Here is a 72,089-nt window from a genome sequence, read left to right as displayed (position 1 = left end):
GTTGAGGGCTTTGACAAATTTCCAGTCAATATGTGACCATAATGGATTGTACATGGCCTTTTTAAAACAGTATTTTAGTCCTGAAATTGCAGTAGCTGCAATTTGCCAAATTTTACAACACTTCAAACCCCACCACAATACAATAACAATGTCGAAGACACAGCAGAGTTATAAATAATAAGCAGCTGATAAATAGTTAAACACACTAGGGATTTGTTTTGTAAAATATATTTCTTTAAATCTAATAATCATGATCCTAAGAGAGGGATACATTTTATCACATATCACACCCTTATTATTTTTCTCTTTAAATCACCTTTTATAAGTATTTTGTTTTTCAAAATGAGAGTCTAAAATGTTCCTCCACATCACATAATCCATTCCATTACTCTCACAGTGAAGATTTCCCTTTGTTCTCTGTGCCACAAATTATTTCCCTGTTGCTTCAGAAGGCGACTCCTTTACTTGGCTTCAAAACCAAAGGACTAGGGGCAGGTGGGGGGAGGGAGGAGGGGTGGAAGAGGACAGAAGGAGAAGAAAGGAGATACACAGAGAAAAAGAGGGGGATGAGAAAGGGAGGGCAGAGAGAAAAAGGCCAGAGAGAGACAAGGCGGAGAGAGGCGTCAGTCAGAGAAAGAGTGTGTGTGCACAATGTGTTTGCATGTGTTGGGGGGGTAATAATGAAGAGGGCATGGGACACAACAAGAGCCCCACTCTGCAAACTCAAATCTTAATATTCAACCGCCATCTCTGGTTGCTAATATGCCTTCCTTTGATATTTGTTTTCCCTTTTAAAGTCATTGATGTTATTAGATTTTGAAACCCGGCTTAGAGGCTTATTGATAGGCTGTACGGATGGAAATATAAATGGCCTCAGAATCTCTGATGAGAGAGAACAATAATTATTGTCTATTGCTCGTGTGAAGCTGCAGCACATCTACAACACTCAGGGAGTTTCTGTGTTTTCCTGTGTCAAGACAATCTTGCATGTTGCCGTTTAGGCCACCGTGTTTCCTATGGACTTCACCAATAATACATTAAAACCCAGCTTTTCGGTGAAACACTTAATCAGGCGGTATGGAGACAGGGAGAGCAGTGAAAGGAGCACACTTTCACGGTTTTAATGTGTGTTCAGGAGGGGGGGGTTAGCCTCTCTGATGTGCCACAGCTGAAATTGGCAGGCTATCAGTCACAACCCTGTAACACAATGTACAGCATTTCTAAACGGTATAAAGAGATATGACAGCCAAGAAGGCAGAGAGACAGATTGAGGGAGGGAGAGAGAGAAGACACGGAGACACAGAGTGCAAAGCACAGAGTGAGAGTGAGAGAAATGCCATTTTTAGAAACCTGATGTGCTAGTCTACATGTTTTCTTTACAACTGGGTCAGAACAGCACATCATTCTAGACCGGCAGCAGGTCACATTTCTCATCAGAATAACAGACACATCACAGTCGTGGTTATTTAAAGGACACCATATTGTGTTTGAACGAGGGAGAAGTTTGCAAGATGTTTGGAGGGGGTGGGGATGTTTGGAGGAGGGGGGGCCCACTCAGCCTCCCAGTTGGTAATCAGGTCTATTGATTAGTTGCTGTGTGGGTCTGTGAGGGGCTGCAGAAGCCTGGGAGCCAGTAGCTGTGTTCATATGCACAGGGGTATTAGCAGCGCTTATTCTCCGGGCCTGTGGGACAATGCAGCCTCTGAGCGAGGTGATTAAAAGGCCTGAGCTATTGAGCTCCTCCAATCAATGCCCTCCTGTGCTGCTGGACAGAGCCAGAGGCCACTTCCTAAACAACACTCACACACATGCTAACATACTATCAATTTCCCAACCCTCCATTTCTTTTCTCCCTCTCCCCCAAATCTTAAAACAACTTTGTTTATTGTCGGAGCCAAAGGGAGCCAAATCCCCATCGCCCTCCTGTATGGCTTGCCTTGACCACACCACATTGCAAAGGGACTTGCCATTTTCACCGTGTGCAAAGGCCAATTAAACAAATCTAATACTGGAGAGAAGAAGGGGGTGTGGGATAAAAGTAGGAGCTTTTCATTTAAATGGATAAGGTTAATGAGTTATTTGTATGGTTGACGTATTCCAATGGTTTAAAAGGTTAGGCGCATCTACACAGCTGCCCTTTGGAGTGATCTCTTCCGTTTCACGCTCCCTCAAGCAGTGGTAATGAGAGGTCACTATGCACCATGAGGGCCCTGGGAGCCAGCTGCCCCGGCCAGACAACCAAACAGCCACCCTCATATTACTATATATCCTCCTAAATAAACAGGCCTTGAAGAGAGGAACAGGTCATTGCAGCCCTTTCTCTTAACCTGCCTCTCTCTCTCTCTCTCTCTTTCAATATCCTGACAAGTGGTCTGCTCTCAGCTTGCAGTGACCAAAGAACACTCCTTCCTCTTGTTTTTTGGAACATCCACTTTCATATTTTCAATAACTGCAGAATCCTATTTTTGTTTCCTAATGGAGCCACTCAGTTTTTTTCTTGCTCGTCTCTAAATTCCATTTCAGAGAACTGGCCTGTCTTCTTTAGATCCAGAGTCGTAATCAGACCTGCTATTTTTTTGCAGCTGCGTGTGTCATCAACACTTTGGTTAATCCAGTCACAAATATCACATATTGCTGACATATAATCAGTCATGGAAAATCTCAATCACAGCATGATTATTGAATAACAGAGCAAGTATATACGGCATGTGTGTGTATATACACACATGCCATATATACTTGCTCTGTATATATATATATATATATATATATATATATATATATATATATATATATATTCCATATTGTCCCTGTTCTAGGCATGAACTTGGACTTGGTGAGAATCATGAGAAAAGGCCTTGCTTCGCTTAATTTAGAGCTATTGATTTGGTAATTATTTCGTAAGCCAGTATGTCAGAATGTCACAGGAACAGAAAAGCCCATATCACAGGCGGCCAGGCAGTCTGGGGTGTGTTGCTGTGAGGTTTGCCAGTGTGAGCGGACAGAGGCGGTGGGCTCTGCTTAAGACAGAGTATTGGACAAACACAAACAAACGAGGCAGCGGCCACTGTGACTCAGTGCTCTAATGAACCAACGTATTGACTTGCTGGCTTTCTCTTTCTCTCTGCCTCCATGTGTGTCTCTCTCTCTCTCTCTCTCTCTCTCTCTCTCTCTCTCTCTCTCTCTCTTTCACACACACACACACACACACACACACACTCTGCCTGGCTTGCTCGCTCTCTCCCTCTGCTGTGTTTGTATGGATCCCAGCTGCCACTCGGAATACCAATTTCTGTAGGCCCAGCAATGGGGGAAGGAGAGGGAGAGAGATAGAAGGAAGGGGACGGAATGAGAGAGAGAGAGAGAGAGAGAGAGAGAAAAGGAAAGAGGGATGGTGGGGAAGCAATGAGGACAAGGAAGGGGAGAGTTAGGAAGGGGAAGAAAGAGGAGAAGTGGAGGTGGAGAGAGGGAGGGAAATGGCAAGCGATCCGGGAGGCTTGTCCTCACTTGGTGGCCAGGAGAAGAAGCTCACAGTCATGGGTGATGACTAGGATGGGGGGGGGGGGAGGGGAGGGGGGGAATGCTCTGGCACCTCACAAGGAGGGAAAATCAAAAAGTGTCTCCATGTGAGACACTTACATCCTTAATGCTGTGACACTCTTGCAGCTGAACGCACAGGGCGGGAAAATCAAAGGGGACCTTTTTGTGGTCCGCCACAAACAGGTGCACCCCCCTGGCAGGGGGGAAGGGAGGGGAGTGCTGCGTGTTTCACAGGCAAAAGTAACATTTTCCCTGTGAATTCCTGGGACGAAGCTCGACGCTACATCTCCTGTTACAAGATATTTGTATTTGATAAAGGGATTTGGACCGTGGAGAGCTTTTGGTTCCAATGACACTCCTCTCCCTCTCCCTTCCTCTTCTCTTCTCCAACCACCGCAACAATTCTCATGACAACCATAATGAGCATGCTCACATTCTGCACGATACCACTAATTTGAGAAATTTCCAGCACAAAGACATAATTAGACAAACTAATTAGACAAAGACTTTGCTGCACAGAGATCCTCCGCAGTTCAACTCATCCGCCTACCTGCCGATGACTAAAATAGGAAGCAGCCGTCAAGCCCATCCATGCTTATTCCCCTGTTAGTGCGGTGAGATGTTTGTGAGATGGCGCATAAGGGAGAATAACATGATCTCTCCCAGGGGCTGCAGCCGCTCCTCAGCAGCAGTACAGCAGAGTCTTTGTTGTGTCACATAGGGCTAACAGGTCTTACCCAGACACAGATTGTCTTCCTATTTAAATCTGAGGCAGCGACATTGTCTAGATGCTGCAAAAAAGAGAACCTGCGCAGGCCAACTAGCTATATGTAGGACACATTAATAAATGAGAGAGAGACACTCACATGCGCCATGAACACTTAATACAGAGTTCCGGTTGAGGTGTTCATAGTGAGCTATAGGTGAAGTGGTGGGTTTTCTAATGAAGAATAAGAGGAGAGTACTTAGAAAGAGTTGGAGAGGCGAGGGAGGTAGAAAGGTAATTGATTTTAAAAGTGATGGGAAAACCTCCAGGTCTCAGGAGGGAGCAGCAAACCGTCTCGACGGATACAGAAACCCCAGCTGCCTCCAAGAATAATGGAATTAGTTCTTAGTCTGATTTAAATACATTTTATAATGGGAACTTAAATTAACATTTCCTAAAGCCCCAAGAGATAAAGTCAAAGTGTAAATTGTTACAGTTTTTCTTTACTTTTCTCTTGACAATGGAGCCTTTGTCCTCTAAATATGTGTTCCTTGTACGCACATTGTGTTATCCAAATAACAGCGTTCGCTCGTTATCATTTTTGTAGGCTACAGTGTAAGATGAAAAAAACATCTTATCATTATATGAATGCGGACTAACTCATGCATACACAAAAACAAACTTCCATGCCCACATAAAAGCTCAGAGGGCCAAATAAGCATGTGCACATGCGTACGTACACATTCATATTTTTAACTGCTTGGCAGGCTGTCACTGCATTCACCGTGGAGGCTCAGCAGTTGTAGGCAGATTTGTAAGAGTACAAGAGATAGGGAAAGACAGACGGGTGTTTGTTATTGCTAATTTTCTGGCAGTTCACTATGTCCAGGTAGACTCAATGCACCTCGGGATTAACAGTCAACACAGAGGGCTTCTGTAAGCACTGGCTGCCACTTAAACAGATAATTCATACACACACACACACACACACACACACACACACACACACACACACACACACTATGCATATAGATACCTTACCCCACCTTTCTCTAGAGGCTTCATCACTGGAGCCAAAACACTGCAGCAGCATACATCTTTGATAGTGAGTTTTAAAACCTATTATATCATACGACTATAAAATATACTGTACACTGGCTCTCCCCTGACAAAGTATTTCTCTCAATGGAATTAACTGCATAAATAAACCATAAGCAAATCCCAAATAGTGCACACAAAAGGCAAAAAGGCGTGCTGATACACGAGCATATATACACACCTCTGAGACAGATATCAAAGGAACAGGTTATACACAGCGCCATTTGAATATAAAAGGAAAATACCTGCTGTTATCATTCTCCCAAAGTATTTAGCCCATAGTGACAGAAACATCGCTGTATCATAGAACCAGCAAGAGAAATGCTCACACTGTAGGGGAGATTACTGGACACTATGGATAAGTGGCAAATATGTACTTTCTGCTGCATATTCATACTGTAGGCAGCATATGTTAAGGAGTGTTTACTTTTGACCCGAGGTTTGGGACCAATACCAAAGTTTATTTATGGTATTTGTCACTACTTTACTTTGAGGAATATAAAAGGTTAGGTTTGTCTTTACTAGGACTAACATGAATGATTATTTTCATTATCGATTTATCTGCTGATTATTTTCTCAATTAATCAAAGAGCACGTGGTGACCTGCTCAGATTGTTTGTTTTGTCCGACTAACGGCCCAAACCCTGAAGATATTCTGTTTACCATAAAATAAGACAAGGAAAACCAGCGGATCCTCACAATTTAGATGTCGAAACTTGGGAATATTTGGCAATTTAGCTTGAAAAAAAGATAATTTTTCTGTCAGTTGACGAAGCAATTAATTGACTTATCGTTTCAGCCCTCGTCTTAACACAAAGCAACCAAACAAGAACTTTCCTTCAATGAAATAAAGTCTAAAATGAGCATGAGTATGATTCTAATCAGGGAATACATGACAATAAGTTAGGTAAACACCACAAAGGATCTGACAAAGCATTCAGTACCAGCCTTTAATATCTCACAGCTAAATTTTTGTAAAACATGGAACCATTTGAAATGAAAATATCTAACAAAATGATACATTACATACATATACATTACATACATATATTGAAAAATAAATGTTGTACTATATTCAAAAACAAAGCTAAATACTACCAAAAATGGTATAACACAGAAAGCGTGAAAATTATTCAGCAATATTCCAGATCTCAGTATACAAAATATTACAAAGAATCTCTGAGGCTTTGTGTGACTAAATGATGAATTAGCTCTTTTATTCAGCGCCGGCTACGCTGAGATGCATATTTGACTCTTTCTGAAGAGCATTTTACTGGCTCAACTGTGATATATGTGGGCTGTATTCTGACAGTGTCGCTGAATGAGGACTTGGGGAAATGGTTTAGAAGAGCAAAAATGTCTATTTGCGCAGGACAGAGCTTTAGTACGTCACTGAGAATGAATGTGAAGCAAGCTTACTAGCCCTTTGTGTATCTTTGTGCTACAATTGGCTATTTGTGTGTGACAACAAAGAGTCCGGGTCACTGTCATAATGTAAAACATTTGCGTGTGTGAAAGTGAGAAATAACAGGAGTCACAAAGATGAAGAAAATCCCGAGCCAGCAAAAATTCTCACTGGGGCGTGCTGCAGCTAACACACACAGGGAAGCAAGCAAGTATACACACAGCTGTACATCCTAGAAGTCAAAGAGCCACAGCACACACTTCATACACCCTTCTGCGATGCATCTGAAATGAGAAGTCCTAATTATTATTTCCATTGTGCCTCACTCCTGTGACAAGGACCACTAGCTGTGAATGATTATAATTATTACCCGTAGTAGAATAGCAGTCATGCTGTTGTACCATCAGCAACATCATCCAACAGATCAGGGTCAAATCCAACTTGAAATTCATGTATGCAATTCAATTCACATTTTCTGTGTTAAGATATTCAACAACATTTCTCATTTGACTTCTGCTTAGATGTGCCGGCATGGATTGGGTTTTGCCTCCGGCGTGCTATGGTAAATGGAAAGTAAAGCACCATATTCGTCAGTGGACTGTATCTGACAAGAAGACTTGCATCTCTTCAACAGGCTTTTGTCATTCTGCTCTCTACATCAACTGTCTGTTGTGGTATGATAAAACAGCTATTCAATTCAATTATCACTAATGTTTGATTAGGGCACAAATGGCGCAGTCTCCACAAACAGCAGCACAATTAAAGTGAAATGAATTACAGCGAATCTCAGACCGAACGCTGGCGATGCCATACATTTCAAACACTACACTCAACTTGTACGCCGTGAAAAGATTCACAGCAAAATATAGCCTGTCTCTTATTTGTACATAAATTCACAACATCGTTTAGAGTAGCAAACAAGCCTGTCTTGAATGGCTGGTAATTATGTACAGCAGCAAATAAAGCGTGGTTCCTTTCTGAGGCACTGGTGGCTTGGTAAGTGGTGAACAGACAAAACAGCATTTAGAAAATGAAAGGTGCAGGGAAACATCCAGGGCACAGCGAGCTTCTCTCCCATTAGACAACACTGTCTGTCTCACGGCCGTTTGTTCGTTCCAACTGGCTGTGCTGGGAGGATGCACCCTGAACCCCCACCACCAACAGTAACTATGTCTCTCCCTTTATTCTGTCCCCTCTCTCTCTGTCTGTCCACCTCTTTCTCTAATCTTCCCACCATGTCCACCCCCCTTTCCTCTGCAGCTCCCTCTCTCACAGTACACCCTATCCTATGCTTTGCTCTCTTTCTCATCATCAACCCATTTTTTTCATCTCACCCCCTCCTTCCCCCTTTTCCATCCACCAAATCAAAGATAAGGCTAATGAAGGTGGCTTATTATTCCAGCATGCATGACACTGACAGTATACACGTCTCTCGTAACATGGATATGTGGCTCCTCTGGCTTCAACATGAGGAATAAAAAAAAAAAAAAAAAAAAAATTAGACAAGGGGCAATGAAACTATTAGTGTTATTATATAACAAAAAACAGAGCTGTTAATGCCACTGTGTGTGCCATTACAAAGGGAACAATACATGGTAACACACTGTGTGAAACCAATTAAAATCCAGCCCCGTCATATAGCCTCCTCCCTCCCGAGTCATGTTGTGAATATGTCGCTTTCACACCATTCATGTCAGTGCACCTGTGTCCACTGCATTAAATACCCACCTCTTTTGGCTACTTCTCAAATTTCCCAGCATCACATCTCACTATCTGTTTCAAGAATCCCATGAGTTGAAATACAAGGGGGCCCGGGAGAGTGCGAGCAGAACAGGGGAAATTTCACATTAACTATCCATCTGCAATATAAGGGTCAGATATGGAAGCAGGAAATGAGCTATGAACATCAAGCCTGCATGCTTATGGTCCCAGTGGCCACCAGCCTACATATTGAGATCAAGTAGGCAAAATGGAAAGTGGTTTAATAGATCCCAATTTAATTGGACTTTTATTTGTTAATGGCAGAAATCCTGATGCATTACTTTAATTATCCTGGCAGAACTAATTCATGAACACGGTGCAAAAACGTGGCTGGACTTGGCATTTAAAATGCATCCAACTGCTTTCCTCTCTCTCTCTCTCTCTCTCTCTCTCTCTCTCTCTCTCTCTCTCTCTCTCTCTCTCTCTCTCTAAACCTCTTATCCTCAAAGTACTCTTGCTTACACCTTCCACGGGAATCTCTCTGATAGGACTTGTAAGGCAAGTGATGGTTTAAACCCTCAGTGTACTTTAACCAGAAAGCTGTCATGAATGAATCCAGAGAAAAAGGAGAGGGGAGCGCTGAGGCCATTTTTCCCCTAAAAGGGCTGGGGCCCCCCCAGATCCTATATGTGCGCATGTCTATGTTTGCCAGTCCCTCAGAGTGCAGAGCAGCCATCGTTGGTTTGGCTGCTGCTATGGAGGGAGGGAGGGTAGAAACGAGGGAGGGAGGGAGGGTGGGGAGGCACAGCTCCTCCTGCAGAGCGCTGGTCCAAGACAACCACAGGCAGCCTCTGCTCACACTACACTCAGCTCAATCACACATCAACTGCTCGGTCAATGCCGACCAGCAACCAATCGAGGGAGAGATCCTAATGATGTCTTTCTGATTGCGCTGTTTTTAAATCATTACATGACTGAGCTGTAACAGTTCTGCCTCAGTGCCTCACGCCTTATACTGACACATATTTTCTAAAACGGGGCATTCTTTAAAGGGGAACTATGCAGATTTTTTAGCTTAATTTACCTTAACTGAACAGCTTCGGAGTCATTGGAATGGTTATATGACTTTTTTTGGGTTGAATGGTGGTCGTCTCGCTCCCCCCTAGCGCCTGTGAGCTGAAAAACCACCGCTGCAACTTTGGGCCAGCGAACCGCCGGCCTCAGCGTCAGGAAGTATCGTGTGATATCAGGTCTCGCGATGTAACAAATTGCTTCACGGCACTGCACACATACGGCCATTCACGAACCAGTTAACACGGTAGCGATGGAGTTTTTCACACTATAGTCATGGCTGAACCGGCAAAAAAGAAGCAGAAAGCTAGGAAAGCATTGTCGGAGGAACAGAGAAAGAGGAAACGGCAGACTGACCAAGCAAGGAGTCAGACACAAGTAAACATAGGAGCTGCCAAATATCTATTCTGAAGCTGTAGGGGGAGCTCTATAGAGAAACCTGCGAGCAAAAAGCGAGAAAACTGTGAAGAAATGACCAAAACTGCATAGCGCCCCTTTAATGTAGATTAGCGCAGTTTGCCTGTCAGCTACAGATGTAATTTTTGCTTCTCTCAGCCACTGTATATGTGTGTGCGGCAGGATGTGTTTGAGTATGTTTACTGTGTGTGCCTGAGTCTGCCAGTAGCATGTGAGTACAAATGTGTGTGTCTTCCTGGAACAGCTCCCGTCTGGGGGGCAGAGCAGGCAGCAAAGAGCTCAGCAGCGCCTCAGTCCCTCAGGACACGCTGCAGCTCCCTCCTTGCAGCCATGAAAAGCAATCAGAGCCTAGCCTTTCTCCCCTGGACTTACCTCTGCCTTTAATTACAGAACTCAACAGCGGCAGCAGCACAGAGAAAGACTGCCTCCGCTGGGTCGCAGCCAGCATGTCACAGCCCAAACACTGGGCCAGGGTCGACGCAGCAGGCCTCTGCATACAGTGGCCTGACATACAGTAAACACAGTGTGCTTAAACATACAGTTGGTTCTGAAGGGTTCAGCATTCTTCTACATAGACTGGGACAGAGCCAAGGTGTTTCCATACTGTAGTGATACAATGTGCAGATAAAACTCCAGAGCTCCAGACATAAAAAACCCAGCAGGGCTTCATAGGCAGGGAAAGCCCTTTCTATCTATCAGGCAATACCTAATTACTAAATAATTATCATACAAATAAACATTTGCGATACTGCAGTGTTTTATCCTTTTACTTTATCGTGCCTAATAGTGATTAGAAGATGTGAGGTGTAAAATATTCATCAGAAACATGATCCTCATATATGAATAACATCTCCACTGGTAAGAAAAAGGATGACTGATGAGGATCAGTTCGTTCTGTATGTATGTATCTCTCCCATTCAACAGACAGGATAGTAAAGGCCTAACACATGTGCCTAAGGCTGAAGCAGAGGAGAAGCCACAGAGCACACATGGGCAGGGGAAGATAAGAGACTATGTACACAAGCTGCTGGTTTTATTGCTGCAACATAACGCTCGGATAGCATTTTAAACACATTTTCAGAAAACCTTCCAGCGCTGTCCTTGCTACTGTGGAACAGAGCCATCTTGTAATGTGTCATTGGGCTCAATTTCTCACCCAATTTGAAACTGAACGAAGAATGGCACTTTAGTGAAAGCAATGAGAGTTGACCAGGAGGAGATGTGAATGGCAAATGCTGTTAAGCCAAAACCTCCATGGCGAGCTTGGTGGCACATCGCAGAATGAAGACACAGTTTGATATGATAGCTCCTGTTAGTTTCCGCATCTATAATCTTCAAACAAGGCCAAGCGGCCAGAGCAAGGAGGCTCTCTCCGTTCCACACATCACATACAGCCTCAGGCCCAGTGACGGCACACATTATCATGTATGTTAATGACACCCACATCAACGTGTCAACTCAATTTGGCCCTCTTATAGGCTCTCTTTGACTCAATCAATGCATGGCCTTCCATCTGGTTTCCACTGCTGTCTTCACATTAGAGAAGGAGAGTGAAGTGAAAGGCTGCCCTCTGGCCTCCATCAGTTTAACATTACATATCTTTTTTTTACCCAATGCATGCTGAAAAGTCAAAAACACCATGTCAAATAGACTAATAAATGCTCCAAAACATAAATCAAACCAAGTCATGTCGGGTTCAATAACTGTGCAGTGCAGATCATTAATTGTGGCAATACATTTACCAAGTTCTTATTTGAAAATCCCATCTTACAAGGCATTCCAATAAACATCAGCCAGGGAAATTTCTAGCTCGTTAAAATTAAATCCAATTAAAACCCTATTTAAAACAAAGTTCACAACTGATTCTAACACCTCCACAAAACCAAAGCACACAGTGGCTGTTATTATGGGCTGCAGCTCATTATTCTCTGGCATGGCTTGTCTGGCTCGCAGTGTGGCTGACTGGGACATCCAATAAACATCTGTCATGAGGCATCCTTAAAGCGTAGCACAGACACAGTAAGCTACTGATGTAGTGACCCGACAGTGCAGGCATTCACACATGCCTTAGTGCACCTGTGTGTGCTCTGCCATCATGGTGTTAAGGCCAATTTTAAGAATTTGTGCTTATAAACCGTTTATGAATCATTTATTCACCTAATCACAGTGGAGGGGCCTAGCTGTAAGATGATGTGTTATCCCATTGGGGCTCAATAGCCCATTCATGAATCATTCATTAGTTTGGACTATAGAATATGCCCCCTTTATTCGTTTCTTATTCATATTGGGACAGCACTGCTCGGGATGCATAGCGTTGATTCAAAATGACGTCCACAGGCCACCGTTTGTCTTCAAAACATACAAACAGTGCAAGGCAACTGGCATTAATATGAACAACCACACGTGGCATATGTATTTGTGTTGAATTTCTGAGCCTAAAGCGAGTAGGTCAGTGCCTGTGCTTTAAATAAGTGGGGGTATTTTTCGCAGGGAATGGGTAATCGATGGAGCAGAGACGAATGAATTTAGGCTACGACAGCTGTCCCAAGGAGGTAGGGCAGGCAGCTACTACACCGCATGCTTGGTGTGTTCTCCCTTTGAATAAAATGTCCGATCAGACCAAATCAGGCAAAGCAGGAATATATAGATCAGTGTGTGTATAAATCAAGCTGTCATGTGCATACCTAATATAGCTCGCTCCCTATTCAAATACACACGGCACGCTGAATAGCAGCATAATAACGTTTCACTGCCTACCTCCAGAGCGTATGCGCCCAAACTGCGTTTTTCCCCCGTCGCAATGGGATCCTTCTCAGCTGCTTCGGACAGTATCAGAGATGCGTCTTTCCCCCGAAATGCAAACACTTCCCCTGCATGTTCCCCCCCTCCCACCCTCCCCGCCACCACCACCAGCAGCAGCAGCCCGGGCCTCCAGTTATAGCAGGTGGACGCGCCTCTCAATGATGGAGACAGCGCGACTCTCCTCTCCCCCGCCGCTCCATTTTCAATTACGGAAGAATTCGTATTCCAGGAAACGCGCTATAGGGCAGCCAGCATGTCCTAATATCGCCGCTTTTCTCAGGACCAACAGGGGCCGTCGCCTCTCAAACTCCCGATTCGTGGCGCCCCCTCGCCTGTTATCTACCTTTTACGAGATGCTTGATGTTGCCATTGTCACGGCGTATTTTTTCTTCCTATTTTTTTGCAGCTGGACCTCTCCCCCTCCTTGCGGCGCGCAGTCTCGTAGGCGCGCACTTTGCCTGCTCCCCCTCCGATTCTTCTCGGTCCGACCTATGAGCGCGCACAGCCAGCCGACGCAGGGCCACGCACTGCTTTGACGGACGCGCTGAGCAAATCAGGTAGCCCACTCCAAATAGGACTGTATCATAACAGGGCAACTGCAATGACATGAATAATGAATAGACTACTCATGTATGCCTATGCTGGATGATAAGCCCACTCATAACACTTACCGGACTGGAAGCAATATTTGGATAGACTCTCTCTCTCTCTCTCTCTCTCTCTCTCTCTCTCTCTCTCTCTCTCTCTCTCTCTTTATATGAGTTGGATCTGCAAACTGTAAAACAAAAAAAGAAGAGAGAAATCAATGAATGATTGATTAAATAGATTCCAATAATTTTAATCGGAAAAACAATGGGAGGTTTCTGGTCAAATATCACACTGATCTTGTTATATTTCCTGCAGATACAATGCAGAATTATTTCATATGAGAGCTCACAGTGCATGCTACATGATGTACTGTAAACAAAACCGTCTAGACACAAACGCCAGCACTTTGATTCTTCAATATATTTTGGAAAGTTGTTTGATACACTGCCCTTTAAAATCCATAATTGAAAGCAAACATCTTATATCTAATATTAGTTGATTTATCGATTAATCAACAGACAAAAATGTATCAACAACGATTTGACTGAATTAATTGTTTATCAAACAAAATACCAAACATTTGCTGCTTCCACCCTCTAGAATGTGCTGAATTGCTTTTTTCTCTGTTTTATATCACAGTACATTGAATATATTTGAGTTTTGGATGTGGACAAAACAAGCCAAGGCTGTGGGAACATATGACATCATTGTTAATGACCATAACTATTTATTCATTATTAATTCATCTGACAATTATTTTGTCTATTAACCGATTCATTTTTCGGTCTAAAAAAATCAAACTGGTACCAGTGACTTTTTGGCATTTTGCTTTAAAAAATATGAATCTATTTATTTCTATTCTATTCTATCTATCAATTATCTAAATGGTTTTAGATTAACTCTTTGTTGATCGACTTATAGATTAACAAACTTCTTGTTTCGGCTTTATTGCCGGTTCATTAGCCCTAAAAGTCTCTCTTAAGATATAAATATTCAGACGCTCTTCAGTTTCCATCTTTACTGATGTGAAAGTGTGTGTAATCTAAATGTGCAGTAATGCCCAATGAAACAGAACCCAAACTAAACAATTTATTTAAACCAAACAGTGGATTTCCTGCTGTGTGAAAACACAATTGAGCTGTAATGGCCTCCAATATAACTCCTGCAGCTCGGTCACATACATTATTATTGATAGCACATGTAAAGACAAATTGGTATTCCTTGTTATTGAGCTTGTTCTGTGTGGTCATACACATAGCTTGCACAATGGTACAATTTGTGGTCTTGATCTGCAGTATCTATCTTTAACTCTATGAAAGGTGTGTGCGCATGCACACAGACACACACACACACACACAGAAAATTACCTTGGAAATAGATGAGTATAGCATTCATTTTATGAGCCCACTTTCCACATAAAGTACAAGACTAATCAACTCAATAGTGACTCCATAGTAACAGAAATTATATCCACGTTTCTTAAAATACCTTTTCAACTGCAGTCATCATTACAGATGTTTTTACAGAGGGGACACATTGGCTTACAGCTTCTCTTAAGCAAAGCAAGTTGATAACAAAACTCAAAGCTGACAAGAGCAGAACATTGTCATGCTGTTATAATTATAGAGTTTCTTCATGTCTTTGCAGTAAACAGAGGTAATCACTACCGCAGTGCGATGAGTGTAATATGAAATAATAGGCTCAACTACACAAATTTACATTGAAACTTACGTGTTAGATATAATGAATATTTGTGTTGGAAAGTTTAAATTAAGGGTTTAAATGGTTTGGTTATGTGAAGATCCATCCAGTATCTGTATAATGTAAAGCATTGACCACCAAAACATAATGTAATTATCATAAAGGCTCATAACGCTTGGTGCCGCCAGTTTCGTATCCAGCTAACTGTAAACATAAGGAAATGAACATCTCTGTCTGCCTTATATTTGTCTGTCTTTATTATAAATGTGGCATAATACAGTATTAAAAAGATGGTATATTTGTCCTCATGAATTAATATAGCTATAAAGCAGATACTCTCTTTATTTTAAATTAAAAATAAAGCTATTTGAATGTACACAATACAAAAGAATAATAAGACCCAATAACAAGTTTTCTTAATACAACGCCCAAACAGCTGTCCGTCACCGCTGGAAGCATTGCAGGTCCAAATCGTTTTTACACAGATGTGGAGTGAATCCATTGTATTGTCTACGTTTCTGTGTTTTAGTATTCTGGTGTCGTTCCTATTTGGTTTTGCAGGATTTCTGAGTGAGTCATAAATTGCTTTTTCCATTATTGTTACATTGTAAAACATTAGCTCCCACGGGACATATTAATAAATACATATGTAGCCTGTACTTGTTTTACAGTATATGGATTATGTATATGATCTTGGTTAAATGTTTCATGATTTTTGTATCAATAACCAAAGATTGAAACAAAGGCTCATTGCAGTGCAGATAGCTGGGTCAGTGTAATATTTGACCAAATAATCTACTTCACATGAATTATTTGGTTAATTTGGTTGATTTAGGTACTGTCTTTATTATTTTGATGGCAAGAACAGCCATTCGGTTGAGTTTTAGTCATATGCAGCCCATTATGCAGAGGCTCAGTCCTCGACGCAGCGGCCGCAGGTTCGGTTCCGACCTGCGGCCCTTTGCTGCATGTCATTCCTTCTCTCTCCCCTTTCGTGTCCAAGCTGTCAAAAAAAAGTTTTACAGTAGATGCAGTAAGACTTGTCCAGAAAGATGTAAGCGTGCAATTGTGACAAAAGTAAGTCTGAGAGAGGCTAAACATGCAACTCAGGAAAATGCAGAATAAAGGTAATGTCAAGATAAGGACTGTACTGTACAGAATGACACATACTGACAGACTAAGCATTGTAATAAAATGTTTTAAACTTAAATAATAAAGTGAGAATTTCCAGGCTGAGCAGCTGAAAAGGGTAATCTGAGTTGAATATGGAAAATGGGCAGATTCTCCATAACACAGTGGAAGTTAATCTACAGGAGGTGGCATCCAAGCTCATGTAAAATGAAAGGCTGCAAAGAGTTGAGAGCAGAATGTAAATGCTGAAATGTCAGCCTTTGACGCTCACCAGGTCTGACAGTTGGTGTGAAATCTTCAATAAGATTATGACAGTTGTAACCTGCGTGCTTCCATCTTTGTATTAGCATCCGTGTGCCTGACCAAACAGTCTAAGAAGAGGCCATTTGGTGTGATTTGTCAGCTCTGTTTGAGATGTGGTCAGCTTCATTCAAAGAGCATACATGAAATACACACGCAGGTTCACGCCGATTCATGTGAATCCTTCTAAAAGTCTTCGCGCCAAAGGCCGCTGAATGACAGAGCAGGACCAGAGCAAACGCATGTATCCTCAGCACCGGGGCCCTCAGTCATTTGATCCAGTTTTATAGTTTTCTCCTCAACAAATTCATAGGTAGTTCTGGGATTTTTGTGACACCACACCTGGCTTTTAGAAAGTTGTTATAATGCATTTAGAAAATGACCAATCATGTTTATGGGAAGTACATTTTTAATGTCAATAACAGTTCTAAACATGTTCAAGAGGGGGTCCGATACCCCTAGGGGGTCCTCTGTCTCTCTTTCAGTTAAGGGGTCCTTGGGTTACAAAAGGTAGAAGACCTCTGTCTTAGAGATTCAAACCTAACCCTTGAATAGAAATTCTCTTCCAAAGCTAAAGTTATTTCTGTAACACTTTCACAATTGAATTGATTGTTTTGTAAGGTTGAACAGCAGTGAGACAGACAGTAGAGTTGATGATGTCACCCAGGCACAGGCACCAGAGCTGCTCCGTAGACGGTGAATAATGGAACAACTCCTGTGGGACTCTTTGACAGCAGCCATAGTCATTTCACTGGGACATGGGGACATTTTGTGATTCACAGCTAGCAGAGTAAAAATGTCCACAGATTGAGTCACTAATTCAGTGTCACTTCACCTGTGACATTGAATGACATCACCATCTTTGCTGTTCAAAATCAGTGAATGGATAAACTGTAGGGTTTATATTCTCAGGGTCCATTTTCCCTTTCAGCCTCTATCTCTTATATTCCTGACTGTAACATCCTACACAAAAAGTTTTGTAGAAAATACAATAAATGACCCATGGAACAGAGTTCACAACTTGTATACATCAGAGGAGTCCTTTCAAAAATGATTAGTTGCCTTCAAAAGGAGGCAAGCATTTAACCTTGCAAAATCAGAAGTGAAAAAGAATCTTTTTTTATTGCTCTAAAAAGGAAAACCTTTTTGCCAGTGAGCATAGAACACATTTAAATCCATAGGAGATTCATATGTTTTGTGTCTGCAGCAAGCATACATATTACAAATGTGTGGCCTGGCTCACTCAGACTCGGCTCAGAGGTTGCAGCAGCAGCAGCAGCACAGCATACTGTATACTGTATTTGTGTTTATTGACTTTAAAAAGGATCAGCCACGTATGCGCAAGTGCACACGTGTGAATATTCATTCTCATTTTGACCAGGAGCATTGATATAGTACACAGGGATTACGCACATAAATTTACACTCCCACACAAAACGGTGGAAATAACTACATCTTCTCTGAGGCATCGATGCATATTTATCAAGCCGTAGACGCCCTTGGCCACATACTAGTTCCATTGTAGTGGGATGGGAGTGAGCTGACTGTCTGCTGCCCGCTCTGCCTGTTATCATGATGAAAAAAAAGCACTGCTTGGTGCTTCTTTTTATTTATAGTTTATTTTTTTGTTAAAACACTATGAATGTGGAGTTGATTGTGGTGATGATTGTGGTATGAATGCATGGGGGAGTGGTAGGGGTGGGTGGGGGGTTTGAAGTTTGTTTTGTCTTTGTAATTCTTAATTTGTTCTACGTATTAGAGTCTAAATAAAAGAAGAAAAAAAAAAAAGCACTGCAGACTTCAGCAACAGGCCACGTAAGGGTCAGCTGGGATTTGACGTGTGTGGCTGAAGCCCTCTTATCACCTGTGCACTCTGAACAGCTTTCATGGGACCAGGGATGCAGCTCTCTTTTTCTAGGCCTACATATTAAATCCATCACTGAATCACCTGTTCATAATATGATATAGCCATGCTTTGACTGAAATAGTGCTTTTAAAAAGGAGATATCATCCTGTCTGCACATTAGCAGCATGTTCTTTGAAAATCTGTCCTTCAGTAGAAGGTTGTGGTTTGCATTAGGGGCTGACTCTCCTGCTGCGGTTCATATTAAAGACGTTATTAAAGGTCTTTGTGTGGCTGTCATCCTTTGCGCCTGCAGAATGCTGCATGGTAAGCAGGGACATGGCTTCCTCATTACCTCCCGAGTACATGCAGACAAACAGCTCACAACACACTGATCACATGCACGCCAAACAGAACAATTAAGGGTCATTGTACAACAGATTTTGTGATTCAGTTTTCAAACATAAATAGCCAGAAAGCAAACACCCTCCATGTGTATGGCCATCTCGGATTGCTTAGTGTCTTCAATACATTGTTATGTGTCACGTCCTTGACTGTATCAAACACACACAAAGCTTTGCCTCAGCAAAAAAAAGAGGTAAAGCAACAAAAAAAAATCCTGTTCTGTGTAATATCCAAAGCTCTGAGCAGAACCCGAGCAGACAAATTATGCTCAGCGAATAATTAGCGAATAACCTGTTAGGGGCAGCTGGACGTTGTTGGGAGTCACTAATGAATTGACTCATAATCTCTTCCTAGGTTAGATTAGAAGGACGCCATTAACATTAACTCATCTTCCTGGACATCTGATGCATGAAAGGAGACCCATCCAACCAGTAATCAGCCAGTTGCTTTCCTTTCAAGCAGGGCTCTATCAAAGTCTACTTTCATCTATAATGTGTGACTTCCTCCAGAGGTGGTGGTGGAGGCCTCACTATGCGGCGGCAGCAGGGCTTGGTCTGTCACGTTATGTGAATGTTTTTGTTATTGTCGGTTTCAATTATAATCTTGCCAAAAGGCCTTTACAGAAAGTGTGGTCTAATGTGTCAGGTCCCAAAGGGGGATCCAGGGAGCTGCAGGGGTTCTTGAGGGGGATCCGCTGTCATTCTATCCACTAGACAATGAACACAGGAGTGCTGGGATTGTGTCCATAGATTTAACGCTTCAGCTACTAACCCACTTGTATTCAAGGGAAGACAGATCAAGAAGCTAAATACAAAATCTGACTTCTCTCATGGGTTACACACTCAATGTATACCCAATTTGACTTTGTTTATGAATCAGGGGATACACATTTTGATACCAATGTTACTGTATTGAAAATGAGATTTTAAAAGCAAGATCATTTCTCAGCATAAAATATAGTATTAACTGGACGTAATTGAGAATAAATAAATATTCTCTCATGGTATATGTCATTTTATAAATATACATTGCATCATGATATAGTAACATTTCCAGAGATTCAATTGAGATAAATGTAAATTAAATACAAGAAACATGAAGATACTTAAAATAATAAATCCACAGCGGGGACATTTGCAGTGTTACAGCAGTAAAGTGGATAGTGCAACAACAAGAAGCATCAGTAGGGCTAATAAACAAACTGTGAAGGTGAAAGTCAAGCTAAGCTAAACGGCAGCTGGCTAAAACCTTATATTGAACTGAAACATGAGAGTGGTATCAATTAATTGTATCAATCTTCTCATCCAACTCTTTGCAAGGTGAATAAGCATATTTCCCCAAATGTCAAACTATTCCTTTATTCCATGTCTAAAATATATCTTTTATGTCATATTCAATAACTCCAGATCATTACAGTATAGACTTACTTTTTGTTTGTTTAAAAGCAGAGAAATGCGCCATTTCAACAAGGTCTTCCATGCCATCCATCCATAAATTATATGACGTAATATTTAATATCTCCACAAGCTTCAAGCTAGCGTCATTCTCTTGTTCAGCCTGAAAGGTAACACAGGTGACTTTCCAAAGAGGGCTTCTGTGTAATCTTCGGACTTCCAGAAGCTTTGTAATCCGGCCTGGAACTGCAGGGTCTTTTCAGAGACTTTGCACAATAATTCCAGAACAATATATCCACAACTGAATGGTTATTTATTCATCTTTTTGTATCAAAAGGTATTGTTTTACCATTAGCCCCGGCCATCTTGAATCTTATCAGAATGTCAGGTGAGTGTTGACCAATCAGAGGCTGTGTTTCTGACTATCTTCTTCTTTGGTGATTTACGGCAGACAGCATCCGATATGTTGCAGATGCTTTAACTTTCCTGACTGTTACTTTGCTGCTTCGTATACTAAACTTAGAACAAATGAACCAAAATAATGAAATAACAGTGTAAATGTAATACAATGTGTAGATTCTCATTTGCACATTTGGATAGTATTGTATGGTCTTGCTTATTAATCATCTTGTAGGGTCCCAGCCCCCAGTTTGGTATTCAGTGGTGCGATACAACCACAGACACTAAAGAGACCCTTTCCTAAACGTATATCATTAGCTATATATCGTCATGTTACTCAACTCTAATCAGAAAAACAGCATAGAGACATATTATTTAGACAAAACCCAACATTTATTCATCTGTCTGCAGTGTACTCACACAGTCAACATAGTCCAGAATACTATGAAACAGGTTTCACATTGTGTGTGTGTACAGTACAAGAACACATTTTCTCATTTATAGATACAATAACTTACCAAGGTTCCTAACAAAATGTGCACCCCACAGACCAAAACAGCCCTCAGAAAATGAGGACATAAGTGTACTGTCAAGTTCTTAAATATTAGCATTTTCATGTAACCTTCAGGAATAAATCTTTGTATTGTGACCATACAATCCAAAAAGCTGTCTTAGCACTGTTAAAACTCGGAATAACTTTTCATTTAAAAAGGCCCGTCAAAGGCTAAATGATATGACAGTGAAACGTTCCCAGAGGAGACTTTCAAGTTGTTGCCGCTTATTGTGGCTCCAATTGTGGTGAAAACCATTAATGATTTATTAGAGTTACATCTTGTCAATCTCAGAGTGTTATATTTACATGAATGTGACTGAGACAAACTGCTATTACACTGGGGAGCTATTTTGCATGAGTCCAAACATCCATATTATGCTGTGAGTCGAATCAAGAAGACATGATTATCTGCCAAATTTGATATTTTTAGAACATGCATTAAAACGTCATGGGCAATGTGCATTATGACTGAATCCCATTGAAGTATCTGCTGAAGGAAATAGTGTTATTCAAACCAACACATACTGCAAGACAATCTTTGTAATTCAGTATTTCTATTTGCAGAATAAATTGCAATATGTGCACATCCTCAATATAAAAAACAAACTGTAGGTTGAGTTCATTTTGAAAATAAATAAAAAAATATCTAATCAATAGAAATTATGTGTCAACGTCAAGGCATATATGTAAGTCATTACGTGTACTCTCATATGTTTCCATTGCAATGGAAGATGTCAATAAACCTGATGTCAAAAATGAGGAGGAGGGGGGGGGGCAACCATGTTGACTAACAGATGTCTTACACACACGTATGTGATATACAAGGTCTCTTATGCTTGGCTTCAGCTGAGACAACTGGCATAAAAGCTCCATCTCTGGACAGCAGCCAGTGCTAAACACACTTGCTCCATGTTCTGCTCCTCCTCCTTCACTTTGGCGAGCAGTGGCCTTTATTCATGAGGAGGAGGAGAAATAGTCACAAGAAAAGGTGGTGGGGGGGTGGTGGGGGGGTGTGGATGTAACCCCACTCTGCTCCCTCCCAAATACTGTACAGACCAGGGATTCCAGTGTAGGCCATCTGTGAGGGATGTAGAGACACTGAGGCGGCAGCTTCTCTCAACAGGAGCAGTTCCCACAGCCCTTAACACTGTTGAGGATCTCCTCCTGCAATTTTTTCCTCTCCTCCTCCTTCTGGGATATGCGCTCATCTGGCAGCTTGGGCGAGCTCTTGTTGATGTTGAGGGTTTTGCTGTTCTGGGCGTTCCACAGGTCTGCGTACAAGCTGCCAGGGGTATTGAGAAGGGCGTCATGGTTGCCTCGCTCTGCCACTTTACCCTGGCATTCAAGAAAAGAGCACGGAACAAGGAAAGAAGAAACATATGAAACCTGAACTTGCCAGTGCAAGTTGTGCAGCACACACAAAGTTAAAATGAAGAGGCCATGAACACAGAGTCCTATAGTTAGCATCTCGTCATGACCACACAACAGTGACCACACTCTGCGGAGACTCAGCTCCCCGCTCCCCCCACCCCCTAGAATCCCTGCCGCCTCCCCAACAACTGTTGCAATTTCTCTAGCAAAAACACGGCCTCACAGACACACGCGCATCCACACACAACAAACACGCATGCCTCCCACACAGTCAAACACAAATGAAGGCACTCCCATCCCCCACCTCCGATGAGCATGCAGAGGTGTTGGCATCATCTTTAGTGCACCCAAGATGAGCACGTGACTGCTTCCGCTCGTTATTTTAATGAGCACCCCAGGCAGTCCTCTGCTGGTGACACCAGCAAACGGCATGGCGACATCACACGCAAACATGCCTCCTCGCCACGACCCTCTGATCCCTTTCCATCTGACTCTGGAACGACACATGCTCACTCGCCGCAGTTCAAAGAAACCTCTTCTCATTTTATCCTATCTGACTCGAGCACTGGTGGAAAATGTCATTTCATCTGTGTTACTTCTCATATTAACTCTTACTTTCCAGATAATAACTGACTTCCCTCTGTGTCTTTTTGTGCCTTACTGTGTCTCAAGCCCAGCCCGTAACTTACTGCAGCATTTTTCTCTTCTCTGATGCACGATGCACAATGTGACAATGCATTGAAAAGATTTTTAAAACATTCTCTATGTCTCTATGGCACCTTCAGCCTGACTTAAACACAACTGACCAAAAACTGTACAGATAAACCATTTGAATGGCGATCTCCATTAAAAGACCTGTTTAGTCCTGGATGAGGCCTCATCAGTGTCTGGGAAGCTGGCCCATACATTATTAGTCACAGAGACAAACAAGACGCGCCATCTGACCAAAACAGCCAGTCGAGTTGGACTGCTTTAATGAGCCCTTATGGAGAAAATAATACATTCACTTCTACCAACAGTGTCCTGTTGTTGTTGAAGTTAATGAGAAAAGCTAAACAAAGCATGTTTTCATCACGTACGTTGTAGAACGGTAACTCAAAGCGAGTGGCAAAAACAGAGGCTGCTCTCTAAATTCTTGTGTCTTGCAGATACAGTGCGCTAAAGGTCACGCAGAGTGCAGGACATCATCCTTCTGTTCAATGAAAAATCGTCTAATTGGACTGGCAATTAACACAGCACATGTTTTTGCTCGGAAACTCTGAACCGTCATATTATTTGCTTTTTATTAAGCTGACATTACAACTGGAATGTTAATTAGGCAAGGTATGAGATCAAGTAAAAAAATAAGTGGATGAGTTCTTACCTCATTGAGCACTATAATCTCGTCTGCGTCTACAATTGTGGAAAGCCTGTGGGCGATGAACACTGATGTCCTGTTCTTCACCATCTCCTTCATTGAAGTCAGGATGTTCTGGAAGCACACAAAGACAAATAACTTAATCACTCCATTAGGATTTACAAGAGTAACCCCTCATCTAAAAGAAAATAGTTCCCCAGGTTTGCAATAATGGTGGCATGCAAAAATAGTAAGTAAAAAAAAAAGTGCATGAATGACAGAATATATATGAAAAGTACTCCCAAACTTTGATTTGAAGGAGAAGCTAAGTCAACAGAATGTTGCTCAGCAACATCCACCTTCATATGCTTTTCGTTCCAATGTTTACATATGATAATTTTAAAACACCATCATGATGAGAAGCAACAGCAAATCTCAATTAACAACCACATCCCCACCCTTTTTCCTCAAGTTCAGAGAGGGCATACTGAACCTATTTTTTTTATTAGATGTAACATTTACAAAGACTGTGAGGTTTAAGCTGAGCTGGAGATTAAGAGGAGAAAACAGTGGCAGGTGGCAGGGGAGAACATGGGGGTGGGGTGTGTGTGTGTGTGCGCAGAGAGGGGGTGTATGTCACAGCAGGTATGTGACGCAGGAGTGAGCTGAGTTATTGTGCATCTACAGCAGGTGACTTGGTGTTTGTTCTGCTAAATGTGTATGCAGGCACACTGAGGTGTCAACCTGTACGTGCAGCAGACAACGGGCACTTGTGGGTATGGTATGTAGTAGGCATGCCTGTGTCTGTCAGTGTGTGTATGTTCATGCACTGTCAGGCCCACCTCTTCGGTGATCGAGTCAAGGGAGGATGTTGCTTCGTCATACAGCAGGACAGGTGGATTCTTAAGTATTGCGCGGGCGATGGCAACACGTTGCTTCTCCCCTCCTGAAACAAAACACACGTCATGAATAAAAGCAAACCAGGCTAAAGGCAAAAAGTTTGAAATATGTAAGGATACAGCATGTCTCTCTCTGACCCTTCTCATCAGATAATTGCCTCAAACAAAGGGCTGCTAAAATTTCCCTTTCATTTGACTGTAAGGGAAAAGTCAGCAAAGATTTCTCCCACCATGTCTGACTCGGCCTTTATTACATATGAGCTGCGTGGCCTCTTGAAAGCAAGTGGCATTCGGCAAATATAAATACTGCTGGCAGTGGAGAGCAGCAATGAAGGAAGTTTGGAGCATGACAGCCCCGACTGCCCCCCCTCCCCCTCCTCTGACAAACTCATTGGCAGCTGTCACGTACAGCAGCAGAGAAATTAATGAGAAGTTAGTCATGTCTTTATTTTGTCTGTTCTCTCACTCACTCAGGCACTCCACATAAAGAAATCTGTGCTGCTAGTAATTGCATCTTGAATTTTGAGTGAAAGTACTCACACACTGTGCGTGTGTTAATGTTGGCTAAATGAGTTGCTGCGTGATGCTAGGAGCCAAATACTACGCGATCGTGTGCTATCACTGCAGATCAAATAAGGCAACGTACCATTAAACAAGTTCACACACTACTCAGAAGAGGACAACAAATAACAATGGTGCAGCTGCAGATGAAGTCTCATAATGACTCTCATAAATTAAGGTCAAATGTAGTCATTAAATCAAGTTTACTTATCAGCTTCTTTTACAAGACAGCAGCTCATAATCAAAGTCTTAAAAGTATTTTCAAATGCAATAGTTAGGCAGAAATGTTAATATCTTGTAGAGCTGTGCAAATGTTAATACTGCTCACTGCATATTGTAGTCTCTCAGTCGCATTTATTTCTCAAAGCATACAAACAAGATGGCACGTGCCACCCTAATATACTGTATAGAATATAATATTATTTGGGTAATTACGTGATATGCAATGTAGTGGAGTGGAGTTCAGCTACAACAGCTGTAACAGTTAGATACAACCTGATTGTAGAACTGTAAATAACACACTGAGAACAGAAATATTCAAGCCCTATTCTGATAATACCATACCCCAAATCATACCTCACATCACTATAGTAATATCATATTAGGGTTGAAATTATTAGTTGATTAATCTGCCACAATTAAAATAGTTAATAGTCAATTATCAAAGAAACTGCAGAACATTATCTGGTCCCGCCTTCTTTAATGTGAGGATTTGCGGCTTTTCTCTTTTGTACATCAATTTAAATTAAACATATTTTGTTATGTTGAATCGACAGATTAATCAATAATGAAAATAGATAGATGAAATAAGAAGACAATAATTAGATTATTTCTGGGTTTTAAATTGTTTAACTTAGTATACCATCCAGGGAAATACAAAGAACACACAGCTCTTTGACTTGGTTCTGCAGAGGAGACCATATTTAAACAGTAGTCATAATAGTGCAGCAAACCTGACAGCTTGAGCCCTCGCTCCCCAACCTGGGTGTCATAGCCATGGGGCATCCTGAGGATAGCATCATGGATGCCTGCTAGCCGCGCCACTTGGTACACCTCCTCTGGTGTAGCGTTGATGTTCCCGTACTGCAGGTTGTAGAAGATGGTGTTGTGGAACAGAACGCTATCCTGATACCGACACAGTTGGAGAGAAAATAAAAAAAAAAAAAAAAAAAAGGCTTCAGAAAATATTTTTATTGCAGCATAGACAGAAACAGAGGACTGCAGATACAAAGACAGGGGTAGGAGGGAGAAAGAGAAGGATCGCAAATGACAAAAACACTGTTCATGCACCATCTGTTCAGATTGGCCTCTGAGCTCACTGCAGTGAAAACCTAACTGAATTCAGTTTATTTCTAATGCAGTTGTTAACTACGAATGTTACTTTGTTCTATGCTGCCCCCTTGTTGTATATAAGTATCAATAATAACTCAAATGTATTACATTTCCTATTGAAAAAGTCATATCTAGACACATGTAAAATTTCATTTGTGGAGATAAAGCTCCAAATAGTAAAAAACAATCTATGTAGTGTCGATAACATTACTTTTTCATGGTTTCTCTTTTGATTGTGTTGGTGTGTCTCAGACCTGAGGTACAACCCCCAAAGACCTCCGCAGGCTGTCAAGGCTGACGTCTCGGATATTCTGCCCCGCTATGTAGATGTTCCCCCGCTGAGGCTCAAAGAAGCGGAACAACAGCCGCACAATGGTGCTCTTCCTGCAACCAGACGTGGAACCAATCGTCAGCATTATTCTGCACCCCCCCAGTCTACTTATGATATCTGATGATAAGTCTGCACATACAAATGAGATGACACATACCTGGCTAAAGGTTTGACAGTCAGTGTACTTATATGAAAGGGGACCTACCCTGACCCGCTGCCGCCAACTATAGCCACCTTCTTCCCAGCAGGCACTTCGAAGGACACTCCGGTTAGCACTTTCTGGCCCTCCAGGTATTCAAAATAGACGTCCTCGAAGCGAATGGTGGCCCCCTGTGGTGCGATGGCTAATGGGGGGGCGAGATCCCTCTCCTAGAGAAAACCATCAGAGGGTTGATACAGACGAAACGGAGAGAGAGGAGACGGATACAGAACAGCCACTGGCAGACAAGGCCCGGCATGATGCAACGTTACTCCAACACCTTGTAAAGGGGTATAATGCTGGAGCCCAGAGCCAACATGGCCAACATAAAGCAGAGACATTCACAATAAATTCCAGAGGTCGTTTTCAGACGCTGCCCTTCATGGTGACCGATGGATCAATAGGTGTGAAAACTTTCGGTGCATACTGAGCTGAGCCAGAGTGCTGTGCTGAGATGCAGCCAAAGTCAGCTGTAAATAAAGCGCTGTCCTTGCCCTGAGTAGTTGTAAAAGCCTGTTCTGCTCCGTTTCTATACTATCTAATAACAACACAATCACCCATAATCCACCTCAGCCAATTAATACAAATAACTCATAGTCCATTAGTACAAACAAATGATAATTTTACACACCCCCAACATAGAAGATAGCCAAAATCATTTATTTTGCGGTGCAGTTTCAAGTAAGGGGGTGTTTTAAATTATTTTACATCTACATAATAGGCCAATGTGTTCCACACGACAAAAAAAAGCATTCAGACAGTAATGGCCTGCTGGGCAGTGCCATTCCACAGGGAATCACAATGGAGAGGAGTATTACTGATGAGTGAAAAATAACTGGACAGATTTATTTCTCCTACTATAATTACAGGCTGGAGATGGAAAAGGCATTCATTTTGTTAGGCAGCAGGCGCACATTTGCACTTAAATGTGCTCTTCTGACGCAAGATGGGCTGTCGTGTTGTGGAAAAAAAAAAAAAAGATAAAAGCAATGAAATGTCTGAAATGTCTCACAAAAGTGATAGCTATGACAGCGAAGAAACAGAGGACAAACATGGTAAAATCGCAAAGGACGGGATATAGTTTTGAATGTGACTTGGTATTTCTTTTTAAGTTGAATTCACAAATAGGCAATTCAACATTAATAACACTATGTAGTGTATATAAAGGGCAGTACATGTGTCTTGGCACTCAAACTGAAATAATCAGCAACTGTTTTCATAATCAGCAACTGTTTTCATAATCAGCAATTGTTTTCATAATTATTTGTCATTCAAGAAAAAAAGCCAACCATTTCTTGGTTCAGCTTTTCAAAAGTAAGATTTGATGCTTTTATTACTAATATACGATAGTACATCAAATGTCTTTTAAATGCCAATTTAGGCACTGGGAAATTATATTTCTATAATATTTTTTTAATTTGCATTATTTCACTATCTTCCTATATTTTAAGGACTAAACGAATTTATTAATAAAGAAAATAATTTGTAGATTGATGAAAATCAACAATATTCATTAGATGCAGCCCTAGTGGGCAATGGAAAAGTTAAAGGGGACAGTGAAGAGGACAGCAGTAAAAAAGTCCAAGCCCAAAAAGGTGCCTTTTGTTAACAAGAATATGAATGAAAATTAGGCAAAAAATTTAAAACTGAAAACAGAACATTTAGCACAGTTTTACCCTTCTTTCCACGCAATACAATGGGCGAATGAGCACTATCACTGATTGAGCAGATGAGCTGCACAAACAGTTCAACAACAAAAACTCTCATATATCTTCATAATTTTTAGTCAATGATCATTTTTATCAGAAAACTACACAAATAAAACAAACTATCAAAACAAAAAAACTGTTAATTCATTTAATGTTGAAAACATGAACCATGTTTTCACACACTACAAAATCAAAATGTAGGGTGCATCAATTAAAACGGCTACTTAACTGATCACGTTAATGCTCTAAATAAATCAGCAAAAAGTCAGCTCTGCTTGCAATTTCTCTTAACATCCCGACCAGCGAGTAATGTCGTGCTTTACAAGTGGCAATAGACGAAGAAGCACCTGAGTCACATCAAGCACGTAATTACTATGTCTGACTACAACCTATCATTTTTTACAGCACATGTGGATAGGTTAGCTATGTCACACAGCCAAGAATAACTCAGTCCTGTGTTAAAATATGTTACCACCATTATGTGCTGCTGTTGGGAGAAAAACCTCTCGAGCAAAGGCTTAATCAAGTTTTTTAGATCTTATATTTAACTCGGTATTAACTTTCTATCGTCGGCAAGTGTACTGTTCTCTCGGGTGAGAGGAAGAAAAAGAATGTAAATTATTTATTTTTTTGCAGTTTACTGAGAAGACGCATGTCAGGCCGACAAGTTACCTTGATCTTGGTGTCGACGCTGAGCAGGGTGAAGAGAGTGTTCATGTCTATTAGGGCCTGCCGGGTCTCTCTGTACACTGTGCCCAGGAAGTTGAGGGGGAGGGAGAGCTGGAAGAGCAGGCCATTCACCATCACCAGGTCTCCCACGGTCATTGTACCTACACGACAGCAACAAAACAACTTACAGACATGCACATTATCTAGCTCTATTGGATCATGCATGTATAGCGTCATGGGATACAAGATCTAAAAAAAAAAAAAAAAAACACTCAAATCATTTCTTCTTTGAAGTTGTGAAAGCAGACAAAGCATGTTACAGTCGGAATCTATCTCCACCTGCTGTGATTTCATTTTCTGCATCAAGGCTAATTTATTTCCTATTCATGCCACTTTTGCATGCTTGCTGTGCTTTGTTCTCATTTAGTTTCTATTATACCGTTCAGTCAGGATTTTACTTGTCCCATTTCATCTGTCCATTTGATTTTGTTTTTTATTCTTAAACTTTCTTATTTCTAAATGCACTGCTGCAGACACAGATAATGGGCATGAAGAGGTCAATTCTAATCCAGCGATGGATGGATGTGTGTGTGTGTATGTGTGTGTGTGTGTATATATATATATATATATATATATATATATATATATATATATATATATATATATATATATATATATATATATATATATATATATATATATATAGATCTTGAGAGAATGATTTTTCCCAAAAAATAGACATCACACACACTCACCTGCCACAATGCCCTTGCTGGCCAGCAACATCATGCCAGTGAGGCCGACACTGAAGATGGCACTCTGGCCAAAGTTGAGGAGGGCGAGGGTGGACGTGGTTTTTAAAGAGGACGACTCATAGGTCTTCAGGAATCCATCATACTTTTCAGCTTCATACTTCTCATTGTTGAAGTACTGCAGCCGAGATGAGAAACATGCAGAGAGGGAGCACAGGGCACGGAGATAGCAAAAAGGATTCACAAAAGGAAAGAAAGTGAAAGTTGAGAAAGAGGGAGAGACACAAAATATGGTTAAGGTTAAAGTATAAGGGAGAGCAGTGTCAGGCAGACACTTTAGCGCAGCCTGCCTCCAGGCAGCATTTGTTCTCTGTGACCGCTCAGGGCGTAGTCTGGGTCTCAGTTGGCTTCTAAAGCACTTTTTCATGTCTCTGTATCTTCATCTCCTCCCTACTGATCTTAAAGGATGTGGAGGGTGGTAGAACAAAATCCAGAGCCTGCTCAACAAAGCAGCTTTGGCTGAGGGTAGTGATTATGGCAAAATAACAGTTTATGAAATATTAGGCAATTATAATTGTAAGGAAAGCCTAAACATCACTTGCAAGTTAAACAAGAATTGTTGCAGAGTATTCATCATTGGCACGGTCGTCTTCTGTATTAACATCTCTAGCAGCTTACACAGACACCTACCAACGGAGCACAGATAGCTCTGAAGTGTTACACCACACAAGCAGCACTAATTTTAATTAAGACATACAGCTATCAGTTAGAGAAAATCAGCCTCATGAATCAGCCACAAGCACATCTCTAAAATTCGGCACATAAAACTACACCATGATCATAACAACAACCCTCCTCAACTCTGCTGCCAATTACCTAATATTGCTGTTTGTTTAGTTTGCACTGTTGTTCCTCTGCTCTGGTTAAGTGGGCGATTTGCTGCTCTAGCTAACGGCAGTGGTGCTGTGCTGCTACAGACTTGCCACTGATGGGCATATAGGGAAATGCAAGAAATCAGAGAGAAAGAGATATGGCGAGAGAGAAAAGAGTAGCACATGGAGGACAAACAGAAGCAATGCAAGGCACCATGTTCAGGTTCTCATCCAGCCCTTTGTGAAAGTGGAACGGATTTCTGAGTGGGCGGAGATCTAATTACATATGCACACTCACGGCTCAGAGTGATGCTAAATCTGGCCGCATTGGCACAGATGACACAAAATAACACAGAACAAAACGTTGAGAAAAACAGGACGCAAAATAATACAGCAAAGAAAATAACAAGGGTACAAAAATATATCTAGAACAGCCTAATAAAGCACCCAAAAATTATGTTTGTGTGTGTCCTATGTACCATGAGGGTACCTAGAAAGAGGCTTAAGATGAAGATTCAGGATAACCATGCCACCAAGATAACAAAAAAACAATATTTACAGCCGCACCACATCACATCAGTCAGGTGTCAGTGTGAGCACACTCATCTATAAACCACCCTGGCTCTCAGCAGACATTTCTATTCAAAATAAAGCCTCCAGTGGCAGACACTTCCAGTCCAAACCTATAACTGAGATACTCGGTGGGTCATTGACTAAACCAGGAAATTGTCTTGAGTGTCTAGTGATACATTCCTCATCGTTTGTAGCAACTGGAGTGACATTTACAAAAAAAAAAGGGTGGGCATTTTTACACTGACCGAGAAGAGGAGTAGGACAGAGAATGAGAGCACAGAAATAGGAGCAAACCCAGGACAAAATAACCATTTACGGGTCAATATAAACATGAAAATATGACTTGATTGAAAAATTGACAACTATTTTGAGTCATTTTTCAATCAAATATGCCAACCATTCTCTAGTTCCATCTTCTGGATTGTGAGGATTTGCTGCTTTTTTCCATCTTTTGTGATAGCTAATGTAATATCTTAAGGCTTTTGGACTGTTGGTCAAACAAAATGAGCAACAGGTGGGGTTACAGGCTGCAGCTGGAAATCAGAAGAAGGATGGGAAATAGTTTTACATGACTTTAAAATCGACATCCACGAGCCATGCTTACGTTATCATTAGTGAACTCATACCTGCAAACTCAGAAGAGCTGAAAAAGGTGACACATATATCAATATATATATATATATATATATATATATATATATATATATATATATATATATATATATATATATATATATATATATATATATATATATATATATATATATATATATATATATATATATATATATATAAAATATAAATAAGGAGCACCTAGTTCAATTGTATTTGTCTGTTCAAAAACATAAAACAATAAAAAAAAAAAGGAGCCCAAAACAACAGTCGGCGACATTAAAGAACGGCTTGTTTATTGCTAAGGCCACAGGGTCAAAATTAAATGATTTATTAAAAATGTAATAACAATAACTTATTTCAACAGTAAATTCCTGTTCAACGACAAAAACAACCACTGGATGGGAAAAGGGTATTTTACAACAACTTTGAATGCAGCACGAGGTTGGCGAGGCGAATTTCGAGTGTAGTGTAACACCCCCCACCAAACAAAAACTCTTTGGATCTACACGATTCACGTGGATGACATTTCCCATTCAAAACGGCGATTTTCGCTGAAAAAAAAACTAGTTTGCAGGTATGATTAAATGCGTCACAAGTTATAGTAACGTTAGCGTAGCTGGGCGCTTCATAAAGACAGCTAAAGTTAATGTTAGCTGCCCTACAGCTGTCAGAGTTAGCTTTGACTTCATATATTAACTAGGGATGCACCAAATCCAGATTTTTGGGGTTCGGCCCGAATACCAAATACACTGGTTAAGATTCTGCCGAATCCGAAACCGAATACCGAATCCTACTCCCATCCTGAGTCCATTAACACATTAAACACATTAATGAAGTAAACAATGTTCACAGCCTCTAAAATAGTTAAATGTAACAACTTAACCCTTGTGTTGACTTAGGTCAAATTGACGCGTTTTAAATTTTTGTTTTATATCAGAAAATATGGGACGTAGAAATGAGCGCTAAAAATGTAAAGAAGAAAAATTTTACAATTTAAAATGTTGGAAAAAGCAAAAACTGTGAAAAAAAGGTGTCAAAAACGTCGTTTTCAAGGTTGACGGGAAGACCGCACAAGGGTTAATGTTGAATTCACACGCTCTTTTCACGTCGTAGGAAAGCACATCGCTATCGCCAGATGAGTGACAATTTTGTTTGACAAATTTTCACTAACCAGTGTATGATGAAGGCATGTTGGGTGGGTGAAATTAGAAAGCTAACGTTAGCTAACGAGCAGCAGCCAGTCGTTCGGTCGCTTCGCTCCCACTGTAGGAAGAACAGCTGACAGCTTGGGAGAAGCACTGTCTGGTTAACACAAGTTTTTAGCCGTGACTGTCCTTCCTTTGCCGTACATGGAGTTGCTGCATTTTGGCTGCTGTCTGTGGATTCCTTCATGCGCAGCTCGTATTCTTTCGGATGTTTCATACACAGTTGTTTTGGCAGTGGCGATGTTGTTTGGGGTCCTTGCCGCCGCGGGACATGTCGGCATTGCGAGTTGGGCGTGTGGCTCGGCTTGGGTTGCCTTCTTTTGCATGGGGGTGCTTTTTCTGTGCGCAAGTTCCATTTTCACTTTCTCACAGCCTACTGCATTGAACGGTCCACCTACATTACGTTAACCAGCGTAGCACATGTAGTGCAAGCGTAGGGTTCAGTGGGAAAAAAATTCTAAAGAAACCGAACGCCGTCAAAAAGCCTAATATTCAGCCAAACACAAATCCTGGATTCGGTGCATCCCTAATATTAACATTCCCTTCTAACAGCTGTATTCTCAGTAACGTGACAATCTGCAAGAAACAGGTTGCTTATATATCACTAAAATAGTAGTGACAGCACCATTTGCTTAGTTATTAATGCCGTTAAGATCATAGCTAACACTATTGTTAATTAGTTTATGACAAATCGGTTTGGCTGTGCTTTCTAACATGAGGTCATTGTGCTAACCGAGCACCGTTAGCCTTTACAACAGAGCTGCTTCAATACACTTGTTAGATAATGTTACATTACAGAGTTCTCTGTTGATTTTGGTTTGTCGCTGAGCAGCGTGCCAGAAATGCAATGTGCCATGATGTCCCTTTCAAGGCCAGGCTAAAGTCCCTCTAGTGGGCAGAATGTGTAACAACAACCACATGCTGATAATGGCACTGACAATGCATAAGCCTGAGTAGTGTAGTACCTAAGGGATAATGTAGAGCGAGGCGGTTGTTATTGCGACTATCAGCCTGTTTATATGGCTACTTACCAAATAAATGTGTAAGAAAGTAGTCCGTTCCGTCTCTACGGTTGGAATCCTGTGTCCATAGCAATGTAAACTCTGTAGCGGTTTCCGTCTGTCACTCAACACCACAGTATCTCCCCCCTCCTGCAGCGAAAACATTTCTGGCAAAAGCCACCTGTCCGGGCAGCGATATTACGAATCCCACTATGGCCACGCCAAGACCCGCCCTTCAATAGCGTTCACACACTACTATTGGCCAGGCGTCCATGCTTACATGTACAGGTCCTATCCCCTGACCAAATCCCCTAACCCTAACCTTAACCACTCAAGGTGAAATGCCTAACCCCAACCAATCGAGCTTCTTCGTAGGGCGGGTCTTGGCGTGGACATAGTGGGATTCGTAATTTTGCGTCGGGGCATGCATTTTATTCCCTTTACGGGCTGTGGTAGTAGCAGTATATTGTAGGAGTCGGGCTGTTATGGGGTGCTGCCGTGCTATCGCTAGCTATAGCTAGTTGGACAAATTAACCAGCTGCTGTTTTAATCGACACAACATTAGCTGAAGCGTTGTAGTGAGCTAGCAGGCTATTGGCTGCTCTAATTCTCATTAAACTGAACATGTCGGTTGATGCCGAAGTAAGACCAGGTGAATGGGACTTCTTTGGGAATATTTATATTGACGTTTATGTCCTGGTTTCCTTTTTGCACAGTTGCTGCAGTTGACACACCTGTAACGTTAAACATGTTGCAATGTAGCTAAGCTAACTAATTAGCGTTATTGTCCCTTGGGCTGAAGTTACTGTGTAGCGATCATAGACCATATATAAAGATGTAGCAATAGGCGCTCACCAGATCTGCTGTCATTGCTTGAATGAGAGGACAGAAGTTGATCCACGTTTCCCCACTTTTTGCCACAGCTGATAAATTATTCAGACTTCTTTCAGCGGATTGATAGCTGTCCTCCAGAGTGAAGAGAACTGCGTCCATGGCAACGCTCTGCTATGCATGGCAACGGTGTGTTATACTTGGCAACGGTCTGTTATCAAGAAATAACAGACCGCAGAATATTTTTAAAAATAACAAATGAAATAGAGGAAGATTGACAGCTCTACCAGACGCATAGGATACATTTGACATAACAGGTTCCATTACCGCACTCCAAACCGGTTTATGTAGACCTACGTTGGTGCCTAAGACACTGCTTTATCATAACTAGAGAGAATATGATAACCTTTAAGTAAACCTATAGTACAGATTGGCAAGGGCTTATTTTAAACGTTCAGTCCCTTCAGCCACAAATTCCCCTCCTCTCACATTTAGAAAGGTACTCAGAAAGTCGATTTTTAGCTTGTACTTGTTAAGATAAGGAGTTTGTGTGTGAAAGTGGTGAGAGTCTGAGAAAGAGAGACCGAGACATGGAGAGAGAGAGAAAGAGAGATCTTTTGTTTGAGTAAAAGGCAAATTCTGACAGTGGCAATCATGCTAGTGAAACACTATTATCACAGACGAATAAATATTTCTTCATGTCAATGCGCCTGGCTTAAGTAAATAGAAAAAAAAGACTGGAAAGGAGGAGATAAAAGGGAAGGATTGATGAAGGAAGAGGGTGGGGATGAGGAGGAGCTAAAAGAAGAGTGTATGGTAGGTGTGTGTATGTATATGTGTGGTTGAGTGGGGGTTGGATCTCACCTTAACAGTCTCATAGTTAAGGAGGGAGTCAATAGCTGCGTTGCCGGCTTCATTGTCTGCTTTGTTCATTTCTATCCGGAAACGAGTCCTGTGTGCAGAGACACGTGCACACACATAGCACTTTAAGTACATATGTCAGCCTATGAGTTAACATTGTTACTGTCAGCACAGACAGCCACAAATCATTTACTGAATCGTTTTCAAGTGATAACACACATAAGCAATAAAAACAAACAATTGAGATAGAGTCAGACACAGGGCTGGTACAAATCTCTGTTGTTACCTCCACTGAGTGACGAGAATGGTGAAGATGGTGTATGCTGATAAGGTACCCAAGGACACTGCTGCAAACTGTCCACCACACTTGTAATACTGCAGAAAGAAAAAAGCACAGACAAAACAAAAGCATCCTTTACATGCTGTGACTTAACGTCTTTGTGATAAAGAGTCAAGCAACCACATCAGACCACCGGACTCCAACGTTGGCGTCATAAGGCATTTTGAGAATGTACTGTTTTTGACCATTCCACTATGAAATTGAGTGTTACAAATGGAGGGGAAACTACAAGAACTAATCGTGCTAATGCTTTAGCTATTTGGGCAATGGAGTCTGCCCTCATTACAGGCAAGCTGACATTATGGTCCAGAGTGGAATAATAGCACCACACTATAGACAAGCCGTTCTTTTGGTGGTGGCCAAGAGGAGGGGGGGGGGGGTACTCCACAGGAGGACATCAAACTGCTACAAAGCTTTGGGATTCATCATTGACACTAATGGACTCTGTGTTATCGGATTCATATTCCATTTAGAATGTAAATGAGAGAATATTATTATATAATATCCAAAATTAATTTCCGGACAATCTGCTGTGAAGAGTGTCAAGGTGATGGAAGGTCTTGTGCTAACATTAAGGGCTGAAACAGTTAACAGCAACAAGAAATAAAAGCCAGAAAATTGTAAGCGTTTCTGGTAGCATCCTCCATTAATGTTGAAGCTTATGGTTAGCATCAGTGTGCGTGGATGTCACCATGAAACTCACCAAAATGCCACTGACGAGGATCATCTCAAAGACTGTGGGTCCTAGATTGAAGACGAGTGCACTAAGGACAAATGAGATGCCCCGTGTGCCGCGGTCGATGGCCTTGGACAGCGCTCCTGTCTGGCGGCTGAGATGGAAACCCAGATCCAGATTGTGCAGGTGGAGGAAGACGTTCTTGGCGATTCGTCGGATGGAGCTCTGGGCCACCTTGCCGAACACGGTGTTCCTCAGCTCGTTGAAGAGGGCTGCACAAGCCCGTGACGTGCCATCTGGGATAGCGGAGAAAACGGGAGAATTTAGCACACCTGCTGGGAAAAGCAGCAGGGCTGGGCGCTATGAAGAACATATCCTCATCCTAAACACTAAGGACGGTTACATAGCTCTGAAGTGACATGAGACAGCAAACCAAGAATGTGGCCCCTATCTTTCCTGTCTTGTAAAATGTAATACAGTATTGAGAGACAGACTAGAACAGGTAGAGGTTTGTCAACTTCTCTTAAGTGAAGGCTTGTATGAGGTGGTGGGGCAGGTTTTTCCATCTTTCCATGGTCTGCAAAGCACTGCAGGGCTACAGCAGTAGCCTCCCCAAGCCTCTGTAATTACAGAGCATGAGGCTGTCTGAAACCTCACTACCATGGCAGGCCAGCACACTGCAGACAGAGTGTGTGTGTGGGGGGGGGCGAGGGGGGGGTGTGTGAGTATACACAAGTGTGTTCAGTGTGTGTGGCGGGGAGCGGGCTACATGTGTGAGAAGAATACTAGAAGAGGGGGAGGAGGTTTTAATAAATGATTAAGAGTAAATTAATAAGAGTGTAGCAGAAAGATTTGACTTTGAGTTGAGTCGATGAGCAGGCTTAATTTCACCATTGCGTATAGACTTGTGTCTGGCTGATCTGTATGATGAGGGTGGATGCAAGTAACACAGCCTTTATTTAAAAGGAACGCGTTTGTTGAAATAGGGCTTATCACGGTCTACCCTGGCTTTAGATAGGTGGGCAAATGCATTTTTTGTCTCAGTGCAAGTAATTAGTAGGGCTGCCACCATTTAGTCGATTAGTCGACTAATCGGTCGTTTTGGTCTTAGTCGACTAAGATTTCTTTAGTCGATTAGTCATTTTTTAAGCTTATTCATGCTTAATTACTTATTTCCAAGAAACTTCTGAGCACACTTATGGTAAACACAAGATTTAAAGTGGTGCTTTTACAGGATTAATTGTGCAGAAACTCAGTTTTACAGATGGTTAATTAACTACATTTATATTGTGCTTTTCTAGTCTTAACCACCTCTCAAAGCGCACAGCTCTGTCAATTAAATAAACTAATCGACAAAATCGCATAAGTGTTAGTCGACTAAGAATTTCTTTAGTCGAGGACAGCCCTAGTAATTAGGTTTTTTTTGTTGTCTTATGTTGGCTCACTTTTACTTACAACATGCTAACCGGCAACATAGGATTCCATTCACTACGCTAAGCTAACTAGCGGCGGCGCTGCTGGTGTTGCACTGGACTAAAACAGTGCATGCACAAAAAATGCGTTGGCCCACCTATCTACAGCTAGGGGAGACCGTGATAAGCCCTATTTCAACCAACAGTGGCGTATCCCTTTAAGGTATTTTATTGTTGCATGTTATGGGAGTTTTTTAGAGAAGCTACCTGATGTGCAGCAAAAACCAAAGCAGTTCTATAAGAGTTAAAATCACCAATCTTATCCCAAGGAAGTCAATTATTTGATCCCTTACACTTCTCATAAGCTGTTATACAAGCAGATGGATAGCATGACTGTCATAAATTAATACTGTGTTTGAATGACACAAGGCCTTCCTGTGGCGATTTACCCGACTTGTGTGAATAAATGACTTGTCTGCGGAGACCAAAGTCAGGGTAATAATCGCTCTGTCTGCTGGTCTTCATGGGGCTGTAATGTGGCGTTAAATAGGAATGCTCATCTAATGAACGTGTCCACATCTGACAAGGTAGGATGAGCACTGTGCAACCTTTTCAGCCAAATTACACCCGTCACCACAGACTCCAAGTACCAGGCCTCGAGTGTCGCAAAGAGGGAACAAACATTTTTTAATTTCCTTTCTTTAAGAGCATCCCCTTCATTCTTCCTCGTCATCTTAATTCGTCCTGTCTGGAGTCCTGTTCATGTGCTCCAATTATTCGACAGGCAGCATTAGTGTGCAAGACCTAAGTGGGCTCATTAAAATAAGTGGCTACAGAACTAAGTGTACATTGCATCCGAGCTGATCTCACTCAAGGCCAGAGTGACTTTCAGTGGGTGTCAGGTTCACAATATTTATTTATTTTTGCTCCTCATCAGCAGCTCATAGCAAAAAATACAGCAGGAAAGAACTTGACATTCACGCTACATGTCACCCGACCCCTCTTGTATTCGCAGGGGCCATTTGGACAAAGAGGGAAAAAAGGAGTGCTCTCTCTTGGCCTTTGCATAACGCAAAAAAATATATCCAACCACTTTCAAAGGACACAATTTCTTTCCCGCTGCTTAAAAATGTATCCAGCTCTGTTTGCCTTGGGAGCACACAGGTATCATACTGCAAAGTCGTCAGCACGCACAAGAGGGCCGCAAGGACTGACAGAAGTGAATTCAGTAGCAGAACGGAGCGCATGATGTAAATATTGTGAAGGAGCCGCATTGATATGAATGTGTTGGGAAAGGTCAGCCTGTAGATAATAGGCAGTCCCACAGTCCCCTCTGATGAGCGCGGCACCTGCTAGTGCAATACAAGTCTGGGACTCACAGGCAATCAGCATGGCCGTTGCCATGGTAGCCACAGTGCTTGGCGCGTCATTCAGGTTCAGCATGTGTCCCGACATCTGGTTAAGCTCGTCCACTGCATACTTAAACATGAAGGGCACCGTCACATTGGTTATCTGGAAAGGCAGAGAAGGAGGAAACATTAAGAGAGGAGGAGAAAGAAGACATATGCTCAATGTAGTCCTGTGACATTTTACTAGTGCTCTATAGTGTGTGTGTGTGTGTGTATGTACCCCATGTGCTTAGAAAGATGGATTTCCACTATTGTTAGGCAGTAAATCCAATATTACCCATTCAGGTGCAATTACGGATATGCATGCACATAATGTATGGTATAGTATGCTGTGTGAGTGTGTATTCTTCTTGACTGGTTGTGCTGGTGAGGTAGCTGGTGCTTCCTCTGCTGCACATTAAGACAGCAAGAGAACAGCAAAATATTTTCATTTGAAACCCATTTCATTTAAACCTCTACCACAGGGTAGGGCTTTTTGTCTTTTTTCCTTTACTCCTAAAAGAAAAGTAAAAGCAATTACATAAAAAAACAGTATAAAAAAATAAACCCCTGTTGACCCTGCTAATGTAAAATCACACCTAATAATGCACCATTAATACTGCAAAAGCTACATCCCCAGGGTTTTTGCTTCATACACTTGGGTATTATACTCAGACAATAGAAGTCTTCTGAGCCCTTCAAGGTAAAAACAATATATTTGCTACCAAGACAACAGAAAATGACACAAAAATAGCCTGGGATTATTATCAAGGGGCCAAAACACATACACAATTTTACCACTAATACATGATAAGGTTGGGTGTGCTCTTGCTCTAATCCATTAAGAGCCAACTGGAGATTAAATCAACACCATGTCAATCTGTACATGGCGATATGTCATCTCACAATAGATTGTTAAGATATATAGTATCAAGTAGTGGCTTCAGGCTATGAAGAATTAGCAAAGGCTTATAGTCACACACTCACACACACACACACACACACACACACACACACACACACACACACACACACACACACACACACACACACACACACACACACACACACACACACACACACACACACACACACACACACACACACACACACACACACACACACACACACACACACACACACACACACACACACACATTTGAGGCCAACCAAAACAGAAGCTTCTATATAATCGGTTATTTGAAATGAAAATGTCACTGATATTCTGGAGTGCAGAGGTGTGATGCACTGTAACCACGTAATTATTCAGTTGATTTAAAAATTGTCTCCACTCTGCTGGTGGCTTCAGTTCAAACAGACAAACTGCAGAAAACGAGGCTAACTCCGCCAAGCAGGAAAATAGGAGGAGGAGACTGGATTGCATGTGTGTGTTCTTTCCTCCTGAGCCCAAACACACTTAGACATGCTGAGCGGCAGCAGTAGATGCTTATTCAGGAGCTGTGAATTTGTGATTGTTTTCCTGGTTGTAAATTAGAGACCATCAACAAAGGAGAAGGAAATACATTATGCACTGATTGATGCTTATTATTCATTATTTTAGTTATTGCAAAAGCACAGTTTTTAGTTTTACACAGGTTCTTTACACAGTGTCACAACCAATGGTGTGCTTGTGTAACTGGTGGTCAAAGCAGAGACATAAGAAGGCATTTCTGATTACAAATATTTGAACAAATTAGACCAATGCAATGCATTATATTGCTGTGCTTTGGCATCATCCTTTACTAAAATGATATTACACTGTACCATAAAAGAGTCTTACACTTACTTACAACATCATTGATGCAATTTTCAAAATGATCAACCTTCTCAAGAACAAGCTGACGTAAGCAGTTTGTAAAGCCATGATGAAAGAGTCAACAGACCCTACAGCAGTTCAGAAACCAGCATGTGTGAAATTCTGGTTTTTCTTGAGTTAGAAACGGCGAAGTTGTAAAAATAGAGGTAAACTTACAAATCCTGGAAGACCAGACGCCTAATTCATGTCCTGGTGTGACTACTCGATACCTCAAACGTATATACCATCCACTATTCCTTATGTCAAAAAACAATTAAGTATTCAAAATTGTGTTATATGTAGTCTTAAACTGTATAACTGCAGAAGAGTGAAGCACTAACAGTTTTTTTTTTTTTTTTACTACAAATGTCTGTTTGCTTTTCCCCCTCTAGGGTTTTCCACCAACATAAATACTGTAGCTCATGAATGCAATGCTGTGTGAGCAGCCAACTCCCAGCAACTTCAGAGCATCTTACTGAAGCGCGAGTCGAACAATTTGTATCTGTAATTGACTGAAGCTGAACATGATGTTTAATTAATTTTAAGTTCTTTATTCGTTCTTGGTCGATGTATTGTATGTATAATGTCTAATAACATTAAATATTCTTTAATAAAGTTATTTGTTTGGGACAGCAGCTTTCTGAGGACCTTTGTCATATCAGTGCAAAATCAACAAAGAAAAGGTCTATTTTTATTCCAGTTCTAAAATCTTTCCCCATCTAAATTCGATATTGGCCCAAAAAAGCCCATATCAGCTGGGCCCTACTTTTCATATATAGCAATCATGTCTTCCAGCAGCAGTGTGAAAACTACAAAGCCACTGACAAATAAAACCAGACATTTTTGCCTGAACAAGTAGTGAACCAGGTTTTCACTACACCAGAGTGTTGCTGCAGCCTTCTCCTAAAACATGAGTTAGTGAGAAATGTGAGAAATGTGTTATGCCTACTCAAACTTCTTGGTTGAGCACTGGCATCCTGTTTTGATTCCTTACACTTGTTTCAGAGAAGGTATGAACTTAAAAGATTGATCTCTGACACCACAATCTTGTGGGATTAATTGACGTCAGCGGCAACCTTGTATTGCCACTTCACTCTTTCAATGTTTCGCTTTGAAAAGGGATGTGCTGTTTCACTGCATCACTATGCCTTTTTCTTTTACCTTTCCTTCTACTAAAAGGAAACATTTCCAATTCTCAATTATGCATCACTTTTGCACTTTCTTGCAAAATAGGGACAAATTAAAATGAGCATGCAAGACAGACTCTAAAACTGTGGAAATGGATAATGAATGAAGGTTGGAGGATGTAATTTAAGTTACCACAAAGCTAGTAACTTAGCTAAAGGCAGCACTGTCTGCAATCATTTCACGCAGGGGTGAGTCCACATCAGTTTGTTTTCTACCTGTAACACTGTCAAAAGCATCAGTGTAGTCAGTGGCATAGACACAGTCAGATGTAAGCAATATATGTTCCTGTGTATTAAAGCAGTGGTTGAGTCGGGACTCCCCAGAATAATCAGGTTGGTGTTCGTGGACCCCCCCCCCCCCCCCCCCTCATCAATAACAACGAGAGAGAGAGAGAGAGAGAGAGAGAGAGAGAGAGAGAAAACCGGTGTAAATAGCTGTTTCTACAAACCAGTGTTCCAGAACTTTTTCTCTCCCCGTGACCCATCAGAACAGCACCCTTTCTATGTTCCATGAACTCCTAATTTACAAATTAAGCACTGAATATAACTAGGGTTGCAAAGGGGTGGAAATTTTCCAGTAAATTTCCGGAAACTTTCCATGGAAATTTTTTCGAACTATATTTAAAGTTCCCTGTTATAGACTTACAATAGACTATAGACTAATAGACTAATAATACTAATAACTAATAACTAACTAAATACAAAGAGTTTTGTGGAGCTAATCGGCTTTGATAAGCTTAGCTTTGCATTAACTCATTTGGCAATGGCTTGAATGTAATGGACATTAATTAATATAAAATTGTTGTACACTATAGCTTTAAATTAGTATTTGGATCATGTAGTGAGCTACAGTATTTGCTTTTTTCTCTTGTCTTAGTCTTTTTTTCTATTAATATATTCTCAATCAAACACTAATCAAATATTATGATGTACTTTTAATAAAGAGAAGAGAGAATTTAAGCCAAACCTGTGAATCAACAAGCTTTTTATATTGCTTCAGTCTTTCAGCTTGACCAAGTTGTATCTGAGAAAAAACGGGTCCTAATGTAATCAGGAAGAGCATTAAGTATTGTTAGAAAGTTTTACTGCAGGGTGGAAAAAATCAACCAAACAGAAAGCAGAAGTAAGACATCAAGGATAAATATGAAAAAGGGACAGAAGCCTCTTCCTTTAAAGTTACAACTGGACATCCAATAAAAATATCTTCAGTTGTGCGATATGTATTAACTAGGGATGGGCATGATTAATCGACGATCGATAATTGATCATTAAGAATTTCGTCGATCACGTTAATTTGTTATCGATTAAACTAATGCTGGTTGCGTTGCGTAGTGTGAGTCTTGAAGCAATGAAATGAATTTCACTGTGTGGCAGCAATTAAACATTTTACCACCCGGGGGCAATATTTGACTCCATACTCAGTTACCTGCAAGTTTCTGTTTTGATTTCAAAAGTAATAATGAAGAGGTCACGGCGAAGTGTGGCGTGGGACCATTTGGATTTAAAAAACGACTTAGTTCACTGCAAACACTGTGATGCCGTGTATAAGTACAACATGGCCAAGACTCAAATGACGTACCAATTAAACAAAGTGCATCCGATCCTGGTTAATGTCGGTGGCGATGCATCCTGCTCTCAGTCTCAACCTAGGATCAAGTCAGCGTTAGAACGGAGGAGCTGCGATGTACAACTGGTGAGCTTGTGTCATTTGACCCCATGATCTCATCAATGCTGGACCCTCGTCACAAGCACCTGGGCTTTCTTACACAAACACAGAGACTGGCTGCTAATGCGAAACTGGTTGAACTGGGAGAAGCAGTGGAGATAATAAAGATCTCATCGAGGAAAAACACGCTGTATTTTTGTATTTATTACATTTTTAATTTATAAAAAGTTAAATAAATTTTGAATGATTAATCGATAGTCGATCGTTAATTCTCCCAACAATCGACTAAGAAAATTGAATCGAATACCCATCCCTAGTATAAACAACAGTGAGTTCAAACAAATCAAATTAGCTTTATATGACAACAACAACAAAAATAAGTAAAATAGTAATTAATCACCTTGGCTCCAGCGAGCAGGCCCAGAGAGATGGCAACACGGGCCCGCAGGTCTGGTCTATTCTTTGGCCACACATAAGACAGCATTGCAGACAGGATCTGGGATGAATTCACCTCGTTCAGCTGTGTTGAAGAAAACAAACAAAATGCCTCTTCTTAGATCCGAATACCATTAGTCTGATAAAACATGCATGTCCTGTAAGATACAAAGCAAAATAGTATTTAAATTACTATACTACAATGTCAACTTTCAGACCTACCTTATGTTTGCCAATATTGGCAACTAGCTTGCATTTTGATTTCAGTGTGACAATCAAAAAAAACTCAAGATGGCTGTCTGGGCAGACGCACAGAACATCAAATGTCAATGGGAGTCTTTTGGGAGACCTGAGAGCAGCAACAACAGCAGAGTCTCCAGGTGGACCTGGGGGTCCAGTCTGACACTACAAGTCCCAGGAGACACCTGGGCTGTCATCCCAGCTGAGTTTGAGAGCCCACTGGTGCCAACATGGCTGTTTACAAACACTCCACCACACACCTGCCACAGGGACTCTGCACGGGCCAAAGAATATGCAGTAATTCCTCTAATCCACTCAATATGGTGGCACCATGTTACAGTGCTGCTGTATGGCAGAGCCTCCAAGCAAATTACAGTGAAATTGTGCCCAACACCTGCCTTTAATCATATACAATGAAGCAGTGCGGGACACTGAAAAGAGAGGAGTAACATTAACAGTTGAATACACTTGTAAAGTCCCTTTACTATATAGGGGAGGAGAGACCAGGTAATGTATATTAACTTAAATCACCTGGGTTTAATTTAATTTAATCAAGTTAAGCCTGTTAGCTTAACTTGATTATAGCTTCTTTCTTTTTTTATTTATACAAATAGTTAAAGTCGGACCCAGCTTTCAGATTTTAACTCTTTCATATTGTAGACCAAAATAGAGGACTCGAGAAAATACTGTTAATTATATTTTAAATAGTTAAAAAAATAATAATAATAATAAGGTCTGGGTAAAATCCATGTATATCTGGGATGACAATTTCACTGATCATGTGAAGAGAAAGAGATTCCCACTGTAGTGCTTAAAAAAACAGTCCATTAATCAATTACACATGGATTTTTTGGAAATGTTCCTGGCCCACAAACGAATTTTAAGAAGAAATTGACCCCAGGAATTAGACCGTTATCAGTTGTCATGTGAGTGAGGAATACTTTTGTATCGAGTTTGAAAGGGTATAAAAAGGGAGAAATTATGGTGTATTTCAAACCTGTCATTTTTTATTAAAATACCTTAATACATATCTAACTATATCAGCCGTAGAAATCTTAGACTACTTCATTGGCACAAAAAGCCACCCCACATGGCTGAAAGAATCTGCTGTTGTTTGATGGACTTGAGTTTGGCATTTTATGCTTCTAGCATATTTTTTGAGCATACAGTAACAGTAGCGTTACAGTAGACTAGAAATCTAGATGCACCCTAGCAGCAGCAAATGTAATTTGCAGCCAACGTCGTCTAGCAACTCTCTGTTGGCTTGCGAGCTGGAAAAACCAAACTCTAGTCAGGCCAATCACATTGTGTATAGTGTCGGTGGGCGGGCTTAACATAATGATGGCAGAGTTATTATTACATTACATGTCATTTAGCTGACGCTTTCATCCAAAGCGACTTCCAATTAAGTGCTTTCAACTCTGAAGGTGCAAACTCCAGAAAACAAGTAGTAAGTGCGACGGTTCTGCGTGAATTCCATGGTACTTGAAAAGAAAGAAGATGGCGGCTGCGGCTGCTGGCGAACAGTGGTCTTTCGAATCGGCTTTGGCCTCGACTCTGGAAAACTTGGAGTTAAGCTTTTCTTTAAGAAAAGATTAAACAGCAGCACTGAAGTCATTCTTAAAAAAGGAAGATGTGTTGGAGTTTTGCCGACTGGATACGGCAAAAGTTTAATCTATCAACTGCCGTTGTTCTGGTAGGTTGTAGCACTATCCTATTGGGTGCAGAGGAATTTGAAAGACAACCATTTATCCCGCCCCTCGGATTGAGCCCTGCCAACGGTGTGTTCCCAGACCCAACATCTTGATGTGGGTCTGGCTTGTCAGGCTAACGTTACAATTATTCTGGAGAATATTCTAGACAGTATTTGTCAGTTTTGGATTGTTGCAATAATAATCAACATTTGCATAAAGCAAGCATATTTGTCTGCTCCCATTTTGATAAGAGCATTACAAACTTTATATATATATATATATATATATATATATATATATATATATATATATATATATATATATATATATATATATATATAAAAAAATCCCTTTTAAAGTACAATTAGAACAGATAAAAAGAGCGTGATTAATTTACAATTAATTGCATGTTAACTGTGGACGATTGCGATTAATCACGATTAAATATGTTAATCGATTGACAGCCCTAAGATGAATCAATACTGAAAATATGAATTAGCTGCAGCCCAAGTTCACTGCATTATTTTCAATTCACATGTGCTCTTTGTTTAGGGGATCGTTAAAGATAGCAGCACAAAGAAGATCCAATGATCAAAGACTAAAAGAAGGTACTTTACTCACCACATTTTTGGGATCTGCATTCAGCTTTCCTCCTGCATTGCCATGCCAACATGTTCTTTTGTCTGTAATCTGCAAATGCTGTGGAAACATCATGCGTTGTTATAATACTTTTGGATTTTGATAACAGACATGATTCACAATTATTTCTTAAACATACTTACTTTTACTGCCTCCAAAATCCGACGATTGTTTTCAACCCTGTTTGTAGTCCATGTTGCTGTTCGTAGGTGTGGAGGGGAACTCAGCTGAAACGTATGAAAACATAGGAGTCTTATTTAACTGATGTTTCTAATTTCTACCGATTCATTTTTATGGATGTTTTACACCATACAAACATGAGGAACAACAAAATAAAAGGTATATATATATATATATATATATATATATATATATATATATATATATATATATATATATATATATATATATATCCATCCATCCATCCATCTTCGTCCGCTTATCCGGTGTCGGGTCGCGGGGGGAGCAGCTCCAGCAGGGGACCCCAAACTTCCCTTTCCCTTTCTATATATATATATATAGTGGGTGGTTTAAAATAGGCATACTGAGTTTACACTAACCCTGTGTTGGAACTACATGTATAAAGACATATTTGTATTGGTGATATGAGTGGGGTGGTCCCTTTAGGTACTTTTATCTCCTTGAGGACACTACCATTGCAACACATCCTCTTATCTATAATGACCTAGCACATTATGTAAACAAATACTGTACACACAACTTATTTGAGAAAAGCATAATTTGGTAGACAGCAATTGTATATAGGTACTTATAGGTACTTGCCAATGTCATACAAACAGATGTATTTCATACATTAAATTGTAAATGTGTGATTCGTTTGTAACCTTACATCATAAATGCTACTGATCTAATTTAGTTACAGTCAGTTTATTAAGTTCACCATAAGTATATCATAAAGATAAACCAATAGTTAGTAGTAAATGGTTAGTAACAAAAAACGTAACATTATGTTAACCATAGGTTATGTTATTATGTTAACCTTGATGAAGGTAGGACATTATGATAGGGCTGTTCAGACTGCATCAGTTTTAGCAAGCTGACTTATATTGAAAAGTAAAGTTGTCAAACAAAGTTGATGACAGTAACCTTAGCCCCCCCGGGCGGCACAAACATACAGTCTTATCTAACATGTACTGACTCTTGACAGTCGGCACTTACAACGCGTGACAGACCACTGACATGCTACACCATAGCTTGGTAAATAGTGACAGTTTCAAGCTGACTGTGAACTGTGCTATAATCTGTTCACTTAGCATACGGTCAAATCTAAAGGACAAGGTGCAGACCCTATTGTGACGTTAACCATTCACCATGGTGTTCAATAACGCCAATGTTAACATGGATAACGCAACTAGTTAATATTAGGTTAGCTAGCTAATTAGTTAACGCTAGTTAGCTAGCTGTCGTTCAACGTTAAGTTAGCAGCTAATTGACTAACAGTATATTTAAATGACATCTTGCAAACAAACTGAACAAATCATATAATCTAGCTAACTTCCCTGAAAGTTAAACACTTTTGATCTCTGCCCTTGCGTGGTGACTGTCGCACCAAAACCACAGTGTCCTTTCCAGTCAGCAGACTCCTCACTCACCAGATATGTAACGTTACTTTGGCGTTTATGTTCCGTCCCGTTTTCAGGGCGAGTTTTATTCCAAATGTGATATGAGCTCGTTTGTCGAAGGAGAAGCGCTAATTTTCGTCTTTGAAAGTGAAAGCCGGATTTCAACGTTAGCATCATCGGCGCCATGTTGCCGAATGAGGAAGGCGGTCAACACGCCGGATACGTCATATCCTGTCTTCACCAACGCTGTCAGTGTTAGCTAAATCTTAGCATGCAAATAGCTTTACTTAACACTAGCTACATTTTTGAAGAAATATCAGCTGCTACTTTGTTTTTAACACGACGCGATTGAGTATCTAAAGGTTTGTGAATGTGGTCCTAATGGGCAGTCTGTATGCGGTGACGTTAGCTGCGTGACTCGGAAAATTTCACTTCAAAACAGCAGTCGAAGCTAAAGGAAGGACACGTTGTCTTTGTCAGACAGTGGTTAAACTGCATCACTTGGTCAAGAAACGCTGTCCGGCTTTAGCATAATTTTAAGAGAAACCCCTTGATCTCGCACTCAGGATGCCATGCCACAATCAGCAACTGAACAATGTCAACACTGGCCAGGAGCATCCAATGAAGCAAGTACGATTTGCAAACAACAACAACAACAGCAGCAGCAGCAGCAACAGCAGTAATGTGCCTGCAGTGCTGTCAGACTCTGAACCAACTGATGCCACCATACAACATGGCCAAGATAACCTGGGACCTCAGCTTAAACTGCTCCCTCTGAATGACCAGATCCGTGAATTACAGACCATAATCAGAGACAAGTGAGTCCCTACTCTCCTATCTTGAAATACAGACCACAACAAATCTGATGGTTGTAGTGCATAGTATTATAATATGCTGTATGACTCAATAACTCTAATTTAATTTCAAAACGTTAGGTTCTCACATAGAATATCTTATTGCACTTAATATTTAAGCAGCCTTTAATTATAGGAAAAGGCAACATTCAAGCTGTATCATAACTGGAATCCTACAGTCTAGTGCCATAAACTATATATCTTCTGGTCCTAATTTTGAATAATATATATGTCTGCTGGTTTGTGTAAAGTAGTGTATCAAGAACTGATGCTGACCTAATAAAACATTGGTATTGATGATAGAAGTACAGTATGTGACTGGTCCAATTTGACCTCTTCAATTCAACTGTCTTGCCAACATTTTGCAGAAGCATCAAAAGAATATTAGTGAATGAACATCTCCACTTATTGTTAAGAAGTTTTGTGTAGCTACAGCCTCATTTTACCTTACATGTAGAGGAATGATCCTAATCACTTCCACACTGTGAGGTCAAGTTTATTAAATTGAAAGAGGACACTGATGTAGGGTCAGTGCCTAGTATCAGCCAATACCATACATACATTTATGTATCATAACTGGAAAGGAAAAAGTGGGTTTCGTGCATTCCTATTGAAAAGTACATTCTGAAGCATCTAATCAAATGTTTATATTAACATTTTCAGGACAACCAGCAGAGGAGACTTTGTGTTTTGTGCTGATCGATTGGTAAGATTGTGACTTAACATTACTGTACGTGCATGTTTACAAGCTACAAACTGTAAGCTTTTTCTTTCTCCAACGATAGATCCGACTAGTAGTTGAAGAGGGTTTGAATCAGCTCCCGTACTCGGAGTGCACTGTGACCACCCCAACAGGTGAGGGTCTCTTTCTATTATAACCAAGTCAACATTTAGGTTCAAAGGTTGGTCACACAATCTTAATTCCAACATTTAAGATCCATTTAAGAGTTTAGAGATTATAATGACAAAATGCCAAAATAAATGCAGTGCTCCCATCCAATGTTTTACATCCAGCATGTATAGTGGACTTGTTCAGAGAAGCTATATTTGTGAATGTTCCTACTCATTTTGCCCCTCAGGGTACAAGTATGAAGGTGTCAAGTTTGAAAGAGGCAACTGTGGAGTCAGCATAATGAGGAGTGGTAAGTTAAACCTGCCATAGCACATCTACCAAATTAGTGGAACTCCTTTTGTAAGGGCATGTGTCACGTCTTCCATGCATATGTGATTTGTGCCAACTGTGCCCTTGTGCTGGACAGTCTGTTCAGCACATATTCATCAGGTCAAGCTATTGTGTGCTCTGGATCATTCGCTTTTTTATCAGCAGTCAGTACTTTTCTCTCAAAGAAATTGACTGATCATTTTAATACTAAATAATACAATAGAACCATGTTACATGGGGCCATTCTGTACTTTGCCGAACATGTTCTCTGAAGGCATGGCAGTCAGCGGCTCTCACTTTCTTTCTTCGTCAAATTTAATGAGAGTCTTATCGCTGTGAAATGCAAAACCCAAAGCAGTTTTTGCAAACCCTATATTATCCTTTTATGACAGTAATGTTCGGGCAGAAAATGTGAAATGTAGGCCTGTTGGACACATAGTGTAGCTCATAAACTACTTCTTAAAGGCAACACACATCGGCAGTGTAGGACGCAAGTCAAAACACATTTCCTGTCTAGTCAACACAACAGTGGCATCTTGACACATGTCCTCGTGGGTTGAGGCTTATCAATGTGTCAGTATACAAAGCTGTTCTATTTTTCAGTGACACAACAGCATCCCAGAAAATGTTAGCACATTTGTTCTTCAGATTGGCATATCCAGGCTACTGTACCTTTTTAATACTTCTCTATTTCTATGGTGAGTCCGGTGTGTTCTGTGGATGTTAATGTAATTATACAACGCAACACAACGTGTTCTGTGTGTTCCCCCACAGGTGAGGCCATGGAGCAGGGTCTGCGGGACTGCTGCCGCTCCATCCGCATTGGCAAGATCCTCATCCAGAGTGATGAGGAGACACAGAAAGCCAAGGTCTACTATGCCAAGTTCCCTCCAGATGTGTACAGAAGAAAAGTGCTGCTCATGTACCCCATCCTTAGTAAGTAACACAGGGCTGAGAACAGTTTATCTTCCTGATGGCTCCGGTTTACCGCCCTCAGTAGCATGCAAATGTCAAGAGATGTCCATTTTTGTGCAAGTGTAAAAAAAGGTTTTATGTATTTATTCATTTTGAGAAAACTCCCTTGAGTTGACCTTCAGCGTCAAGTCTGCATTTCCACATCATACCGGCCCATTTGCACTGTTCTGATAATTATAGCTCTCATAGGGGAAATTATACACTGCCTGGGAGATAGCCACCAAGCTGCTGAGTAGCATAATGAGGGCCAACAAAAATAGTATCTTAATAGCCCTGGTTTCCCAATGTCACAAAGGAGCATTTTTCTGCTCGTGTTTTTTGAAAGAAAAATATGATGGGGACCAAGCCAGTTTGAATGTATGATGGAACATATGCTTACACTGATACATGCGAACGATCAGCACACAGCTCAGTACCTTTTTCAGATGTTAACCTTATGCAAATAGTCAAATTATAGCCCTTTTTAAATAAATACAAAATTATGTTGCATTACTAACCAAGTTTTAAATTAACACATTTTCTTTTCTGTAAATAAAGTGACATTTTAAACATTTAAATGTGAGACAAATTTCAAACCTTAAATGGTCTGTGTCTACAGGTACCGGGAACACTGTGATTGAGGCGGTGAGGGTGCTGATAGAGCACGGAGTCCAGCCCAGACATATTATCCTCCTCAGCCTGTTCTCCACGCCTCACGGTAAACCACCACAGCCAGTTCACCGCAACTGCAGCTCATCACCAGATCATACACTTTATTCTCCAATCACCTCTCCACTCCTGTTGCTGATGTAGCGTTGTCTTCATACAATACACTGCTGGCAACCACAATGCTGTTCAGTGACACTGCTTAAATTGGACCAGAAATAGGTTTGTCCTGGAAAATATTTTGAATTCAAAGATTTAAACGTAATACTGGAATGTATGGGGTAAATTTGTCTTATAACAGTCCTTTTCTCTTCATCAACTACTAGCCAGATTGCCATAACATTTAATGTGGATATTCATGGTTTTCCAGAAAAGAATTTGTTTTGTTTTTTTAACCTTTCTTCTAGTGCCGTCATTGAGCCAAAATTTCCACTTTAACACATTCAATATTGGAATCTGAAGGTCATGTTAACACTAAGGGCAACATGTTGAGAGGACTATGTTAGTGTGTGAACACTGTCCATTACGAGTAATGTCATTTATACTTTAAATAAATATGAATTTATGTTTAGTCCATAACACTAAATGCAAATCTGTGTTCTGCATCTGCCAAAAGGCTTAAAATAGGCATCAACCTTTTGTACGTGTGTGCGTGCATGTGTGCGCTATACTGCCAGCTGTGGGCCAACTAATTTTTTCTTTGTTTTAATTGTACTCGGTCAGCTTCAACAGTAGTGAGGCTCAGCATAGTTCAACTGAGGCTGACAGGAATTTGGTTGCTAGTTTTTTTTGTTTTTGTTTTTTTAGGTGCCCTGTCAAGAACTTCTGTGTTGGGCAAGTTGAAAACGATTGGCAATGCAGTGCAGCATTAAATGAAAAGTCAATGGGATCCCCAAAGTCAGGATTCATCCTCTGGGGACAAATTAATGGCATGGCAAATAAGTCTAATTTTACCTTTTAGTTTCTCAGGTTGCTTTCGACCCTTATTTTTGCTAATTGCTAACAGCAGCAGTGAAGATGATGGATATCTTTGGATGCCTTTAAACACTTCATCCAAAGTGTAATAGTTTTTTACTTTTCTCCTAGGAGCCAAATCTATAATCCAGGAGTTCCCCGATATCACCATCTTGACCACGGAGGTCCATCCAGTAGCTCCGACACATTTTGGACAGAGGTACTTTGGCACTGACTAAACCAAGGACAACCGGAGGAACATGACCTGCAAATTGTTTTGAGTATTCATGTCTTGTTAATTTAAATGTCTCATGTTCTCCTTGTTGTGCCAAATACTGCTACCTAATCACCCTAAACTGTCCTAAACTGATACAATTGATCAGATTAATCATTTTGTATTTTTTTTTTTGTTGTTGCTGTGTATACTTGTGCAAAAGAAAGAAAACAGCACTGAACCATATAAAGAGTTCCACTCTTCCACTTTATTTTGCATGTTACAACTGATGGAAAATAAATAATTTATATTTGTTAACAGACAGAACAGCAAACAGTATCAGTACTTTTGGTGGTGGTGTTAAAAAAGGGAAGCACCACATAACATACTCCAAAGACAACTCAAAAGGGACCATACTGTATGTGCTCGAGCAATATTGAACTCTATATCAAACAAAACTGTTATAATAATCCTACTATTTGATAAAAGCACATTGCTTTGATAGTTTATTTTCAGTATCACTTGATGGAGCAAAATATACAGACACTCACTGCAGCAGTTATGAATCAGTAAACTCAATACACAGGAAAAAAGATGACGATTATAACAATAAATAGACACCAGACTACACGAAACACTCAACATCCACATTTTTCCTGACGTTTTAAACATGCTTCCAAACACTGAATCATACCTTGGATTTAAAAAAAAAAAAAAAAAAAAAAGACAGTTTGAACTAATAAATTACTTATGTATGTTATGTATTTCTCAGACATGAGCAGCATTTGATTTGGCTTTCCCAACATGGTAGAAAAACAGATGAAGCAAGTTAAAGTGTCAAGATCAAACAGCATCAAGGTTTGATAAAGGCCTAATTTTGTACTCATACTAACTAAATTGGTGTCCTCAATTACAGAAGCAGTTTTCATAACTAAGTATATTGGCTAAATACACAAGTCCAGAAATAAAACCGTCACAATAAGTTTCATTGGTATTAAAAATGTCCAAATACATAAACACAGGTAGAAAATGTTTTAGAACAGCATATTGCAGAAGATCGCTGACCTCTACCAACCAGTGGATGAGGATCAGTCATTATATATATGTACAGTTATCTGCATGTTTAAAATCAAAAGTGAAAACAGACATAGAACAACCTTTGTCCTCTCCTGTGAATGATTGTGTGCCTATGATGAAAGCTAATGTTACTTCACTTTCCTTTTACTTTGCATCTACACAGAAGTGGTATCATGCTGCTAGGCTAGGGATGGCTGATATAGTAAAAAACAAGATTGTAATCATCTTTTTTTTTTTTTAATGCTCATCCCAGACTTTACAATCCAACTTTTCACTGCACACAGCAATGTGGCTAACATTAAAGTTATGATATGCAGTATATTCAGGAAATGACTCCACTGAAAAAGAATAAACATTATATTAAGTTTGCCATAATACTCTGGTTGAGATTTCAGCATTCATTTTGAACCAAAACAACAAATATACTAGTTGTGTTTTTATTACTGTCACCAGTCTGATTAGACATTACTAATGGCATTTTAACTCAATAGTAATGCTGAAGTACTCTATTAAAACATAATATGAGAGGCTCTTTCATAAATTGGTGCCCAAAATGATGGCACGGTCTATTCATAAGCAGGGGGCTGGATACATTCTTAGGAGAAATCCACTCCCAGAACACAAGAATAAATATATTACTAATAAGGCGGAGGTTAAGTTGGGTATTATAATATGCATATGTTCATTGAAAAAAGTTAAATATTATGTTAATATGTTGCAAGACCCAAACTGGTAGAGGCCAGACAAGTGAATCACTACAAGAGACCTCTGGAGCATTATGGGTGTAAATTTAGATACCACTTTGCACAGACCAAGCTCTGAAAGGTTCAACACTGTAAACTCGCAGCCCAACAATAAAACAGAGGCATATAAGTAGTACAATGCCAGACAGAAGCTTCCCAATGAGGCCAGTGCCTTAAGATGAAATATATATATATATATATATATATATATATATATATATATATATATATATATATACACATATATACATACACACACACACAAGGTAACATTTGACAAGTTTTTTCTAAATCAAGCTCATACTGTTGTCCATGAGCAAAGGTGATGCTACTAGTTGTCCGTTGAGTTCCTCTATTCATCATTATGTAAAACACACGGGTAAAAGTGGCAATGACAATCCAACGTCATTCTAATTGTAGGTTTTAATCCACACGTTTGGCCCCATTCAGAATTTTCTTTCAGAGTGTCTGAACATCCACATGATTTGGAAAGCATTTGCGTTTGTGGTACACAGTGTGTGCGATATTAATCTACATCCTCTGTACCAGTGTAGATTGTCCTTACATTTGGTTACTATTCTTCCATCTCAATGGTAACAGATGGGTCTTGGTCCTCAACTGGAATCAAAGAAAGAAAAAAAAATGTCACTTTGCATTATTTGTTGTAACACTGCGTTTGTTGTAACTGATTCAGCTCAGACAATAGTTATTATGTTGCATATGACCACTAGGTGGTAGCAGAATAGTATGGTTGGAATCTAAACACAGCAAACTGTTGTGCAGCGGGAGACTGGTCTCCAGATTACTGAATTTGAACACAAATGCATTTGTTTATTTGTTTGTGTCACTGTGAAGCTCACATCTCTGAACCTTTTTCCTGCAAAGTGTGTGTAATGGTGAAATAATTCTATTTTAATATGCTACTGAAGATTAGAAACATTTTGCTAACACCTAAGGCATCATTGTTGTAATAATAATAACGCTAAGACAAGTGCAACTATTTTGGTTTGGTAATGCATTATGTACTGTAGCTTAATAACCTCATTAGCAGGACTAGTTATGCTATTAAGATTTTGGTGCTTATGGTGGGACATTAGGCAGCTCAAGAGACTCGTTAACATTTGCACCTTAACGTTAAACTCTTTTTAAGAAAGCTTTCACATCATGTTAACATTGTGGTAGTTAGGGGAGGCTTTTGCTTGCAAATACAACCACAGTATAGAGGCACTGAGAGGCAAGACAAAAACAATAAAAACAAATTCAGAGCACATATTCAAATTAATTTTGGTTGTACCAATACAACCCATAGTAGTTTATCAAGAGTTTGAAATCCATACTTCTTGGATAAGGTGTTAGTTTGTGAAACACTAAAAAAATCTAAAAAGTGGGTCTAACCTCTAATTTACAGAGGACCTCTAATTTACAGAGGACACACTCTTCAGACTCGGCTATTGAGACTTGTAACAAGTGACGTTGTTGCAAATGCAGCCTCATTTTTAAACTTACACACAACGCAGAAAGTTACTGATTCCAGTTTTAAGATATTGAAAAGCAGTTTGTATTCTAGGAACTACAAAGAACATGTGGAAGTATACATATGATGAAATTAAAGCGACTCACCCAAGCTTCCCTCCTCAGAGCCATCATCTGACTCCTCCCACATGTCCTCATTAGCTAATAAGGGGTTGTGGGATTCAGAACTCCGATTCTTCAAGGGGAAGTAGTGGCCATTCCCTTGGCTGACGTGTACAGTGCACAAAAGAAGATGGAAGGTAGTTAAGGAACCATGGCCATTACCTCTTCCCAGCCACTGATCCAATCCCTCATTCTACATTTCTTTCATTAGCTCCAACGCTGCTACATGTAAAACAACTCTGTATCCTGCAGTCAACTTTATATTGTTCATATCAACTATCCATATTTATTATATTATTGACTATTTAAATTACTGTTACATTTCTGTTGTATGGTATTGTTGTTCTCTGGGTCAGTATTACAAACGCAAAATGAGCAGCACCAATGAAAAATGAGCAAGAGGAGGAGAAGAACCAGCTTATTATGCATCTTAACTTGCGGTCTCTTGACAACACACTCACCTTGTGAAAACAGGGATGAACCACAGCCTCCGATCCTCTCCAAATACCTGCTGTAGGTTTCTGAGTATGCCGACATTGAAGCCATTTCTGTCTGGTCCACTGACAAAAACTGGAGCTGAAAAGGCCTCTAGAAAAGGAAAAACAACCTGAATATGTTTTCAATTCTCCACATAATAAGAGAGCAGCTTCATGAGAAAAATCTAAATGGTTCTCCGTTAAATATGTAAATCCTCACCTAAAGTGGATCGGTTCTTGGCCACCAACCAACAGTGGTAGCCAAAGAGGAACATGAGACTGACGAAGAACATGAGCGCCACAAACATGAGGAAGAGGACATGGAACTTTGCGGGCCCATTTGGCAAGTCCCCCTGGGAGAGAGAAAAAGGAGAACGAGAAACTTGAGAAAATGGTGGGCAGTAGGACTCATGACACTGGGCTTAGTTCTGTTCTTGTAGAATTGCAATAGTGCTGACTATGTTGTGCAACTAAAACGTCTTCATATGACACCATTGATGATGTTGAGCATGAGTGATTATTTAAACTAATGACACTCACCACCCAGAATTTGAGGAAATACTGAAAGACTGTTGCTGCAATGAATACACAGTACAGCATGGAGTAGGAGAGGAAAAGCAGGAAAAACTTGTAGTTGGAAAAGCCCACACAGTTGTTTACCCTAAAAAAAAAGAAATGCAGGTGTCAGAGCAAAATGTATGCATAAATTCCTCCAAACAGAGAAATGCAGGCTAAATGACTACTTACCAGGGACAGTGATGGTCCATCTTCAAGACACATCTTTAAAAGAAAAACAGATTTTGTTTCTGCATATCGTTTTAACAGTATGGCAGCTATGTCAAAGCAGTAAACACATTATAACCGTTATAAAACCCCAACTTTTAACACAACCTTCTTTACATGTCTTCTAACAGCATTCTGATTCCTTTCGGTAAATTTCTGCTCTGATTGTACATTAGAATATTCTCTCTGAGAGATAGTGTGCCAACAAAGCAACACCTTCTAATTATTACAACAGTCCAAGGCCAACAAATATCTCCTTGCCAAGGGCAATCTCTCTAGATAAATGGATTGAGGAGGAAAGAGTGACTTACGTTTCACAAACCGAGCAGTGGTGACAGCGGTCAGGCTTCAGTACCTGGCAGCGGTCGCAGAACCTGATAGCTAGAGACAACGGGATGGCCAGTTGAATAGCGTCATTTGAGCTGAGCTTACCCTTCACTTACTTCCTGTAGCTTAGAACTTAGTATTAGCCATCAGCACTAATGAAGGAGATGCATTGGCTGATTACTCTGGATGGGGATGCTCAGGTGCACACACAAAGTTAATGGTACTAGCCTACTTCTGTACCTGCCTTGTTACTCCTGTTGTTTTCGGATATTGCAAATATGTTAATAACTCCATATGAAATCATATCATTGCAGAGTAAAAATATAAAATGACTTGACAGGACAATTTACCTCCAGATTGAGCTCGACTAAAGATGGGCAGTTTCTTTGCAATTTCAACCAGGATTTGTTTTTGAGCATCTGGCCTCTCTTCCATCTCGTATCTTTGCTTGTCTGAGTATGACAGCTGGAACTAGAGCAACAAGCATGCATCATGATCAACACCCAATTTGTTTTATATTACAGACTTTATATATGGTACAACAAATCAATAACATGATGTCCATGTTTAATAGTTCAGGATACCTTTTTGCATGGTGATGCAGGAGGAGTAAATATTGACTTCGAGTAGGTCCATGTGAACATCACAAAGCAAACATGAAATACTAGTAGATAGGCCACTGAAAGCACAAAACATAGGCACAATAGTTTATAAAACAACATACAATGAACTTAATGTGTAGCGCACACTGCTTGTAGCACACCAATGTGTGGGTAACTCACCTTTTTCCAGAGCGTTGGTAAGTGTAACTGTAAAAACAAGAATATGGCATAAACACAAGCCGGGTAGCAGAGACTAGCAACATTGTAGCTAACTGTTACCATTAACACTAGTTTGATTATTTAAAAAAGGAACAGGCTAACACGACTAGCCAGATTGACAGCTTTTAGCTAGGAGGCGCAACAATAGCCATACTTTGTATGAACACAGTTAACACTAACCTCTTAGTGGCAATGAGGAATTAAAAAATGACCAAACTTAAAAAAAAAAGAGCTACATTTCACGTTAACCAACTAAGAGCACACACCCTAACCCACTTCCGCCTACTGTGCTAGCTCTGTATGTAACGTTAACGTTATTTGTGTCAACACTGCTGTGCGGCAGTCTTCGATGTCTCCAGTTAAATTGTAAAAATCACAACAAGCGGACTCAGTTTCTCATACTTACAAAGACATAGCTCAAAGACGTAGGCGTAGTATGACCACAACACTACTGAGGTTATAATAAGAACAGGTATCCAGGAGAAAACCCTTTGACAGCATCTCAAACCTCTGGAGAGAGCCATATTCCATCTGCTATAACCTCTGTTCTGATCTGCGCTCGACTACCATTCCTGGGATCATCATCAATGATATCGGCGAGCGATTCACCGAACTCCAGGAGCCAGACCAGTACTGGCATTTGATTATAAATTAAAAATTATATAATTATAATTCATTTATTACAGTATTATAGTAATACAACTGTTAGTGTAATAGGTTTACTTTTAAAGTACACTTACTAAGCTTACACAAGGCTAAATTGTAGGGAATCAAGCAGAGAAATCCATGGCAACATTGTGTTGCTTTTATTTAGGCCTATTATTATTAACAGAAAAAAATCAATTTCCCCCATTATCGTCCCTGATGTTTTCACAGTCAGGTGTACTCTAACTGAACTAATAAATATAATAAGATGAATTATAACTATCACATTTTCAGACAGTTAAGAGTCTAAATTACACCTTCTTACAGAAGACAATTACACACACCACCGTGAAAACGAGTAGGCTACAGGTACAGTATATTAAAAGAATGATGGCTGAATTCCATTATGCTGCTTTAGTTTTAGGGTCCTCCGGGACAAGATAACAAAATAAAGCACACACAAATCAAGTTTTAAAAGTCAAAAATTACAAGACAAAGGTAAATTTGATGCACTAAGTTATCTGCATTCTGTTTCCACCAGAATCCACCAGTCAGTGTTAAACTTTTGTCTTAGACATGAAATGGTTTGACTCCAGCTTAATTACAGGTGGAAGTTCATTTTACTCCATGGCACTGGCATACAGAATTGACCTATAGTCCCAGAAATATAAAGATTTATGTTTGCTATTTATGCTCTGGTATTACCTTCTCTAATAAAATAAAATGTAAAATGACATGGATACATTTTTTTTTATGTGTGCATGGTTTTCCACCAGTGGAGCTCTAACAGAGACACTCATTTAGCAGACACTTCAATTTGGGGTTCAGTGTCTTGCTCAGGAATACTTTGCCATGTGGCCAGGAGGAGCTGGGGATTAAACCATCAACTCTACAATTAATGGACAACTTGCTCACAAAGCTCCAGCCTTCTCACACAAGATTGACATGGTCTAACCAGGTCCAACGTATAGGAGCATGAACAAACCACAACTCTCACCAATTTGTTTTCTTTTTTTTTTTTAAACCATGTTTTTATTCAAGAAAGGCAAAACAATACAGATCTAATCATTTGGTTATAGTGTCTTGATTTCTTTTTTTCTTGTTTGAAAATGAATCCCATCCCACCCACACCACCCACATACTGCCATTACCAACAAAACAAAAACGAAAGAGAGAGGAAGAAAAAAAAAATGAGATGAGGTTGACGGAGGGAGCAGTTCCCACTTTGTGTGGAACTCACATCAAGCATCAGACACCACTTTGTTTTCTAGTGTTTTCTAGATCGATAGTGGACAGCAGATAGCTGACAAAGAAATGAGAGGAAAGATATGGGCGATGACAAGCAACATAGGCCAGCAGCTGGATCTGAACCAGGGATTGATTTAACTTTAACCGTACTTTTTCAATTAGGTGCTCTTGTTTAGTCCTGTGTGCTTCATTTGTAGGTTACACAACCAGTTGGATTCTTGTCAAAATCTCTACAGGCCAAAGACACACACAAACAAGACATCACTTTTGCCCTCCCAAGAGCAAAATTGGATCAACATTCTTTGAGTAGACTAATGTTAAACACTGTGAATTACATCATCTTGGGTCGTTTCTTATTTGATTTTAATGTGATAATTCTGCATTGAGTTACTTTCATCCCTGGCTTTCCCAATTTACACACTTTGACTGAATTAAATGACACCAGGGGGTCATTTTGTGCATTGCAGCAACACACAGTAACAAGATGCATCAAAGGACAAATGTATTTAAAGAAAGAAAAGAGCAAATGAGTGCTTACAAACCCCACTTATTTAACATGTTGTTTATATTATGAGATTAATCTGGGTTCCAGTAAAGATGTGTAACATAAAAGTAATAGTATAAGGGCAGCAAATTCAAACATGTAATGACTTATACAGTATGTTAAATAACAAAACAAGTGTTTAACATCAATGTATTAGATATAAGATGTTGAAATATCTATATGTGTAGTATTTTCACATTAATGAGTTACAAAATATCATACACTATATATGAACTGTGCAAGCAGTATCATTTACTGCACTATAGTGTGGGTTAGAGGTCAGCTTGTGGAAGTGTATTGTAGGTAGCTGCTTCACCTCCCTCTGGTTGCCTTAGTGTGAGCCACTTTGGTCAGAAAGTTCAGAAGATATAATTTGATATTTGCACAATGGCTTCTTGTCACACCTTTAATGTACAGTATGAGGTGGACGCTGTAGATGCTTTATGCATTAGCTCCTCAAAGAGGAGGTAACAAGGACTGTGTGTTACTGTCTCTAGAGTGTCAGGTTCAACCCTATGGCAGCCTTTGTTTATCCTGTCTGCCTCCCCTGTCTCGATGCTGCCTCCCCTAAACACCAAAGCTAATAATGCTCAAAGAACGATTGAATACATATCGCATGCTGAAAAGACTGAGACTCATCAAGTACAAGAACTGTGTTTTCTTCTGCTCAGTGCCATTTGAGGTTCAGAACCAGCAGCTCACTCCGGGTAGTGACAGATGTCTGTTATCTCGCTCTGTTCATAATTTACTAACAGTTTCTTCATCTTACTGAGACTGAGCTCCTGCTCCTGCAATCACAACAAAGTATAGGGTCAATAAGACATTTTTTTGAGCTTTTGTTTTTTCAATTTAGCGTCATCTCTGCAGTTACAGGTTCCCAGTAGTGTGTCAATAAAGGAATTCAGTAAAGATCATATAGCGGCAAACCCAGAATCGACAAAAACTTTTATGCTCACTAAAGCGGGAAATTAGAAGCACCTAAGTGCGTCATTTAATACTTTTTAGTGTATGTCTGTGTTAAGTTTGAATGAACTTTAACACATTTTGGGGTAAAACGGCATCAACGCCACATGCACTTTGTAGCAGTCACCAATGGGAGGCACTGTGAGCCCAATAACTTGCATCCTTGCAGCCACAGACATCATGTCAGCAGCTTACAACACACCTTTAACCATTGCCCCTTTGGAGAATCTCAAGTTTGAACACAAATGAGGTTACAGTCAAATGTTAGTTTAACGTGAACTCATTAGCAGTGTTCATATCACCATGCAAGTTTTGAAATCTGCATCAAAGCAGATAGGGGCTAAATGAGTTTGTGTAAACATCAAGGTGTCCAATTAGAGCGGTAACTAGACTTGTTTAAACATAGACTTGTAAGTGTTACTTACTTGGCAATAAATCATTTTTTGATTCTAATTTTGATTCTGGTTCACAATTGTCTTTGTAAAACAAAAAAAAGAAACAGCAGAAACAAACTGATCTTATGCCGGGAAGACGAACACGGCTGATGTCACTATCAGCACTGATCTCTGTTTACGAGTGTGCGACTCTCATCTTTAATATACCCCATTAATTCCTCCTCCATGCCTTCAGAGTGATGCTGCTTCCTTTTGTTCTAAAGATTTATGACATGCCGTCATCCTCTGACGTGGCCATCCAACACAATGCATAACAACTAGTGTAATAGTCTCCTCATTACTGAATGCTGTGAAACTTTTCATCATGTCATGGGACCCCAGAGTCACTGGAGCATTTAATCGTGGACTCTAACAACCCAGCAGAACTGTTGATCACAGGCATTGTGTGCTTCACATTACCACCTGCTCTCCCTTCTTTACGTAATGCAGACTCCCATTCTGCAGTGCCTTCTGGGATAGGGGTGTGAGGTGAGCTGCACCCAATACTGACCTCCTCTCTTCCATCACACATGTTCTCTCCTCTAATTCTCTAGGCCTGCTCTTTTCCCTGACATCTTCTCCCACTTCAACACATCGTCTGTCGCTGGCTCTCCATCCAATTTCTGCTCTCTTTGACCCCCCCAACCTCCCTCTGTATTCCTCTCTCTTCAGGCAACAGTGTCGGCAGCTCGGTGATGACAGCTCCTCTCTCATTCAACCGCTCACTCGAGGCAGGGAGCGGCCGTCCATCCATCAGCACGGCAGCAAACCCCTCCACTACAAAGCCATTGTGACTAGCAAAATAGTAACGGCCTTTTAATCAAAACATTTACCCCAGTGTAAAAGTAAAACACAAACAGCTCATATCAGCAGGTTGAGGCAGACTCCTCGTGTCAGAGGTGGGTGTGTGTGTGTGTGAGCGGAGTGTGGTGGAGGTGCATTCCATGCCGCCCCGGTGGTTGTCTACGTAAACAGACATTAGGGGCTGGAGGAGAGCCCGTTTGGGGAGAAGTCATGCGTGGCTGCAGAAAAGTGCGAAAGGACCCCGGTTCACAATGTACCAACATGCAGGCGTATTTAGTGGCGAGAGGACCACAATGGCTGATACAAAACAGTGTTATTTGAGTTTGCTCTTGAGCTGCTGCTCACTGTTCTGCCTTGAAGATGAAGTGGCACTTAGAGTGTGCATTTCATTTGACCCCTGAGACTCTAATGTCATGCAGTTGTGCTCTGCAGTCGCGGCTGGTTCAGGGAATGCTGATGATGCTAAGCACTTGGGAGGCTGATTCATTTGGGAGGTGTGTGTGTTTGTACGTGTGAGAGGAGGAAGAGGAATGGAGGTATTATTTGTTTTGCAACACTACCAGATGATGCAGTGTTGAGTTTGATAGGATTTCTATTTCATTCCCTGTATGCTTCAGTGTCTGGACGGGGAATCCATACTGTGTGCATCCATTTGAAGTCAACATGGAGCACATTGGAAAGTCTGCATTCATCTTAACATATTGTCATTGGTGTGTGTCCAGGTGATCAAAGAGTCACTGTTCTGAGTTGCCCACATTTAGACAAAAGGTATGTGTGCAAAAATCAGACATTAGCACAGGAGTAATTAGAGACAGACCAGTACAAGAAAAGACAGCTATGACTTCACAGAACATGGTCACAAACGTCATTTGCAATTTAGTTTAACACAACACAGAAAAAGACTTAATGCATTCTACCATTAACCTATTAACACCAATGCATTGCCCTGAGAACTGTCTAGAAACTTGTTTTGGTGCATTATGCAAGTATGAATAAGTCATGTTGGAATCAGGGAGAATAATGCATGCCTTTTCTGCATTTCTTTTTTTTTTTACGTCATACAGCCAAATGTTCTGACTCTGAGGAAGACTGCAGAGCCTCAAGGTCTGGTTCTCACCCCACTGATGGACACGGTGGACCACAGACGTCTGGAAAGCTGTTGGGTTAGTGTGACATCAGCAAACGGCACTCAGCGGGGCAGGAGAAGCCCTTAAACACGGCTATTTTTTCTGCCTGGCCTCTTGCTCATATTCACACTTAACAGCAGAACAAACAATGACAGGGCGGGGAGGAATTGCAGACACCTCACCCAGCATGTATGAAAATAAATCTACTCAAGGGTGGAGACCTGTGTGTCTTCAACAATCATGGAAATTTTGATATCCACGCAACGAAGGAGGGCAATACGCATTTTAATAAAGGCATTTCATTATGGCGCGTTTTTATTGCCTGGATGCTGACAGGATCTAAACTGAAAACATATTTCATCAGGATAATTGTTCTTGATCTCTGCGCTTGTCATCAAACAGATTAATTGCTTTTTGCCAGGTGATAAAATAATACATTGTGTCTAACCACATTAAAATATTGGAGTGGAACATCAAAGGGCAATTGTAGCAGCTTTGGCGCTTTCAAGGTCCCTTTTGAAAGCTAAAACACTGCCTGTGTTCTGTCTAAACTTAACCACCTCTTTGCCACCGAAAATACCTCATGGAAAATCTGATCTGGAGATAACCCTTTTCTCCTCGGAGATAGCGAGAACAAAAGGCAATCCTTTCACTTAGACTCATTTTCATCACCTCAGGCTGACTTTCCATAAATACGATTGGTTGTATCAATATGTGTTATTTGGCTGAGTGAAAAGGAAGTGGTTGTGAAGTGCCATTGGTGAGATACAAACAGAGGCTGGGGAACAGAGAGAGTACACAGAAGGCAGCTGTAAAGTCTATCATCTCACAGGTTTAGATGCTGTTTGCCTTGTATTGTATGTGCGCCTCCAGTGTCCCCCAAGGACACTTGTCTTTCCATGAAACACAGACACAGTCACAACATACACAATACCACACACAAGGAAAATTTTACAGATGAGTACAAACCGCCCCCATCCCACTTTGGATGTTTTGCTGCAGGATATGAATTTCTTGTATCAAACTCTGTCAAGACAGAGCAGTCAGTGAGAACAGCAATAACCAGCACATGAATTTGTGGACATTAGTTTTTTTTCCCATATTGCCTCAGAAAACAGATTACTCACTGGTGGTTCAGCAGGGAATAGACTGGGTTAGACAGTGATAGGCTTCATTTGGTTCTGATGATCCAGTCCTATTGACGCAAGAATGTCAGGTTCACATGGGACCAAATCAGTCTTCTTCCGCCATGGGTGTCTGTCACTCTTCGTTATGAATACACACCACTGTGCCTATATACACACACACACAGATATATCAGTCAGTCGCTGTCAGGATTAATGATATGGAACTTATTTAAGCATACAAACACTTTGAAGACTTATTGCCTACAGTATACTGTATGAAAGGTGATAATTAAAAATCCAGGTGGCATTAATCAATAAATCTTATTTTCTACCTGTCCTGTCCTGGTTATTCGCCCCTCTCTACACATGCTGCTAAGTTCACACTTACCTGAGGACAGAGGTTAATTTAAGTGTCAGCACTCTGGTACCAGATGTGCGCAATTCTAGATCACGCAAAGAACCGAGCTCTGACAGAGCAGTAATGTGGCAGAAAATCTGGGTGACAACAGCTCATCTGTCTTCTGCTATGGTAGCTTACGGTAATTTATGAGCACCCCATTTGAACCATACACACAAATGAACACATTCCAAGATTACATGCTCATAAATATTCTGACGAATGCCTAGAGGCAAAGAGGTGACCCCATCAGTGACAATAATTTACATTTCAAAGGTTGCAAAAACACTTTAATGGCTTGTTTTTTTTCTTCCTTTCCTGTCTGAAAATGTGAGTTTGGGTTGACTGTTTTCCCAGTTCTGCATGGAAAGGGTCTGGAGTTATCATCGCGGAGGAGATTCCAGAGCAGGTACTTAAGGGAATCTGTTTCCATGCTCCAATGTAACACACAGGGACAGAGAGGCAGACGGAGAGAGTGGAATAAATAGAACAGCGAGAAATGAATGTGGGGAGAGATGGAGAAAAAGACGAGATGGCTGAGGAGTAATGAGAGTGAGGAGCACACAGGAGGGTAAACAAAGCATAGGTAAAAGAGATTAAGAAGATACATGAATGTGGGGGGTGCTGACAAAGAAAGATCCAGGTATAAGGAGCAAAGAGTATGGGGTGGAAAGGGACGTATTGAGTTGGTAATGCAGTCACAGTGGCACAGAGTTGTAAACCACATTAAAGAAACAACCTTTGCATTGTAAGCCCCCTGATGTAGGCACTAATGTGTTTTCATGCTCAGGGTTAATAAAACAAACGGGGTGACTGTGTTTTGTTCTGTTTTGCGAGGAATGTAACAGATGCAGTCTGGAGCCGCAGGGGGCTGGTTGGTAGTCATAGCACATGTTGTTGACCTTGTCTGCACCCCCAAGTAACCTGGACCGGTCGCTGTATCTGATCCATACATGCTTTGAAGTGCAGACAGACAGACAGACAGGCAGCCGAATGAATCTGTTAAAATCACTGCCTGTGCCAGCAGGAACACTTCATTAGCTGACATTGCTTATAAAAATAGAAAATAATACATAAACCATGTGTCTTGCAAGTTGTTACTCATACTGTCAAAAAATGTCCTACCAATTTGTACAACTGTGCATCACGCCCGAGGGTTCACACTGTGTAATCACTTGTGATGATGGAAATGAATACCAACAAAAACCTGTCTGTTCTATAAACAGCAACTTATTGTTCCATTTGGTGCAGTCTCTGAATTTGAGGACTTTTGTCCCTGGAAACAAAGAGTTCATTCAGGTCGATTCAGGTAGGTTTGTCACAAAAAGAAAGAAATGGTGAAATTAAACAAAACTCTACCGACATGCTGTGGCTCTGGCACAGCATAATTGTAGCTAAATGTCAACAAAGCTAACATGCATGTTTAGCAGGTATAATGTTTACCATGTTCACCATTTTAGTTTAGTGTGTTAGCATGCTAACATTTGCTAATTACCACTAAACACAAAGTACAGCTGAGGCTGATGGGAATTAGTTTCGCAGGTATTTGGTCATAAAACAAAGTAAATGGAGAAATTGAAATTTTGACCTGATGATGGCGCTATATTAAGTTTGCAGAATCACCAAAGTGAATACAATTAATCCTAAGTGGTGACCTAGAGGTTAAAGAAGCGAGCCGGGAGGTCGCCGGTTCAATCCCCAGACCGACAGGATAAAATCTGGATGGGGAAAGTGAAAGAGCAGCGCTTGTCCCTTATCACTACCACTGAGGTGCTGTTGAGCAAGGCCCTTAACCCCAACTGCTCCAGTGGAGCTGCTCAGTGGCCAGCAAATCAGACTGTGGTTGTACTGGGCAGCTTCCAGGTGAATGTGTAACTGTGTGAATGTGACAGGTCGTCGTTGCAAATGAGAATTTGTTCTCAATCGACTTACCTGGATAAATAAAGGTTAAAAAACTGTATATATATATATATATATATATATATATATATCTCACACACCAATAGTTGTCGATACATTTCACTAGAAAACAAGAATGTCAACCTGGTTGAACGGTACTGGTAAAGCTATAAATCAATTAGTTTTTGTCAGCTCAAAGAGCTTTTTTTGTCAACAGCTTCTTTTATCAGTAGCGGAAAGCTTGTTTTATTGAAGGTCTTTCCACTGATGTATTTTAAACGTTCCATCTTTCCATTGGCAGTGTCATGTAAACCCTGGCAGCTGACTTTGTCTCCCCTGCATTGGATCCAGTGTTACAGTCCCACTGCTGTCAGGAGCCACCGGCCAGACCGACAGCTGCCTGGAAAGAGATTCTCGTGGGTCCAAACAGAACCTCAGTCGGCGTCCTTTGGGTCTCAGTGTGACTGTAAATCCTCCTCCAGTCTGTGATGTTCCCAGTGCACACAGATACATTCACTCCCACAGACTGCAGACTTCACCTACAGCGACCCCAATGGCACTATAGCATACTATTCTAGAGACTATCATAATTGTGACAGCATACGTAATCACTGTCAAAATGATGGGAAACTGATTGAGTACAAATCATGTTTCTCTGGGAGTCATGTAAGGTTAAAATTATGAGCAACTGTTGTACTTTTGGATTTAGATTGAATTCAGGCTTAGCTTGAATTCAGGCTAATAAAAATGGCACTACTGTAGTTTTGCTTCCTCAGAAGACTTTGGTCATCAATTACAGTGTTGGATATAAGTAACCCAATGTAGAGTATATGCATCTGTGCAAAATACAGGCTGCAAGAGTCGTACTAATATAAAATCACACTGACAGTGGATGTTGTTTCCCCGCAGACAGAGCTATGCATTGTATATGTAGTAGTGTTTCCATCTCCATGACAACAAATTCAACTTGCCCACATGTCAGGTGGCTGATAATGGACACGTCTTGTAATGATGATGTCACTACCTTCATACAAAGGGGAGCTTCTTTATTAAATAGAGTGTGGAAGAGACTTCTCATTCGCAAAAGAGCTCTGTGTTGAGTTAGGGATTAGGGGGGAATTAGAGTGCCAGTGTCACCTCCAAATAGTTCCTCCATCTTTTAAAGTCATATAAAAAGTTAAATCTATGCACTTGGGCAGCAACGAGGACTTTGTTACATTGTATTTTCCATTCGGATTCAATAGCCAAGAAAAATATGGCATAACCAGCAGCGCTACATCAAAGTCAGGGTTTGCATAGGGAGGAGAGAGAAAGAGAAAGCGTGTGAGAGGGAGGAGGGGTATGGTTCATACTGCTCCTGTGTACCCCACTCCCTCTTCCCGCCCTCTGGCAAGTTCCAGGCATGCACTGCCTCAGTGCACCAGCGCTGAAGCTCTGAGCTGGGACAGCAGCCTAACTATTTAGCCTCCGCAGCCATACACCCTTCACGCTTGACACTTCTCCCTGCAGTCCCTCAACACATAAGCATAACAAACCTTCCACTTGAGGTAGTTCTCTCATAGTTCTTTTTAGTCAAGCAGGGTCTTTGAGGAATGCCAGTTTTCTGGTGGATGTACGGCCACTGATAGGACAGCCACTATGGTCTGTATGTGTGATTGGAGGCCATGCTGCCTTGGCCACTGGTCTGTAGGGCTCTCATAAAGTCCCAACCAGCTTGTGAAGGGCCTTTCATGTTACCTGGCTCAAAGCAATGCTCAGTGAATCTTTCATGTTCATGAGTCGGGCTTTTCATTTACACCCTTGCCATGCTCTAATACAAGACCTGGTACTTATTCATCTAGATCCGTGAATCATTACTTTCAATGTGAGTGCAGTAAAATCATATTAAAGCTGCTATCATTAATATTTTTATTCTATCACGATACGATATATACGATGATATGACTTATTGTATGTGAAAGGGGTTGTTCATAGTGATAAAACCACAGAGAACCACAGACCTCAGCTCTACAGAGCTTTTCAGCGTCTTTCAGCTCATTGCATTGGTTTTCCGCTCAGCAACTTTACTGTTTTAGAGTGGTTTCGGCCGCAGCAGCAAGCTATTTAACGACAAAGCTCTGCTACATGCCCAGAACCAACAACAGACAGACAAAGTTATCAACTAGCTGGTGAATAAAGTGGACAATTTAGCAGGTAAAGAGCCAGGTATTTCCCTCAGGAGTTGGTGGAGACCAAAAACAGAGCTAGAAGCACAGCTCTGATTTGCTGGATGTTTAAATAGACAGTTGTTTGCTTACTACTACTACTAAAAAGATAATAATATGTCAGTGTTGTTGTTAACAGCTTGTTTCTGCTGCCCCCAAGTGGCCAACAAAATCAGTTATTGCAGGTTCAAATGAAGTGCAACTTAATGTTGTGACTAAATGTTACAACTTATAATGACCTGGTTGATAAAGAAAGACAGAAGAGCAACAGCTGTCCAGACAGCCTTGCTCAAAGGAAGGCTGATTGTGCCTGTTTTGAATCTGACAGACACTCATATCGTCTGCCCTTCAAAGACAGCACTTCTGCTGTGTCTAAATCATATAAACACATACATATACAGTCATGTGAAAAAATTAGGACACCCATGCTAAAGTTGACTAAAAAGAGGAATAAAAAAAATCATCTTTTGCAAATTGATCTTAATGCCTTAATTAAAAAAATGAGGAAAATTCAATCTTTAAGGACATCAATTTTCTTTGTGAATGAATAATGTATCATAAATAAAAAATGTTCTTCCTTAAAATACAGGGGGCATAAGTAAGTACACCCCTATGTTAAATTCCCATAGAGGCAGGCAGAGTTTTATTTTTAAAGGCCAGTTATTTCATGGATCCAGGATACTATGCATCCTGATAAAGTTCCCTTGGTCTTTGGAATTAAAATAGCCCCACATCATCACATGCCCTTCACCATACCTAGAGATTGGCTTGGTTTTTTTCAGTTAGCCTAATAGCTGGTTTGATT

General features: G+C 40.7%; 3 protein-coding genes across 4 annotated transcripts; 1 reads left to right on the top strand and 2 right to left on the bottom strand.

Annotated features, from left to right (window-relative positions):
* Positions 1-20,872: 20,872 nt before the first annotated feature.
* On the bottom strand, positions 20,873-49,461 carry abcb7 (ATP-binding cassette, sub-family B (MDR/TAP), member 7). The gene is made up of 16 exons (XM_028588663.1): positions 49,257-49,461; positions 47,787-47,870; positions 47,626-47,703; positions 45,036-45,155; positions 39,979-40,111; positions 37,215-37,483; positions 36,458-36,546; positions 36,175-36,262; positions 30,217-30,391; positions 29,465-29,622; positions 27,090-27,253; positions 26,808-26,937; positions 26,175-26,346; positions 24,604-24,707; positions 23,789-23,896; positions 20,873-22,389 (listed from the first exon to the last, which is right to left on the bottom strand). Exons 1-16 carry the CDS (start codon positions 49,410-49,412, stop codon positions 22,171-22,173), a joined length of 2,247 nt encoding a protein of 748 aa, XP_028444464.1. The 5' UTR covers positions 49,413-49,461; the 3' UTR covers positions 20,873-22,170.
* uprt (uracil phosphoribosyltransferase (FUR1) homolog (S. cerevisiae)) lies at positions 49,398-54,352 on the top strand. The gene is made up of 7 exons (XM_028588664.1): positions 49,398-50,044; positions 50,744-50,786; positions 50,866-50,935; positions 51,160-51,222; positions 52,017-52,178; positions 52,816-52,914; positions 53,949-54,352. Exons 1-7 carry the CDS (start codon positions 49,794-49,796, stop codon positions 54,053-54,055), a joined length of 795 nt encoding a protein of 264 aa, XP_028444465.1. The 5' UTR covers positions 49,398-49,793; the 3' UTR covers positions 54,056-54,352.
* A 1,856-nt stretch (positions 54,353-56,208) lies between these two features.
* On the bottom strand, positions 56,209-60,466 carry zdhhc15b (zDHHC palmitoyltransferase 15b). Of its 2 annotated transcripts, none has more exons than XM_028589488.1 (11): positions 60,299-60,466; positions 59,854-59,880; positions 59,656-59,750; positions 59,422-59,542; positions 59,056-59,125; positions 58,709-58,741; positions 58,502-58,622; positions 58,182-58,314; positions 57,947-58,073; positions 57,471-57,589; positions 56,209-56,468 (listed from the first exon to the last, which is right to left on the bottom strand). In XM_028589488.1, the coding sequence occupies exons 1-11, from the start codon at positions 60,414-60,416 to the stop codon at positions 56,425-56,427; spliced, it is 1,008 nt and encodes a 335-aa protein (XP_028445289.1). In that variant the 5' UTR covers positions 60,417-60,466; the 3' UTR covers positions 56,209-56,424. The 2 variants fall into 2 exon arrangements, with proteins under 2 accessions (XP_028445289.1, XP_028445290.1); XM_028589489.1 differs by lacking the exon at positions 60,299-60,466 and adding an exon at positions 60,073-60,283.
* Positions 60,467-72,089: the final 11,623 nt, after the last annotated feature.

The sequence above is a fragment of the Perca flavescens genome, chromosome 10, assembly GCF_004354835.1.
Source record: "Perca flavescens isolate YP-PL-M2 chromosome 10, PFLA_1.0, whole genome shotgun sequence".
NCBI classification, from domain to species: domain Eukaryota; kingdom Metazoa; phylum Chordata; class Actinopteri; order Perciformes; family Percidae; genus Perca; species Perca flavescens.
Note: the sequence above shows the minus strand (reverse complement) of the source record. Positions and strands in the feature narration are given on the sequence as shown.

Bases quoted from the DNA above. Each gene is read 5' to 3' on its own strand.
- abcb7 (XM_028588663.1), bottom strand. From the start codon at position 49,412: ATGGCGCCGATGATGCTAACGTTGAAATCCGGCTTTCACTTTCAAAGA. The intron at 36,547-37,214 runs GTGAGTTTCATG...TTCTTTCTGCAG, and splicing joins TCCTCGTCAGTGGCATTTTG to TATTACAAGTGTGGTGGACA. The intron at 30,392-36,174 runs GTGAGATCCAAC...TCTCGGCTGCAG, and splicing joins TTAACTATGAGACTGTTAAG to TACTTCAACAATGAGAAGTA.
- uprt (XM_028588664.1), top strand. From the start codon at position 49,794: ATGCCATGCCACAATCAGCAACTGAACAATGTCAACACTGGCCAGGAG. The intron at 50,936-51,159 runs GTGAGGGTCTCT...TTTGCCCCTCAG, and splicing joins CACTGTGACCACCCCAACAG to GGTACAAGTATGAAGGTGTC. The intron at 52,179-52,815 runs GTAAGTAACACA...CTGTGTCTACAG, and splicing joins GCTCATGTACCCCATCCTTA to GTACCGGGAACACTGTGATT.
- zdhhc15b (XM_028589488.1), bottom strand. From the start codon at position 60,416: ATGGCTCTCTCCAGAGGTTTGAGATGCTGTCAAAGGGTTTTCTCCTGG. The intron at 59,543-59,655 runs GTATCCTGAACT...TTGTTGCTCTAG, and splicing joins CTGCATCACCATGCAAAAAG to TTCCAGCTGTCATACTCAGA. The intron at 58,623-58,708 runs GTAAGTAGTCAT...CTTTTTTTTTAG, and splicing joins ATGGACCATCACTGTCCCTG to GGTAAACAACTGTGTGGGCT.